Source organism: Manis javanica, chromosome 13 (genome assembly GCF_040802235.1).
Source record: "Manis javanica isolate MJ-LG chromosome 13, MJ_LKY, whole genome shotgun sequence".
In the NCBI taxonomy this organism is placed as follows: domain Eukaryota; kingdom Metazoa; phylum Chordata; class Mammalia; order Pholidota; family Manidae; genus Manis; species Manis javanica.
In genome coordinates this window covers 94615048-94684132 of record NC_133168.1, presented here as the reverse complement: position 1 = coordinate 94684132, position 69085 = coordinate 94615048, and the positions used below count along the sequence as shown (strand labels likewise).

Sequence of the window (69085 nt, the reverse complement as noted above, 5' to 3'; positions counted from 1 at the left end):
AGCGGGTTCCTGCTCTGGGCAGCTGAGGAGGGAGCTTGGTCCTTCAAGGGATCCCTGAGACAACACACTCCAGAACTGCCTCAACTCAGGAGCCGTGAGGCCGGGAGATTCACCCAACTAGCCCTGCCTCTCGCTGGCCACAAGTCATCCTGGGGGTGACAATTCCCAGCAAGTTCCTGTTACCCAGGGTGCAGGCCGAGCCTGCCCCTACAGCCAGAGGAAGCCCTGGGGGCATAGGGATATGGGGGATGGAGGTAAGAAGTAGTCCCCTTGGGAGCTGTCCACCAAGCTGCAGGTGACACCCCGCAGGTGGGCTGTAGGGAGGCGGTGGTGTGCTCACTGATGGAAGTGAGGCAGCCAATGGTTTAGCCAGGGCCCCTGGCAGCAACCCTGTTTTCCCCTCTGATTGATCCGGGATGACTGTGGAGGGGGCAGATTGCACTGGGGTCTCTGAGCTCCTGCTCCTGGGCCTCTCAGAGGAGCCTGAACAACAGCACCTGCTGTCCATACTCTTGCTGAGTATGTACTCGGTCACAGGACTTGGGGAACCTTCTCAACCTGGCCGTCGCCACTGATGCCCGGCTCCGTAAGCCCATGTGCTTCTTCTTGGCCAACCTGGCCTCTGTGGGCATTTGCTTCACCTCTACCACCATCCCCAAGATGTTGGCCCACCACGTGTCAGGACAGGGACCCCTTGTGATGGATGCCTGACCCAGATGCTCTTCTTTATCTGGTTCGCAGGCCTCGACAGCTTCCTGCTAACCACCGTGGCCTACGACCAGTCCGTGGCCATCTGTCAACGTCTGCATTCTGCCATGTCTACTCCGGAGTTCTGTGGCCTCGTGGTGCTGGCATCCTGGACCACAGCCTTCAGAAATGCCCCGACCCACACACCATGTTACAGACCTGCCTGTCATTCTGCGCCCACAACCAGGTCCCCCATTTCTTCTGTGACCTCAGCCCCCTCTTGCAGCTGGCCTGCTCCGACACCTTTCTCAACAACATGATGGTGTACGCTGTGGGCGCCCTGCCCATCATCACCGCTCTGTGGCCGCCTTGGTCTCCTACGCGCACATCTTTGTTGCTGTGCTGAGGATCCCATCCACGAGAGGCCAGAGGAAGGCCTTCTCCACCTGTGGCTCTCATCTCTGTGGTGTCTCATTGGGGTTTATGTCAGCCCCCCGCCAATGCTGAACCCTTTCATCTACAGCCTAAGCAACAAGGACATGAAGGGTGCCCTGGGGGCCCTCATCAGCAGGAAGCCAGTTTTTATTCTGCAACCACCGCATGGGATGCCTGAGGGACCCAATACAGTGCCCATCTGAACTGAACTTCCCTGCACAGTTCCATAAGATTTTGGAGACTGTAACAACATAGTTCCTTTGAAACATCTAGTCTACTTACTTCTAGTTTGTTCCACTGCTAGGAACGTGTCACGCCCATTGTTCTTTTCTAGCCAGAGTTCTTGTGTCTATTTAATTTGAGGTATTGGCTTCCTTGAACTGCCTACATCTTTGTTACTCTCTGTTACGGGTCTTCTGAAACAATTGACTTGGGCAGGAGGCAAGACCCCTATCTATACAGTTTTGGGGACAGGAAGCTGTTAGCTCCAATCTTGTGACATCTCTGACTGAAAAATGGCCAGTTCTTGTCTAAGATCATCTCTTTCTTGCAATTCCTTGCTATTGCAGCCAGAGGCCGCTGACCCGCAGGGACAGGCTAATGCTTCCAGTTACTTCTAGAAACACAGGCTCAGTGGACATGCGATATCCCTTTTGGGTTATCACAGGTGATGATATTACTGAATGTTATTCTTTGGCATGGCGAGGGTGACCAGCTTTCCAGCCTGCAATGTTTGTGCCCTTACCGCCAGCCCACTAAGCTAATGCGACCAACTTTTCGTTTTTATGATAGTAGCACCCCACTTCTAATACTAATTTCCATATTAGGAAGAATAGCTTACTTGCTGTATTAGCTTTCTGGGGATTCTGCAACAAATTACCACGAACTAGGTGGCTTAAATAATAGAAATTTAGTATTTTTCAGTCTGGAGACCAGAAGTCCAAAATCAGGTGTTGGCAGGTGGGTCCCTTCTGGAGGTTCTGCGGGAGAACCTGTGCCATGCCTCTCCCCTAGCTTCTGTTTGTTTGCTCGCCATCGTTAGTGTCCCTTGTATGCTGCTGACCTATCTTTACATGGCATCCTCCCTGTGTACACACTATATACATTTCTGTTCCTAAATGTATATCTCCAAAATCTCCCCTTTTATAAAGACACCAGTTATCTGGGATTATGGCCCCACCCTACTCCAGCATGACCTTATTTTAACTATTACATCTGCAACAATCCTATTCTCAAATAAGCTCATGTGCCAAAATACTGGGGGTTAGGACGTCAAGATATGAATTTTGGGAGAGCACACAATTCGACCCATAACGTTTGCTTAGAAAATAAGACTCTAGAGGAATATGGTTCAAATAAGACAAAAGTTTGTATCTCCTTCATATAACAGAGTTCTAGGTCGGTGGCTGACTCTGATGCTTTAAAACATTCAGAGATTCAGGTACAGTATGGTTTATTTCTTGCCCAGGACATTATTATTGTCTATAAGAGTGAAGCTGTGAACTCGAGATTACAAATAAATGATCAGAGAACACAGGGGAAGCAAGCCCAAAATCTTAAAGTACCATGTGCTTTTCACATTACACATTTGGTTACATGTAGTTGCAAGAGAGGCAGTGAAATGTGGTAGTGGTCTGCCACGTTGATAGGCTGTGATTCTGTTATCACACAAGAGAGGATAAGTTTTTGTGGCGAGCCAGCAGTCCACATTCCTTCCTCTGGCCACCAAAGACATGAATGTATGTTTCTTTCTGCCCATAGAATCCACTTGTTTCCTGCCCCAACCCAAAGTCCCATCGAGTCCCATTAAGCTCAGATTCCTGAATCTCTGGCTGATACACAATCTTCTTCATCAGGGTGGAACGCTTCTCCCTTGGTCCAGTAGTTTGTAAATTAAAAGCCCATTGATCTGGCCCTCCCCTCACCCAATGTCCAATACAAGGCCAGCCACAACTCCACAATAACGATCCATCTCACGGGCAGGATTTATTTAAGCATTCCCTGCTCATGAAGTGGAATAAATTCCTTGGTGTTCTGTGGGAGACTCGCTCGTCTGTGTGGTCTCTGGTTTTGCCATCTGAGATGTTCTTCCGGCCTGTGTATCCTCTGTGGCTACATTTGAAGTGAACATGGAGAAAGACACCCTTCTGGGAACTCTGCAGCCATCACTGATGGAGTCGCTGGCATCGAGAGGGAGCCTGGGTATTCAGGGCTCAAGCAGGCACAGGCTCAGCTCTTTGTTTCCAGATAATTCTCTAGAACACTATTTGCTTTGAGTCAGTAACCACACCGGAAGTTCTTTCCTAGACTTTTCACTTTCTTGTATTCAGGTCTCTCTCATCTCACAGTGGGTACCTGAGGTCATTTGACACAAAGGTCTTGGGTGGGAAGGTGTTTTGGTCTTGGCCTGTCCATAGTGATGCTCTGCCTAGGGACACCTGGGGTGCTCATGTGGGCCTGTACCACCTGTGGGAGCCCCGCAGACATTTCCCCAACCACAGCCAATGCTGGGGCTGGACCGGCCCTTTGGTTCTTACTATGACTTCAGGACGCACCTCAGCAGCCACCATCAGGAGACTTTGCGAATGAAGGTTTATTACTCAGGAGTCCTGGAGAGTACGTGGCACACCCGGGGACCACAGGACAAGGTTGCAGGGTGGGGGAGAGAAGGAGGGAGAGAGGGTGTGTTAGGAAGCCAAGGAGACAGCTTCTGTTGAGGCTTCGGGAATGTGGAGGAATCACAGGTTGGCTGGGTGCTTGGGACGGAAACAACGGAACAGTGTATTCCCGCACTCTCAGTGGGACTCAGTGGGACTGAACAGCTTGTTGATCATAGTCATGGAATCCCATTAGTTTATAATAGGGTATCCAAGTAACCTTTACTGAAATAGATTAAAATATAACTAGCATCCTGAATACACCTATAGTGACCCCATAGCTCCCACTGCAGCAGTTTCTGGGTGCTGACTCCCCCCTAACCTTGCAGTGAGTGTATAAAAGGCACGGCCCTGCTGCACTGGGGGTTCACCCTGTGGATAGGAATCCGCCAAGCCAGTGCTGGCACTGATAAACGCCGCTTTTCCCCAAACATCTCGGTGTCCCGACTCCTTGTCCATAGTTCCCGCGGTTCCCGCAGCAGGGGAAGGAGAGAGACAGCACAGAACTCGGGTTCTGCCTTTAGTAGGGTCTGTGGGTGAGGTTTGGGTTTCGGTGGTTCACTCTTTATTGATGAATCTAAAGCATAAGAGTAGGAATTATGTTTCGGGAAGGGAAAAGTGGGGTCATTCATGTGGTCAGTTATCGTGGTTCCCCAGGGCTTTCTAAAAGTGGAACTTCACGGGTGGGGGTGGCCTAATTCCTTATCTGGTTGTATTGCTTGTAGCTGTGTCACATAGCTGGCGATATGTGTACTCAAGATGGATGAATTATTACTCATAGATACAGAAAACAGATTGATGGTTACCAGAGGTAGAGGGCATGTTGTGGGGAAAATGGGTGAAGCTGGTCAAAAGGTTCAAACTTCCAGTTATGAAACAAAAGTCCTGGGATATCATGTATACAGCACAGTGACTATAGTTAACAATACTGTATTGTTGAATGTTGCTAAGAGAATAGATCTTAAAAGGTCTCCTCAGAGGAGAAAAACTGTGACACTGTCTGGTGATGGATGTTAACTAGACTTATTATGTCATATGGCAATACAGACCGATATCGAATCGTTATGTTTTACACCTGACTCTAAGAAAAAAAAAATGAGAAGAACAATCTGAGCTATCATTTAGGCCAGGAGTCAGCAAACAGCCTGTGGGCCAAATCTGGCCCACCACTTGATTTTGTAAATAAAGTTTTATTGGGATTCAGAAAAAAAAATGGCCCTGTTTTGAAACGGGTGCCTCAGCAATCAAAAGCTAATCAGCCACTTATGCTACAGAAAGCAATGGCCTTACTGACCACTGTTTTACAGCTCAGGATCATATGGCTTCTCCAGCTCTGAGGACTCTCTGCTGTAGACATTTCTCTCTCTACTGGCCAGTTCTTGTTCCCCGCCTCCATATTTTTCTTCTAATACTTTGCAAAAATAGTGCAAGAAGCAGCCAGTCCATAAGTGATACTCTTGCTCCTTTGAATCACTTCATGCAAGCTCAAAAGCCACTTGGACTATCTTTCAAGTTCTCAATGATTATAGTTTGACCTTGGCCTTCACCTAAGGAGGATACCCAGCTTTCCAGCTTGAACTACCTGTGTCCTCACCACCCAGCCGCGAAGCTAATGCCACCTTGTCATTAGCGTAGCACCTCGCCTCTAGAAGCAATTACTGTATTTGTTAGGACAGAGGTCTGAAGTGCCAATAAAAAAGAGAGAATCCCAAAATGCAATATTTCAAACAAGATAGACATTTACTTATCTCTCTGGTTCCAGGTCAGCAGGCAGCTCTGCTCCAGTGCAGACATTTTAGGTCTGGTTTCCATCAATCCCTCAGACATTCGGGCTGTTTGCACACTGGGTCACAGGCACATCCAAATTCCAGCTTGCAAACAGAGAGGGGAAAATGAGCACGAGGGAGATGGGTCTTCTGTCTTAGAGGCTTCAGCCCAGAGGGGACACACATATAACTTGCATTCACATCCCATCGGTGAGAATTTACCTACCAACAGGGCTGAACTGTAAAGGAAGTTAGAAAACATAGCATAGCTTCAAGGTCACAATTCTGTCTGCTGCAGAAGAGCATTCTCCAAAGCAAGCTTTGTCTTCCCATGTAGACTTGGACAAATCATTTCACCCCTGAGCTTCCATTTTCTCATATGTAAAATAATGGTAGTAAGAGCAAAGGGACGTTAGAAGGGTTAAGTGAGATAATGTGGCGCATGCATGACTAGCAAGCAAGATGCCTTCAGATGTTAAGTGAATATACATATCTTACATAAATGTGTGTCAAAAGAAAACACAGCTAGTACCTCAAGCCTGTGTTAGGATGAGGCCCAAGAAGCTATCTGAGATTTTTTTAATAAAAATAATCCCACAACACATAATGCCATCTGATCATAACACAAGGGTAATCAAAACAGTATGAACAAATGTTTTAGGACTATACTCCCAACAAAGTACACCTTTTAAAAAGCAAATGGGTTGCCTTCCATCAGTTTCTCATGTCATTGATCATTTCTGCCTGGAGACGCTTTGGAGCAGGGTAGTAACATTTCTTTGGGCGTGATCCAAGCCAGGTGCTGTCTTAAAACTTTGTTGAAAACAAACCTCTTCAACACCATCTAATCTGAGGTTCCTGTGCTCAGCAAAGCCAATGAAACAACCCTCCATCTGCATATACGCTTGCTCAAAAAGCCATCTCTGAATCTGAGGCCTCTTCTGCAAATATCTGAGGATGATGGGCTCCTCCATCACCTTCTGCACTTCTTGACTGTGGCCACGGTCCGCCATGGTGGAAACTTACGAAGACCACAGTTACCCACCTAAGACTTTTTCTTTTGGTATCATTAATCTACAATTACATGAGGAGCATTATGGTTACGAGACTCCCGCCATCACCAAGTTCCCCTCACACATACCCCATTGCAGTCACTGTCTATCAGCATAGTAAGATGCTGTAGAATCACTACTTGTCTTCTCTGTGTTGCACAGCCCTCCCTGTGCCCCCCCACACACATGATGCATGCTAATCGTAATGCCCCCTTTCTTTTCCCCTCTCCTTATCCTTCCCTTCCCACCCATCTTCCCCAGTCCCTTTCCCTTTGGTAACTGTCAGTCCATTCTTGGGTTCTGTGAGTCTGCTGCTGTTTTGCTCCTTCAGTTATTTCTTTGTTCTTATGCTGCACAGATGAGTGAAATCATTTGATACTTGTCTTTCTCCACCTGGCTTATTTCACTGAGCATAATACCCTCTAGCTCCATCCATGTTGTTGCAAATGGTAGGATTTGTTTTCTTCTTATGGCTGAACAATATTCCATTGTGTATATGTTCCACATCTTCTTTATCCATTCATCTACTTATGGACACTTAGGTTGCTCCCATTTCTTGGCTATTATAAGTAGTGCTGCGATAAACGTAGGGGTGCATATGTCTTTTCCAAACTGGGCTGCTGCATTCTTAGGGTAAATTCCTAGGAGTGGAATTCCTGGATCAAAAGGTATTTCTATTTTCAGTTTTTTGAGGAATCTCCATACTGCTTTCCACAATGGTTGAACTAATTTACCTATCCACCAACAGTGTAGGAGGGTTCCCCTTTCTCCACACCCTCATCAACATTTGTTGTTGTTTGTCTTTTGGATGGTGGCCATCCTAACTGGTGTGAGGTGATATCTCATTGTGGTTTTAATTTGCATTTCTCTGATGACTAGCAATGTGGAGCATCTTTTCATGTGTCTGTTAGCCATCTGAATTTCTTCTTTGGAGAACTGTCTGTTCAGTTCCTGTGACCATTTTTTGATTGGATTATTTGCTTTTTGGTGAGGTGCATGAGTTCTTTATATATTTTGGATGTCAACCCTTTATCAGATCTGTCATTTATGAGTATATTCTCCCATACTGTAGGATGCCTTTTTGTTCTATTGGTGGTGTCCTTTGCTGTACAGAAGCTTTCCAGTTTGATGTAGTCCCACTTGTTCATTTTTGCTTTTGTTTCCCTTGCCCAGGGAGATATGTTCATGAAGAAGTCACTCATGTTTATGTCCAATTTTTTGCCAGTGTTTTTTTCTAAGAGTTGTATGGTTTAATGGCTTACATTCAGGTCTTTTATCCATTTCAAATTTACTTTTGTGTATGGGTTTAGACAATGATCCAATTTCATTCTCTTACATGTAGCTGTACAGTTTTGCCAACACCAGCTGTTGAAGAGGCTGTCATTTCCCCGTTGTGTGTCCATAGCTCCTTTATGGTATATTAGTTGACCACGTATGTTTGGGTTAATATCTGGACCTATTGGGTTCCACTGCTCTGTGGGTCTGTTTTTCTGCCAGTACCAAATTGTCTTGATTACGGTGGCTTTGTAGTAGATCTTGAAGTTGGGAAGCCAGATCCTTCCTGCTTTATTCTTCCTTCTCAGGATTGCTTTGGCTATTCGGGGTCTCTTGTGGTTCCATATGAATTTTAAACTATTTGTTCCAGTTCACCGAAGAATGCTGTTGGTATTTTGATAGGGATTGCATTGAATCTATAGATTGCTTCAGGCAGGATGGCCATTTTGACAATATTAATTCTTTCTAGACAAGAGCATATGATGAGTTTCCATTTGTCAGTGCCCTCTTTAATTTCTCTTAAGAGTGTCTTGTAGTTTTCAGGGTATAGTAGGTCTTTCACTTCCTTAGTTAGGTTTATTCCTAGGTATTTTATTCTTGTTGACACAATTGTGATGGAATTATTTTCCTGATTTCTCTTTCTGCTAGTTCATCATTAGTGTCTAGGAAAACAACAGATTTCTGTGTATTAATTTTGTATACTGCAACTATGCTGAATTCAGATATTAGTTGTAGTGGATTTGGTGTGGGGTCTTCAGGGTTTTTTATGTAAAATCTCATGTCATCTGCAAATAGTGACAGTTTGATTTGTTTTTTACCTATCTGGATGCCTTGTATTTCTTTGTTTTGTCTGATTGCCGTGGCTAGGACCTCCAGTACTATGTTGAATCACAGTGGGGAGAGTGGGCATCCCTGTCTTGTTCCCGATCTCAGAGGAAAAGCTTTCAGCTTCTTGCTGTTAAGTATGATGTTGGCTGTGGGCTTGTCATATATGGCCTTTATTATGTTGAGGTACTTGCCCTCTATACCCATTTTGTTGAGAGTTTTTATCCATGAATGGATGTTGAATTTTGTCAAATGTTTTTTCAGCATCTGTGGACATGATCATGTGGTTTTTGTCCTCCTTTTTGTTCATGTACTGGATGATGTTGATGGATTATCGAATGTTTTACCATCCTTGCATCACTGAGATGAATCCCACGTGGTCATGGTGTATGATCCTCTTGATGTATTTTTGAATTTGGTGTGCTAATAGTTTGTTGAGTATTTTTTTTTTTTTTGCTCCCAACCATATTCATTTTTGTCTTTTCAATGTACCAATTGTTTTTCCCACTATACCTGCTGCACACACATTAATATATGTACATATATGCATAAAGATAGATTTTTCCTTTAGAGAACACGCAAAATACAAAAAAGTTGCCATTGCAAGTCTGATCTGTTATCATCTGTTGCATATAAAAAGTGTGTTTGTTCACCTGCTTTTTTTTTCACAAGGCTCCCCTGATCTCAAGGAAGTGGCCAGTTGGAGTTTGTCTCCTCTTCTCTGTGGTCCACTGATTTCAGCCTGTACGTACTGATTCTAGACTCTCCATGTGGTGCACAAACAGCTCAGGTTAAATTAACTTGAGGACAGTGTTTTAAAATGCAGAATTACTCACACATTTTTATGCCTGTTATTAAGCATTGTTTCCAGAAGATCAATCTTTTAATTACAGTGAGCTTCCCTACTGGTGCTCTCAGTAACAGGAAGTGTATTGTGTGAGCTGACTGGAAAAATAAATAGAAGGGAAAACATTGTTTATAGCACATTGCCTTTGTAAAAGTAACATCTCCAGGGTATTGAATAGAGTCTGGTCTTCACCAGCCTATCTAAGGTTGGTCCTATAATCTCCATGGAAAACTTACCTTCATGAGTTCATGCTTTATAGGAAGCACTTATAATAGATACATGCTAATACTTATTGTGTATGTCCTGTGCAGTGGGAATTTTGTTAGTCATGTTAAATTATATACTATGAGGTGGGCTCTGTTATCCTTCCCTATTTTAGAAGTGAAGAAACTAAGGCTATTCAACAGTTAATCTGTGGCCTTATAACAGTAAGTGGAGCACTATGTTCAATTTAGCTGTATCTTACCACAAAGGTAATGGTATTAACTCTGATGCCCTTCTTCCTTCCTTTCCTTCCTCCCTCCCTCCCTCTACAATTACATGAAGAACATTATATTTACTAGGCTCCCCCTTCACCAAGTCCCCCCCGACAAACCCCATTACAGTCACTGTCCATCAGCGTTGTAAGATGTTGTAGAATCACTACTTGTCTTCTCTGTGCTGCACAGCCCTCCCCAAGCCCCCCCCCACTATACATGCTAATGATTATGCCCCCTTCTTTTTCCCCCTTTTCCCTCCCTTCCCACCCATCCTCCCCAGTCCATTTTCCTTTGGTAACTGTTAGTCCATTTTTGGGTTCTGTGATTCTGCTGCTTTCTTGTTCCTTCAGTTTTTCTTTGTTCTTATACTCCATATATGAGTGAAATCATTTGGTACTTGTAGAGTCACTCCAGGTCGTCTCCGTGTTGTGTCGCCCTTCCCGCGCCCCCCCACCCCCTTCATTATGTGTGCTGATCCCGATGCCGCTCATTCCCCTTCTCTCTCCCCACCCACACTGCCCCATCCCTTTCTCTTTGGTAACTGTCAGTCCATTCTTGGGTTCTGTGAATCCGTTGTGTTTTGTTCCTTCCGTATCCATTCATCTACTGATGGACACTTAGGTAGCTTCCATTTCTTGGCTATTTTAAATAACTCACGTGTTATTAAGTTACTTAATTTTCAAGTGACTGGAGATTTCCTAGATATCTTTCTAAAGGAACAAAACAGCAGCACACTCAAAGAACCCAAGCATGGACTGACAGTTACCAAACGGAGAGAGAGACTGGGGAGGTGGGTGGGAAGGGAGGGATAAGGGGGAAAAGGGGCATTACGATTAGCACACATAAGGTAGCGGGGGGACACGAGAAAGGCAGTAAATACAGAGAAGACAAGTAATGACTCTAGCATCTTACTACGCTGATGGACAGTGACTGTAATGGGGTGTGTGGGGAGACTTGATAATGGGAGGAATCTAGTAACCACATTGTTGCTCATGTGACTGTGTTTTAACGACACCACAATAAATAAATAATTAATTAATTAAAATAACACGTGGGACATGTCATGAAAAATTAGAAAGTACATGGAACAAAATGATAGTCCCGGCCCCGACTGACGGCACTGCAGGCCAATGAGGGAGCGGTTCCGCGGGGCAGGTACCCATTGGGCGCGCGCGCAGAAACCTGTATCTTCGGCGGCTGGGGAACAGCTGCAGGCGACCCAGCCGCCGTTTTGAAGAGTCATTAGGTTCGCGAGCGCCGCCAGGAGGAGCGGCTCCCACGGCTCAGTCCGTGCTCCGGTCCGCTGTCCATGTCCGGGCGCCTCCGTGCCGCGTCCCGTCCGCGCAGCGAGCCCGGCGGAGCCCTGATGGTGGACCGGCGCTGTGCTCGGCTGCGCCTTCCTCCTGGCGCGCAGGCACCGGCGGCACCGGCGATCGGCCCGGACTTGGAGCCGCCGCCCCGGCCGGACCTGCGCTCGTCCAGCGCTGCCTCCTCCAGCCTTGCACCGTCGGACCTGCTGCGGAGCGTCCAGAGCGGGCCCCGCTTCAGGGGTGAAGGCGACACCGACGGCTCTGTGGGCCGCAAGGTACGTGGCGGCGGGGCCCAGACGGGGCGCGTGGACCCCTGCCTCCGCCTGCGGCGCGGCGGACCGGTGAGGGGGCGGCCGTGCGAGGCGCTCGGCGGGTCGAGCAGGGCCGGGGACGGCCGACGCGGGTGGGGGTCTCGCGGGGCCCAGCCTGGAGCCGCGACGCCGACCTGCCACTGCCTCCCGGTCCAGGTCGGCAGGCGGAGGTGCCGGGCCGGGCCGCGCAGACGGGGAGGCCGGCGGGCGTCTTGCCCTGTGCGCCGTTTTCCGTCGGCGGCCTCGGGGGCGAGGGCCGGGCGAGCCGAGGGTGGGTGGGACCCGCGGAGGGGCGGCGGGGGAGAGGCCGCCGGACGCAGCTCCTCCAGGAGTAACAGCTGTTTCCTGAGGCTCCTGTCGTCCCTGTCATTTGGGATTACCGGTGCCGTTTCCTTGCTGGTCATTGGTCTGTTCAGGTTTTCTGGTTCTTCCTGGGTCACCCTGGGAAGGTTGCATTTTCCTAGAAAGTTCAGCATTTCTTCTAGGTTGTCCTTTTTGTTACCAAATAATTTTTCATAGTATTCTCTAATCTTCATATTTCCGTGGTGTCCGTAGTGATTTTTCCTTTCTCATTTCTGATTCTGTTCATGTCCGTAGACTCTTTTTTTCTTGATAAATATGGCTAGGAGTTTATCTATTTTGTTTATTTTCTCGAAGAACCAGCTCCTGCTTTCATTGATTCTGTTGTTTTTTTCTTCTCAATTTTATTTTTTTTTCTCTAATCATTATTATGTCCCTCCTTCTCCTGACTTTGGGCCTAATTTGTTCTTCTTTTTCTAATTTAGTTAAATGTGAGTTTAGACTGTTCATATGGGATTGTTGTTCTTCCCTGAGGTAGGCCTGTGGTGTAATACGCTTCCTTCTTACCACCGCCTTCATTGAGTCCCACAGATTTTGCGTTTTTGAATTATTGCTGTTATTTGATTCCATATATTGCTTGATCTCTGTTTTTATTTGGTCATTGATCTACTGGTTATTTAGGAGCATGTTGTTAAGCCTCCATGTGATTGTAGGCCATTTCGTCGTATTTGTGTAATTAATTTCTAGTTTCATACCCTTGTGGTCTGAGAAGCTGGTTGGTACAATTTCAATCTTTTCGAATTTTCTGAGGCTCTTTTTGTGGCCTAGTATATGATCTATTCTTGAAAATCTTCCATGTGCACTTGAGAAGAATGTGTATCCTGCTGCTTTTGAGTGGAGAGTTCTGTAGATGTGTAAGGTCCATCTGTTGTAATGTGTACTTCACTGCCTCTGTGTCCTTTCTGTCTGGTTGATCTGTTCTTTGGAGTGAGTGGAGTATTGAACTCTCCTAAAATGAATGCATTGCATTCTATTTCCCCTTTCAATTCTGTTAGTATTTGTTTCACATATGTATGTGCTCCTGTGTTGGCTGCATAGATGTTTATAATGCTTATATCCTCTTGTTGGATTGACCCCTTTATCATTATGTAATGTCCGTCTTTGTCGCTTGTGACTTTCTTTCTTTTAATGTCTATTTTGTTAAATACAAGTACTGCAACACGTGCTTTTTTCTCCCTGTTAGTTGCATGAAGTACCTTTTCCATCCCTTCACTCTTTGTCGGTGTTTGTCTTTGGGTTTGAAGCGAGTCTCTTGTAGAGAGTATATGCGTGGGTCTTGTTTTTTTACCCATTCAGTGACTCTGTGTGTTTTGATTGGTACATTCAGACCATTTACATTTAGGGTGATTATCGATAGGTATGTACTTATTGCCATTGCAGGCTTTAGCTTCGTGGTTACCAAAAGGTAAAGGGGTACCTTCCTTACTACCTAAGCATCTAATTTAACTCACTTAAGTATGCTATTACAAACACAATCTGAAGGTTGTTTTTCTTTTTCCCTCCTCATTCTTTATGTATTAGGTATGGTATTCTGTAGTCTTTGTCTGTCCCTTTTTATTACCTCTGGTGACAGCTATTTAACCTTAGGAACACCTCCATCTATAGCAGTCCCTCCAAAATACACTGTAGAGATGGGTGGTGCGAGCTAAATTCTCTCAGCTTTTGCTTATCTGGAAATCGTTTAATCTCTCCTTAAAATTTAAATGATAATAGTTTCTATTTTAATTTTTTATTCAGTTGTTATAAGTTTTTTGTATGATTAATCTACAATTACATGAGCAACATTATGTTTACTAGACTCCCTCGATCGTCAAGTCATGCCCACATACCGCTTATAATCAGTGTCCATCAGTGTAGTAACATGCTATAGAATCACTACTTGTCTTGTCTGTGTTGTACAGCCCACCTAGTGCCCCCCCCCCCACATTATGTCTGCCAATAGCAATGCCCATTTTTTTCTGCTTATCCCTCCCTTCCCACAACCATCCTCCCCAGTCCCTTTCCCTTTGGTAACTGTTAGGTCCATTCTTTGTCTCTCTGATTCTGCTGCTGTTTTGTTCCCTCAGTTTTTCTTTTGTTCTTATACTCCACATATGAGTGAAATAATTTGGTGCTTGTCTCTCTCTGACTGGCTTATTTCACTGAGCGTAATACCCTCTAGCTCCATCCATGTTGTTTTAAATGGCAGGATTTGTTTTCTTCTTATGGCTGGATAATATTCCATTGTGTATATGTACCGCATGTTCTTTAGCCATTCATGTACTGATGGACACTTAGGTTACTTCCATTTCTTGGCTATTGTAAATAATGCTGTGATAAACCTAATGGTGCATCTGTCTTTTTCAAACTGGGCTGCTGCATTCTTTGGGTAAATCCGAGAAGTGGATTGTTGAGTATTTATGCATGTATGTTTGTCAGCGATATTGGTCTGTAACTTTCTTTTTTTGTGGTGTCTTTGCCTGGTTTTGGTATTAAGGCGATGCTGGCCTCGTAGAATGAGTTTGGAAGTATTGCTGGTTCTTCTACTTTTTGGAAAAGTTTAAGGACGATGACTATTAGATCTTCGGTACATGTTTGTTTAAAGTCAGCAGTGCAGCCATCTGGTTCAGGTGTTTTGTTCTTAGGTAGTTTTTTGATTACCAGTTCAGTTTTGTTCCTAGTCATTGGTCTGTTCAGATTTTCTGTTCTTTCTGGGTGAGCCTTGGACGGTTGCATTTTTCTAGAAAGTTGTCCATTTCTTGTAGGTTATCCAGTGTGTTGGCATATAATTTTTCATGGTATTCTCTCCTAATTCTTTGTGTTTCTGTAGTGATTTTTCCTTTCTCATTTCTGATTCTGTTTGTGTGTGCAGGCTCTCTTTTTTTCTTGATTAGTCTGGCCAGGGGTTTATCCATTTTGTATATTTTCTCGAAGAATCAGCTCCTGCTTTCATCGATTCTTTGTATTGTTTCATTCTTCTCGGTTTTATTTATTTCTGCTCCACTCTTTATTGTGTTCCTCCACCTGCTGACTATGGGCCCCATTTGTTTCTTCTTTGTCTTGTTGTGATAGTTTTCAGTTTAGACTCTTCATATGCGATTGATCTTCTCTCCTGAGGGAGGCCTGTATTGCAATATACTTCCCTCTTAGCACCGCCTTGTCTGTGTCCCACAGATTTTGCGTTGTTCAATTTTTATTGTTGTCATTTGTCTCCGTATATTGCTTGATCTCTGTTTCTATTTGGTCATTGATCCGTTGGTTGTTTAAGAGCATGTGGTGAATCCGCCATGCGGTGGTAGGCTTTTTCATTTTATTTGCGTAATTCATTTCTAGTTTCATACCCTTGTGGTGTGAGAAGGTGCATCGTTTTTGGGGGCTCGTCCGGGATAACTTCGGAGGTGAGTATAGGCATCCGAGCCTGCCTTTTCCTTCTGTTCTGTCCTTATAGGAGGAAGCCGTCTATGGCGCACAACATCGGGCGCTCGTCAGCCACTTAAATGGGACTAGCCCGGCTGCCGATCTCAAAGTCTCGAGCGCCAGGTTCCCCTGCGTCTCCCTCAGTGGATCCCCCGTCTCCCTTGGGAGCCGGGAAAGTCACCTGAGTGGAGGCCAGGATTTCCCTTCAGAGGCATCTCCCTGGATTCGAGGGACTGAGGAAGGCCGTGGGCACCTGCGAGAGTCTAGGCTGAGGCTGCTCTTCAGCGGCTTCTCAAAGGCCCGCGTGTCTGGAATCAGCCCCCGACAGCCCGACTGGGTATCCACGAGGAGTGTCTCTCTTTCTGTCTGCGTGACTTCCAGCCTGCTTCTCCGGGCCGCCCCAGCCTCTGGGTGAGGCAAGGGTGCTGTTTACTTCCTTTACTTGCTCGATGTGTGCCTCTAACTTTGTCAGTGCCACGGACCCTGATGCTCAGCACCGCAAGGTAGAAGGTCCATGCTTCACTCCTATTCCTGACAAAATGCTGTACTTTCTGTCTCATAAAAATGTGTCTGGTTCTTTGAAGAATGCTGTTGGTATTTTCATGGGGATTGCATTGAATCTGTAGATTGGTTTAGGCAGGATGGCCATTTTGATAATATTAATTCCTCTTAGCCAGGAGCATGCGATGAGTTTCCATTTGTTAGTGTCCTCTTTAACTTCTGTTAAGAGTGTCTTGCAGTTTTCAGGGTATGGTAGGTCTTTCAGTTCCTTGGTTAGGTTTATTCCTAGGTATTTTATTCTTGTTGATGCAGTTGTGAATGGGATTGTTTTCCTGATTTCTGTTTCTGCTAGTTCATCATTAGTGTATAGGAAAGCAACAGGTTTCTGTGTATTAATTTTGTATCCTGCAACTATGGTGAATTCAGATATTACTTGTCATGGTTTTGGAGTGGAGTCTTAAGGTTTTTTTATGTACTATATCATGTCATCTGCAAATAGTGACAGTTTGACTTGTTCTTTACCAGTCTGGATGCCTTGTATTTCTTTGTTTTGTCTGATTGCCGTGGCTAGGACCTCCAGTACTGTGTTGAATCACAGTGGGGAGAGTGGGCATCCCTGTCTTGTTCCGGATCTGAGAGGAAAAGCTTTCAGCTTCTCGCTGCTAAGTATGATGTTGGCTGTGGGCTTGTCATATATGCCCTTTATTATGTTGAGGTACTTGCTCTGTATACGCATTTTGTTGAATGTTTTTATCATGAATGGATATTGAATTTTGTTGAATGTGTCTTTTGGCATCTGTGGAGATGATCGTGTGGTTTTTGTCCTCCTGTTTGCTGATGTGGTGGATGATGTTGATAGATTTTCTTATACTGTACCATCCTTGCTTCCCTGGAATAACTCCTACTTCATCATGATGAATGATCTTTTTGATTTATTTTTGAATTTGTGTGCTAATATTTTGTTTCAGTATTTTTGCATCTACGTTTGTCAGCGATATTGGTCTGTAATTTTCTTTTTTGTGGTGTCTTTGATGGTTTTGGTATTAAGGTGACGCTGGCCTCGTAGAATGTGTTTGGAAGTATTCCTTCCTCTTCTACTGTTTGGAAAAGTTTAAGGAGGATGAGTATTAGATCTTCACTAAATGTTTGATTAAAGTCAGCGGTGAATCCATCTGCTTCAGGTGTTTTGTCCTGTGCAGTAGTCAGGCTGAAAGCTGAGTCCAACATGTAAATGGTTCTATTGTATTGACCCCCCTTCCTTAAGGCAGCCATCCCGGGGCTTTGTCATTTCCCTACCTGTAGCCCCAGGGAAGCAAAACAGGCTTGTGACTCTGACCAAGGCTCTGGCAGCGAGAGGTCACACAGTTCCGACACCTATCAGACGGTCAGGGGCCTCTCAAGGAATGATCCCTAGTGTACTATGTTAAAGCTTGTGCAGAGACAACTAGGATCTACATGAAACTCCCAAAAGGCATAAAGTTGAGGCACACTGGCAAGCTCCCTCTAAATCCAGAGCTCTGAGGCGACTCTTGCTTAGTGGGAAGGCAAGAGGGAAATCAAGGCAAGGTGCAGGCCGTGGTGGTAAGGAGTGGTGAAATGCAGTATGCCTGGCAGAGGAGGTGATTGACCACTGTCACCCAGGAATAGAAGTGCCCATCTTCTGACACCCTCTCACTGACCACTGATGGAGACCTACCTGCACCCTTTACTGCACCCCCCCTTCTCAGCACGAAGCAGCCAGAGCGGTCATCGCCCCCCCTCCCTCGCAGCAGCTAGGGTCTCTATCTGTAGAGGTGGGGAATGAGACAGGGACCATGGGTGTAGTGAGAGTAGGATGAGGGCCTCTGGAAAAAGCCCCGTACCAGAGCTCCGTATTAAACAATTAAGCAACATCAGAGTCACATTAATTCTCTGAAATATCATACTAGGAATATAAGCATTCTTCAGTGAACATTAGTTAAAACTAAAAATCAAGGAGTAACTTGGCCTGGAATGTTTGAATATCCCCCAGATCAGAAAATACCTCCACATAGCCCCTGTCTTCATTGTGTCAATTAGATGAGGCTGTTGTAAAGTTTATTTTAGGAGCTAAAAGGTCCGGCTTATCTTTAACTTTGCCCGGATGCTGCTTTTCCTCCTTCATCCCGTAATCATGTAATGTATAACCTGGGCAACGAACATGGCAAGTAATCCCAGTCACAGAGAACATAGTCAAAGGCAGGAAGGATCCCATCTTAAAGATAAGATTGCATTTTAACCCCCAGGAAGTTAAGAAGTAAGATTCTTAGCTTACCCTTTAGCCAACAGACAATAACTCAGCCCACCTTGAGTTCTGGGCAGGCGGCCTTGTTTGTTATGCTCCCAGACCAAGATGCCAGTGTATCAGGGAGAAATCAGAGCAGTAAGTTTCTTTTGTGAAGTTAATTTCAAATATTCAGGGACCACTTAAGTCCACACCCCGAAGCGTGTATCCGGTTCCCAAAAAACCCTCAATTGCCTATAAAACCCCTAGGCAACGCACAACTCTGGGCTCCCTTGTCCCCTCCCGGCGTGAGCCAGCAGGTCTGTCATCTCACAGTATCTCTCAGTGAAAGCCTCTCCCTGGCTCTCCTACCTTGGGTGTTTGCTAAGTTCATTGTTCAACTCTGCCAACAAGAACCCCGCCATCAGTTCCACGGGAGGGTAGGGATGGTGACTGCTCTCTTGTTGCACAGTCCTTTTTGATTTAAAGAATGTTAGCCTGACTTCTGGTTAGTTACTCAAGTTACCTTGAAACCTTTTTCATAGTTGAGTAAAAATTTCAGTGTCTGTGTTTGTGGGCGGTAGCATGAGAAGAGGGAATGAATTAAGATGGGTGAGGGGGTTATGCAGCCAAGGGTAGTATCTTACTTGCTAAAGGCTGAAACGCGTGTGGGACTGATGTGACCCTGTCTTAGGAGATGTTTTGTTTGGAAATTACAACATAGATGCCTTAATTGGAACTCATAACATTATTTTTACGTGTGATTTTGTGGCAAAGCCTTTGTCAGCTGGAGCAGGGCAGGTGGATGCTGTTTTTTGGATGATACTTTTTATTTTGCAGCTGACATTTAAAGAACTAAACAACTGAACACTGGAAAGGAGACATCTAAAATGTTTATATTGACAAAGATTAAAGTTCAGTTACTGAAAGGCTATCTCGTTGGCAGTAGACACAAATATCGGTAGCTATCATGCACTGTACGGGGCATCTTTCAGTGGACATATAAAGTAGGGATGAGGGGAAAAACACAGAATGGTAAGTTAGAATCCCTAATAGGCCAGAAGCCGTCTTCCTGTCTTTGTGCTCTAACGTCTTCATCCAAGTTCTTCAAGTGCAATTCAGCATTGCTTTCTGACAGAACAAATGTCAGTATTTGCTTGGAATTTCTTTGGGGAGCCTGAATTATTTGCATTTTTCTGGGAACGGTCTGCCCTTGAAAACTACCGAGTGCCCTGCCATGATGGGAATTTACTCGGCCAGTTTTTTTGCCTATGTGTGTCGTAATTTGGGGGTTTTGTGGAATCCTCTTAGAAAGGCAGTATGAACCTCGGGTGATTGGAGAGAGGCCAGGAGTTTGTAGTTGCCCTGAGGAGCACGGAGTGAACACAGAAGAGGTTTCAGCTCTCTGCAGTTGAAGAGTACCTGGGCCTTTATGGTAACGGATTTGCAGAGACTTGCCCAACCCCCCCGGGACCTCCCTTAGGACAGATAACCACGTTTTTCTTGGTTCCTACAAAAATTCCAAAGTTGCTGTGGTTGTTCCTGGGCTGGGAAACAGAAGACCAGACGACCTTTAAAAAGTGTTTGTTTTGGTGACTTAAGGGGCAAAACTCCCTCTCTTGGGTTATCTGTGTGCCTGAAATGGTTTCTTGAATCCTTTAGAATTCAGGAAACAATCAATGATGCGGGGCCTGAATTTATATTTATTATATGTATTTTTGTTGACACGCAGGCTTTCAGGTTATGGCATAGCACTGATTTTAAATACGGTATTTCATGGCTTTACGTTGTAGAAGACGTCACCAAAGGTTTTTATTGCTGTTTTTGTTCTTGTGTGAGGTATTTGGGGCAATGAAAAAACTTAATGCTGAGAACATGTTTTAGGGTTAAAAAGTCCAGTAATTAGGCATGTTTTGGTGTGACTTACAGCCTCCCTTGGCTCTGAGTGGACCCTCCCCAGCTGGGACCACACTGCTTTGTCGTGGTCTTGTGGATGACATTCCAGTGTTCCTGGGATGTTCCTTTAAGGTGCTTTGTATTTCTGGGCATGTCATTTTGATACCTTTGATAATTAGTTATACTGAGAATATAGTTTAAAAAAATAAATCAAAAGAAAGCAGAATTTGGATTATTAAAACAAAAGCTTTAGAGCATGGTTATCACAAGCCGTGAGAATTCCTGTGCCCGCACTGCAGTGTTTGTTGGGGGGTGTCTCCTGTTAGAGCTCTGGTCCCCCCACCACCTGTCACCTCCATTTTAGAGACTGCCCCCTCTCATGATCTTTCTGTTCTGAATTTTTCACAGTGGCGTCTAACTCAGAAGTAAATAGTCTTCATCGGGTCATCTTAGTTGAGATTCAAGCTACTTAATTAGTATGAATATTAAAATTTGTGCCGTGCATTCCTTAGCGTGACTGGTTTATTTTGAGCTAACGGTGGAGGATAAGGGAGATAGAAAGTAAAATGGAGAAAATGTTGCATTGATACGGATGACACCGCCTTAACGCTGAATGCTTTTTTCCGCTTAAACCACGGGAGGGGTGCCTGTTGGAAGTCAGTCAGCTTCAGAATTCATTGCCATTAGCTTGCGTGCCTTCTAAGTTGTAGTTCTAAGGAAAAAATCTGAGACGTATGGTTATTGTGCCATGTGATTCCCCTGAATAGTGGACAAGTTCTTGGGTTCTGTCAGTTGCTGACTGTATTCATCCAAAAATCCTACTTATGTCTTTTGTGATGAAATTATGGAGATACTTTACACAAAGACAAGCCCTTGATGGCTTTGGTCCTTAGGCTAGCCATAGCTGAGGTGGATTCTTGTGCAATCGGCCACTCAGAGCCCCAAGTTAGGCCTGGTTCACACTGCCCGCCCCCATTTATGTTTCAAGTAAGTATTCCGAGAGGTCTGGGAGGAGGAGTAATGAAATCTGAGAGAGAAAATGAAGTGTGACAGCATTTCAGAATCTAAGGAAGTGCACCTGCAGGTTCCTTCTCTGAGTTCTTTGTGCCCCTTAACTGTGTGAATGCACCCTGGGATTGGAAATGGGGACACCACCACCCCCTGCCCACCCCCTGGGTCACAGGCCCTGACTAAGCTTGTTTCTGGGTGGCTTGCTGGGACTTTCAGGGACTCACTTTAAAAAATGACATTGAATTTTATGAAGCAAACTTTCCCATCTGCGACCTGCCTTTTGCCCAGAGGCTGCCCTCTCCCGGTGAGGTGTCCCTGTTCCCGCGGGCTGCTATTCTGTTACTCTGTCCTGAAGCGAGTTTGCAGCCAGCTGAGCTGCCCCAGTTACATCGCCTTGCGGGCCACTGACAGGAGCGTAGTGACGTGTTAGAGCATGTTTATTGTGCAGACGAACTGGAATGGCACTAGGACCGTGTGCCTGTGTCGGCTTAAACACTGGGATTTTATGCCCCTTCCACCTTCCATCATCTGGTAGCTGTTGGATTTTACAGTTACTCATTCGGGCTACAAATAGAGTAATAGTATTTTTTGTTTGGCCAGATGTGGTGTGTGACCTTTGACATGCTGCTTGGCTGTGCCTGGGGATTTGAATCCTTCAGTTTAGGTGGAATTCCCTGCTTTGCTTCCTCTGATAGGGGAATACACACTTTGGCTCTTTCCACTAGAGGTGGAGGAAGACAGGAAGAGTACAACTGGAACACACAGAGGGTATTCATTATTTTACTGGGTGTGATTCAGTTGGCGGGCTTTTCGCGGAAGTGTGAGCCTCCTGCAGCCGTTAGTTCCGCATACTGGGAAAGCGCTGTGATCATACTCAGTTTTCTTTGCTCTGTATCTAATTTTTAACCAGTCTACCAGGGTGGGGAGAACGAGTCCCTGCCTTTTCGTGGTGCCTTTGGTGCCGGGGTTCTTGTTCGTCAAGCCAAAGAATGAACTTTGCAGACACTCGAGGCAGGAGAGCAAGGTTAGAGGCTTTAATTTAGAATCAAAGTGAGAGGACAGAGCTCCTAGCTCACGCCAGCAGGGGACCTGAGAGTCGTGGTTGGCTCATTGTCTAGGGGATGTACGCGCAGTTGAGGATTTTCAGGAATGGGGGTAAAGGGCTACGGGTGCAGACTTGTTAAGTGGTCCCAGAATGCTCATTTTTGATGAGTAACAGAAGAAATTTGCTGCTCTGATTCTTTCTAAGGATAGCAGTGTCCCTCTGGGAGCATGTCAATTAAGACCACCTGGCCTGCGCGCAAAGTGGGCTGAGTGGTTGCCTGTTTGCCAAAGAGTGTTAAGAATCTTACTTCTTAAACGTTTTGAGATGTTTATAGCCTGGCTTTTACTAAATGAATCATTTGCTCAGGTTGCGGATTACTTGGTTAGGATCAGAGAAGGAAACACAGCATATAGGTACAGTTACAAATAAGCTGGGCCTTTTGGCAAGCTAAGGTAAATTTTACAGTGTCATGATCTAACTGATACAGAGAAGTCCCAGGTTATGCTGAGAGACTCTTCATCTGCAGAACACTCAGACATTCCAGGCCGAGTCGCTCCTGGCCTTTTGAACTTGAACTGATTTCACGGAAGAATGTCTATATTCCTACTCTGGTATCTTCACCCTAGAGAGTTAGTGTGACTGACTGCGTAATGCTTATCACAGAGTTTTGCTAGGGACTTCTTCTCACATTGTTACATTGTTCTGACTGTAATGATCTTGCTCTGCTTTTTCTCTGGAGGCCCTCACCCTACTCTGCCTAAACCCATGGTCCCTTGTCTCACCAACACCAAATTCAGAACGGAGCTCTTACCTCTAAGTAACTCTTGTTATTTTCCAGAGGCCCCCTGGAACATGCCAGAGGAATTTATTCTCCTCATTAGGGAAAATTTGGCTAATTTGGCTTACATTTATCTCATCTGTAATTACCTGGAAAGCACTGTCAAAGGAATAATGCTAAACAATTTATTCAGTATTTTACATGACAGATATTTCCAAATATCCTTATATCGACTGTCTTATTGTGGATCCACTTCTCCTCAGCTCTTTAACCATTGTAAATTGCAAGTCTTTTGTTATTCATAGTTTATTATTTACTCCTAAACTGGTAAAGAACTAGATGCCAGCAGCAGTGCTTATCTGGGGGCGAGGTCGTGTCTGTTACAGGTCCTCGCTGGCTCCCCACACAGCTGGTCAGACGTCATCATACAGCGGTCAGCTCCCAAAATGAGGGTGAAAACCCCCCTTCAGAAGTCTGCCTCCCTCGGCACCCAACATCACCTACAACTTCAGTTAATGAAAGAAAGGGGAGAGCTCCCAGCTATGCCCAGTGTTTTGCCCTAAGGATTTTCCAATCTTTTCACCTTTCTTCCGGTTTGCTGGTTCTGTGATCTTTCTCCTTCCTTCTCAAACCAAATTTTTTCTGAAACTTCTCTACAGTGCTGTTTCAGAACAAATATCTTACGTTATAAAAAATGGCCTGAGTTCCACGAAATATATTACCTGAGCTGGGACTGTGCCGCCTGGCAAGGGATCCCTAAAGCAGGTACTGGGCACGGAGGCCGCGGAGGCATAAGCAGCCAAGGAGACAGAAAACCGATGCCGCCTCTCTCTAACCCACATGCCTCACTACGCCCTGATTGGCCCCGGAGGATGGCTGGCTAGCCAGAGACGGGTAAGATTCCTCAAGGGAGGAACAACCTAAGACAGGCACAGTCGCAGAGGGGCCATCAGGAGAAAACTTGGGGGCCAACAGAGGTGAGGCGCAGATCCTCACCCCCCCACCCCCGCCTCTGCAGAGGCCTGAATCTTCACCATCTCCGAGCAAAGTCTCCTCCTCCCATGGATGCGTCGCTGCCCAGGCTCAGCTTGAGACAGGGACCCTGGGCTTAGACACCATAGGGTGAGGGTGGGGGCCTCTGGAAAAAGCAAGGCAGGGTAATTACAGTCAGAGCAGTGTGACTACCTGCAAGGAAAGCCCCTATCACAACTCTTGTGTTAAGCATTATGCACAGTGAGATCAGTTAATATGCCCCTGGGTGAAGGAAAGTAGTCTGTGTTTTTGTTATGCTAATCGTCTGTCATCATGTGTAAGATTCACCTTAGCATGCTAAAAGGCCCACCAGGCCTGTGGGCTGTCTTTTCTCCTTCAGATCTGATGAGGTGATTTGCAATCTGGGCAGTTTGTTAACAATGGCAAGTAAGCCCAGCCATAAACAACATAGTAGAAGGCAGAAAGAATTCCACCTTAAACATAAGATTGCATTTTAATACCCAGGAAGTTAAGAAGTAAGATTCTTTACTTAACTCTTTAGCAAACAGACAGTCCCTCAGCCCACCTTGGGGGCTGTGCAGGCAGCCTTGTTTGATAGCCTCCCAGACGAAGAAGCCAGTATTTTTGGGAGAAATCAGAGCAGGAAGTTCCTTGTATTAAGTTAATTCTAAATATTCAGGGGCCACTTAACAAGACCACACCCCTAAGCCTTTTTTCAGGTTGCTAGAAATTCTCAATTGCCTATAAAACCCCTAGACAACCCACCACTATGGGCTCTCTTGTCCCCTACTTGCGTGATCCAGGAGCTCTGTCCTCTCACCGTATCTCTAAATGAAAGCCTCTCCGTGGCTCCCCTACCTTGGGTGTTTACTAAGTTCATTCTTCGACTCTGCAAGCAAGAAGCCCGGCATCAAGTGTTTTATTTGAATACACTCCAGGGGAGGAGCAGGCCAGAGTCGTGGTAGACAGAGGCCTCCATCCCTCCCCACGGCCGTCCCTGTTGGTGCGCTTGGCCTTTCCTGTGATCAGGAGTGGTCTGGGCAGGTCACAGTAGACTTCTTTTTCTGAGCAACATGAGTCATGTGGGAAATGGAAGTGAAAGACAAATGTAGGTTGAAAACATAATGAGATTCTGGACATGAGAATGGCTAAATTACAAACCTGAATGTAAACCTGTTGAGAAAGATGTGGAGCAACTGGAGTATTCTTAAGGAGCTGGTAAAAAATAGCTTTAGCCTGCTAAAAGGCCCGGCTTATTTTCTTTAACTTTACCCAGATGCTGCTTTTCTTCCTCTAGCCATAATCAAACGATTTACATCCTTGGCAAGTGAGCGCACTCACAAACAACAATGTAAAATCAGGAAAGATTCCATCTTCAAGATAAAATTGCATATTAAAACCCAAGAAGTCAAAAAATGGGTTTCTTAACATGGCGGACAGTGACTCAGCTACCTTGGGAGCAGGACAGGCAGTCTTGATTGATATGCTCGCAAACCAAGAAGCTGCTGTTCTGGGAAAGAATCAGAGCAGTAAATTTCTTGTGTTAACTCTGCAAAATAATCTGGAAGTCTGATAAGAAATTAACTGTCTCTTCAAAAATAAGCATTTGGGGGCCATTTAGCCGGGCTGCATCCCTACCCTTTGTCTCTCAACCACCTGTAAATCCCCTAGACGACACAGAAACCCAGGGCTGTCTTGAGCCCTCCGGGCAGGTGCAAGCCAGGAGCTCTGCCTGCCTGCTTCATCTCTAAATAAAAGCCTCACACTTGCTCTCCTACCTTAAGTGTTTCCAAAGTTCATTCTTCGACTCTATGAACAAGACCCCCGGCACCAGCTTCTCTGAGGAGCCCGAAGACACGGAGTCCCCAGAGCTCCGTGCCTGCACCCAGAGCAGCACACCTGGTGCAGAGGGCCCTGCCACCTCCCCAGCACACATCGGGTGGGACAGGTGCATTGCAGACCACAGTCAAGGTGGCCAGGCAGCCGTGTGAGCCTGGTGTCCCAGCAGCAGCAGTCCAGGGCCTGGCATGCTCTGGGCACCTGCACACACCGGGGCAGGACGGACTGCTGACCTCAGTGCCACCCAGCAGGCCTAGGGCTGCTGCTTTGTTTCTGGGCCCAGAAGTTCATGTCTCTAAGGTTGAGGCTGGTGGGCCGTGCAGGAAGACAGGTCTGACCTGGGCCACCATCCTGCCAGTGGCCCATCTGCCTTCCTTCTGCCTAAACCTCCCTCCCTATGTGGCCGGGGAGCCTGAGGTAATCCCTGAGGTCACCGTGCAGCCAGATGGCTCTGTGGGTGCTGTGGGCAGGGCCAGGGAAAGGAGGGTGGCCTGGGTGTCGCAATTTTACCTCCTGTCTCCTGGTCACCTTAGGCTGTCAGGAGGGCCCACGTCCGCTTCCCCAGTCCCCAATCTGTGTCAGTTGTCTAAGCATAAGGCTTAAGACTGTCTCCAGCCTGGAGCCCCCCAAGGGGGTGTTTGTGCTGATCCTGGAACTCCCCTCCTGGGAGGGTGGACACATCCTGAGAGCCCTGGGGGTGCACATGTGTAGAATCAGAGCCCAGTGCCTCCGCTCAGCCTCCCCAACCTTTTGTCATAGACGTCAGGCCACTCAGCCAGGAGCAGGACACCAGGGGACTCACACCAGCCTGCCTTCGGGCTGGACGGCTGTGGGGCCACCATTGGGGAGGACTGGGGACCCGGAAGCTTTGGGGGGTGCTCTGAGGTGTGAAGCATGGAGAAAGTGGGCTCAGACAAAGCCCCCCAATGGGAGGCATGCAACTCTTGGAGGTGCTTTGAGAGACCAACTTCAATTTGTTTTGGAAAGGAATTTTCTGGAATGTGTGGGGCAGCTGTGTCTCATCAAATGGGACAGTGCTAGACTGGTGTCCTGCAGCCCTGGGATCTACTTGGGTTACGTGTGCATTGGTCTTCCAGATGTGAGGACACACCCTGGTGCTTACAGATTTTGGTGTCTGATCATCACCTACGGGTGTCAGGAAGAAAGGCCCAGGTTCTTTTTGAGTAGCCCTCCCCAGTGCTGCCAAGGTGGGCCAGCCTGGGGCTGAGAGCGCCCCGCTCTTCCTCAGCACCTTATGGGGGAGGACCGAGGATGGAGCGCAACCTGGCGGAGGTCAGGGACCCCCTGCGTCAGAGTTTGAGGGCCGGGGTGGGTCAGGGGGCACATGAGGTCTGCAAGAGAGCTGAGCTTTGAGAAGAAAGAGCAGTGTGGGGGCAGTCCTCTCACTGACAGCATCCCAACCGCACAGGATGACCCCAACCCCGGGGACAACGTCCAGATCACACTGCCCTCAGGGAGGGTATTTCTTTTCTTTTCTTTTTCTTAAGATATTATTGATATACACTCTTATGAAGGTTTTACATGAAAAAACAAGGTGCTTACTACATTCACCCATTATCTTGTCCCCCCAATACCCCATTGCAGTCACTACTCATCAGTGTAGCAAGATGCCACACACTCACTAGTTGCCTTTTCTGTGCTACACTGTCTTCCCCCTGATCCCCCAACCCCATGTGTGCCAATCATAATTCCCCCGAATCCCCTTCTTCCTCCCTCCCCCGCCCCTCCCCTTTGGAAACTGCTAGTCCCTTCTTGGAGTCTGTGAGTCTGTTGCTGTTTTGGTCCTTCAGTTTTGCTTCACTGTTATACTCGACAAATGAGAGAAATCATTGGGTACTTGACTTTTTCCGCCTGGCTTAATATCCTCCAGCTCCATCCATGTTGTCGCAAATTGTAGAATTTGTTTCTCTCCTATGGTTGAATAGTATTCCACTGTGTATATGTACCACCTCTTCTTTAGCCATTCATCTACTGATGGACACTTAGGTTGCTTCCATTTCTTGGCTATTGTAAATAGTGCTGCGATAGACATAGGGGTGCAACTGTCCTTTTCAAACTGGGCTGCTGCATTCTTAGGATAAATTCCTAGAAGTGGATTGTTGAGTATTTTTGCATGTATGTTTGTCAGCGATATTGGTCTGTAATTTTCATTTTTTGTGGTGTCTTTGCCTGGTTTTCGTATTAAGGTGATGCTAGCCTCGTAGAATGAGTTTGGAAGTATTCCTTCTTCTTCTTTTTGGAAAAGTTTAAGGAGGATGACTATTAAATCTTCACTACATGTTTGATTAAAGTCAGCAGTACAGCCATCTGGTTCAGGTGTTGTGTTCGTAGGTAGTTTTTTGATGACCAGTTTAATTTTGTTGCCAGTAATTGGTATGTTCAGATTTTCTGTTCTTTCTGGGTTAGCCTTGGAGGGTTGCATTTTTCTAGAAAGTTGTCCATTTCCTGTAGGTTATCCAGTGTGTTAGCATATAATTTTTCATAGTATTCTCTCATATTCTTTGTATTTCTGTGCTTTCTGAAGTGATTTTTCCTTCCTCATATCTGATTCTGTTTATGTGTGCAGCTCTCTTTTTTTCTTGGTTAGTCTGGCTAGGGGTTTATCCATTTTGTTTATTTTCTCAAAGAATCGTCTCCTGCTTTCATTGATTCTTTGTATTGTTTCATTCTTCTCGGTTTTATTTATTTCTGCTCCAATCTTTTTTATGTTCCTCCTCCTGCTGACTTTGGGCCTCATTTATTCTTCTTTTTCTAGTTGCGGTAGTTGTGAGTTTAGACTGTTCATATGGGATTGTCCTTCTCTCCTGAGGGAGGCCTGTATTGCAGTGTACTTGCCTCTTAGCACCGCCTTGTCTGTGTCCCACGGATTTTGCGTTGTTCAGCTATTGCTGTCATTTGTCTCCATATATTGCTTGATCTCTCTTTTTATTTGGTCATTGATCCGTTGTTTATTTAGGAGCATGTTGTTAAGCCTCCATGCGGTGGAAGGCTTTTTCATTTTATTTGCGTAATTTATTTCTGGTTTCATACCCTCGTGGTGTGAAAAGCTGCATCATTTTTGGGGGCTCATCCGGGATAACTTCGGAGGTGAGTATAGGCATCCGAGCCTGCCTTTTCCTTCTGTTCTGTCCTTATAGGAGGAAGCCGTCTATGGCGCACAACATCGGGCGCTCGTCAGCCACTTAAATGGGACTAGCCCGGCTGCCGATCTCAAAGTCTCGAGCGCCAGGTTCCTCTGCGTCTCCCTCAGTGGATTCCCCGTCTCCCTTGGGAGCCGGGAAAGTCACCTGAGTGGAGGCCAGGATTCCCCTTCAGAGGCATCTCCCTGGATGCGAGGGACTGAGGAAGGCCGTGGACATCTCCGAGAGTCTCGGCTGAGGCTGCGCTTCAGCGGCTTCTCAAAGTCCTGCATGTCTGGAATCAGACCCCGACAGCCCGACTGGGTATCCACGAGGAGTGTCTCTCTTTCTGTCTGCCTGACTTCCAGCCTGCTTCTCCGGGCCGCCCCAGCCTCTGGGTGAGGCAAGGGTCCTCTTTACTTCCTTTACTCGCTCGATGTGTGCCTCCAACGTCATCAGTGCCACGGACCCCGATGCTCAGCACCGCAAGGTAGAAGATTACACTTCACGCTTTCTCCTGATGAAATGCTGTACCTTTTATCTCATAAAAATGTGTCCTGTTCGTTGAAGAATGCTGTTGGTATTTTGATGGGGATTGCATTGAATCTGTACATTGTTTTAGGCAGGATGGGCATTTTGATAATATTAATTCCTCCTAGCCAGGAGCATGGGATGAGTTTGCATTTGTTAGTGTCCTCTTTCATTTCTGTTAAGAGTGTCTTGTAGTTCTCAGCGTATGGTAGGTCTTTCAGTTACTTGGTTAGGTTTATTCCTAGGTATTTTTATTCTTGTTGATGCAATTTTGAATGGAATTGTTTTCCTGATTTCTCTGCTACTTCATCGTTTGTGTCTAGGAAAGCAACAGGTTTCTGTGTATTAATTGTGTATCCTGCAACTCTGCTGAATTCAGATATCAGTTCTAGTAGTTTTGGAGTGGAGTCTTTAGGGTTTTTTTATATACAATATCATGTCATCTGCAAATAGTGACGGTTTGACTTGTTCTTTATCAATCTGGGTACCTCATATTTCTTTGTTTTGTCTGACTGCCGTGGCTAGGACGTCCACTACTGTGTTGAATCACAGTGGGGAGAGTGGGCATCCCTGTCTTGTTCCCAATCTCAGAGGAAAAGCTTTCAGCTGCTTGCTGTTAAGTATGGTGTTGGCTGTGGGCTTGTCATATATGGCCTTTATTATTATGTTGAGGTACTTGCCCTGTATACCCATTTTGTTGAGAGTTTTTATTATGAATGGATGTTGAATTTTGTCAAATGTTTTTTCAGCATCTGTGGACGTGATCATGTGGTTTTTGTCCTCCTTTTTGTTCATGTGCTGGATGATGTTGATCGATTATCGAATGTTTTACCATCCTTGCATCACTGAGATGAATCCCACTTGGTCATGGTGTATGATCCTCTTGATGTATTTTTGAATTTGGTGTGCTAATAGTTTGTTGAGTTTTTTGGGGTTTTTTTTGCTGAGAACCACTTTTATTTTTGTCTTTTGAAGGTGACAGAAAACCGACGCCGCCTCTCTCTCACCCACATGCCTCACTTCGCCCTGATTGGCCGCGGAGGATGGCTGGCTAGCCAGAGACGGGTAAGATTCCTCAAGGGAGGAACAACCTAAGACACGCACAGTCGCAGAGGGGCCATTAGGAGAGAACTTGGTGGCCAACAGAGGTGAGGCACATATCCTCACCATCCTCCGCCTCTGCAGAGGCCTGAATCTTCACCATCTCTGAGCAAAGTCTCCTCCTCCCATGGCTGCGTCGCTGCCCAGGCTCAGCTTGAGACAGGGACCCTGGACTTAGACACAATAGGGTGGGGGCGTCTGGAAAAAGCAAGGCAGGGTAATTACAGTCAGAGCAGTGTGACTACCTGCAAGGAAAGCCCCTATCAGAACTCTGTGTTAAGCATTATGCACAGTGAGATCAGTTAATATTCCTCCGGTGAAGGAAAGTAGTCCGTGTTTTTATTGTGCTAATTGTTTGTAATGATGTTTAGGATTTTCTTGAGCCTCCTAAAAGGCCCAGCTGATTTTTTTTACCTTTACCTGTATGCGGTTTTTCCTCCTTCATCCCCTAATCAAGTAATTTGCGGACTGGACAGTTCACTTAGCCAGCTAGCCCAGCCATAAACAGCATGGTAAAGACAGGAAAGATTCTATCTTAAAGCTAAGATTGCATTTTTAAACCCCGGAAGTGAAGAAGATTTTTAGTGTCCTGCCAGTGGGTTTCAACCCTGGGCAAGTTCAGTATGGATTCAATGTGACCAATGAAATGATAGTAAAACGTTCTTGGGGTGAAAGGGTTATACCCACCTTTATTTCCACAGTGGCAGGTCGATCACTAACATCCCACCCAATCAGAGCGAGTCTGCATACAGTAAGCCTGTGTCTGCTTCTGGGCCTCCCTGCCTACACAGCCATCCTACACAGCCATCCTCTGGGCCTCTGACCTCAGCGCTGCCACCACTCCAGCCTCTGCTCTGCTCTCCTACAGCCTCGCAGCCGTGTCACCATGTCACCCAGAGCACTGGATGGAAGCTCTTTCTATAGAGTCAGTAGCAACCTATTGCCCACAAGAGTGGTGAGCTAGCCGACTAGGCCCAGGTGCGAATCCTGGCCACAGGAACTTTCATTTTATCCACACTTAAAACAAATCTTTAGCGAACATACAGTAACTCAGCCCACCTTGGAGGCAGGGAGGGCAGTCTTAACTGATATGCTCCCCAGCCAGAAAGCTGCTCTCCTGGAGGGAATCCGAGCAGTGCATTTCTTGTGTTTAGCTAATTTTGCATAATGACCCGGAGGACTGATAAGAAACTTCATGTCTCATCTTGAGACCACTTCACAGGTCCACACCCCTAGCCCTTTGTCACATTCCTGAGAAATCCTTCCAAGGGGGTCCCCCACCCTTTCAGTGCGCCTCCCTCTCTGAGGTAGCCCACACTCCCCTCTCTGTGAGTGTGCACTTTCTCTCCGTAAATAAAACCTTTACTCTACTTCACTGCTGTGTCTCTGCCCCTTAGTTCTTTGCTGCTGCAGGGACAAGAACTGAGGAGAATGCACAACACCCTCCTAACAGGAGTCCCAGCCCAGGGGAGGGGTGGGGGAAGGAGAAGGCTGGGAGGGCGGGGGGAGAGGGGTGCGAGCATGGGAGCAGAGAGCTTGGGGAGTGTGGAAGGGAAGCCTGGAGGAGGAACTAGGAGGGAATGGCAGCTGGGGAGGGAAGCCGCGGAGCCTCGGTGCTGGTGAGGCAGGGACCGTGGGTGCAGACAGAGCAGGGTGAGGGCCTCCGGAATAAAACCCCTACTGAAACTCCATATTAGACAAGTAAGCAAAGTCAGTCACATTCATTGTCTAAAGTAATATAATCTCTTGTGTGAGATTAATTAAAACTAAAAAGCCCAGAGTAACTTGGCCTGAAGTGTTTGAATATCCCCCACATAAGAAAAGACCGCAGCATAGCCCATGTCTTCACTGTGTCAATTAAATGAGGCTATTGTAAAATGTACCGTAGCCTGATAAAAGGCCCGGCTTATTTTCTTTATCTTTACACAGATGCTGCTTTTCTTCCTCTAGCCCTAATCAAATGATATGCAATGTAGGCAAGTAATAATGGCAAGTAAGCAAAATAATCTGGAAGACTGATAAGAAATTTAGTGTCTCTTCAAAGATAAGCATTTGGGGACCTTTTAGCAGGTCTGCATCCCTGGCCCTTTGTCTCTCACCTGCCTAAAAATTCCCTAGACTGTGCATCACCCCAGGGCTATCTTGTTCCCTCTGGGCAGGGGCAAGCCAGGAGCTCTGTCCTCTGCTTTACCTCTAAATAAAAGCCTCGCACATGCTCTCCTACTTTGAGCGTTTGCAAAGTTCATTCTCTGAGCCTGTGAACAAAAACTCCATCATCAGCTTCTCTGAAGGGACCAAAGACGGGGAGCCCCCGAGCCTGTGCCTGGGTGCAGAGTAGCGCACCAGGGGCCAGAGGGCCCTGCCACCTCCCCAGCACAGGCCGGGTGGGGAAGGTGCGCTGCAGCCCACAGCCATGTGAGCCTGGTGTCCCATTACCAGCAGCCCAGGCCGTGTTGCACTTGGGGCCCCTGCACACACTGGTGAAGGACAGACTGCTGGCCCAGTGACCACCCACCAGGCCCAGGGCTGCTGCTTTGTTTTGGGGCCCAGAAGCTCTTCTGTGTCAGGTTGAGGCTGGTGGGCCGTGCAGGATGACAGGTCTGACCTGTGCCACAGCCCTGCCAGGGGCCCATGTGCCCTCCTCCTGCCCAAACCTACCTTCCTATGTGTCCGGGGAGCCTGAGGTCATCCCTTGGGACCACCGTGTAGGCAGATGGCTCTGAGGGTGCTGTGGGCAGGGCCAGGGGAAGGAGGGTGGGGTGGCCTGGGTGCCCCGATTTTACCTCCTGTCACCTGGTCACCTGAGGCTGTCAGGAGGGCCCATGTCCTCTTCCCCAGTCCCAATCTGGGGCTCAACCTGCAGCATAAGGCCTGGAGACTCTCTCCATCCTGGAGCCTCCCAAGGGGGTGTTTGTGCTGATTCTGGAGCTCCCCTCCAGGCCAGGCCTCCCCTCCTGGGAGGGTGAACACATCCTGAGAGTCTTGGGGGAGCGTGTGGGGAGAATCAGAGCCAAGTGCCTCTGCTCAGCCTCCCCAGCCTTTTGTCGCAGATGTCAGGACACTCAGCCAGGACTAAGGAGCGCGACGCCAGGGGCCTCACACCACCCTGGCCTGGGGATGGGCGGCTGAGGGGCACCATGGGGAAGGAGTGGGAACCCGGGAGCTTTGGGGGGTGCTCTGAAGTGTGAAGCGTGGAGAAAGTGGGCTCAGACAAAGCCCCCCAGTGGAAGGCGTGCACCTCTTGGAGGTGCTTTGAGAGACCAAGTTCCAAGTTCTTCGAAAGGAATTTTCTGGAATGTGTGGAGCAACTGTGTATCATTAAATGGAACAGTGCTAGACTGGCACCCTGCAGCCCTGGGATCTACTTGGGTACATCTGCAGTGGTGGTCAAGACATGAAGAGACACCCTGGGGTTTCTAATGAAGAAGTTTTGGTGTCTGATCATAATCTATAGGTGAAAGGAAATAAGGTTCACTTTCTGTTTGAACAGCCCTCCCCAGTGTTGCCGATGTGTGCCAGCCTGGGGCTTGGAGTGCCCCGCTCTTCCTCAGCACCTTACGGTGGGAGGACAACCTGGCGGAGGTCAGGGCCCCCCTGCATCAGAGAGTTTGAGGCTGGGGTGGGGTGGGCTGGGGCACACGATGTCCGCAGAAGGGGCAGAGCTTTGAGAAGAAAAAGCAGTGTGGTGGCAATCTGTTCAGCATTTATTACATTTTGCACAGGGATGACCCCAACCCCCAGGAACCATAAACCTCAGAGACAACACCCAGAGCACACTGCGCCTGGGGGGGCTATTTCTCAGGGATGAGGGGAGGAAGTTGTACAGGGGGCTCCCCTCTAAGCAAGTCCCAGGATCCTGTGACAGTCGGCTGCCCCTGCATCCTCGGATGCCTCTGCTGGGCACCAGGAGGCCGTGGTCCCTCGCAGCACTGCGCCGTGTCTATGTCCATCCCGGGAAAGGCCGGGCCTGGTGAGGACAGCCCCCACCTATTCCTGGAACCCTGTGGCTACGACTCGGTGGCTGACGGTGCCCAGGCAGGAGTTGGTGTCACGGTGGGAGGCCACCTGCCAAAGGGGAACATCCTCCACACGGTGGGGTGGCTTGCCTCTGTCCAATGGGCCACAAGCGAAGGGGATGGACACAACATGAAGGTGGCCAGGTGCACTGCAGCTACATACGGGTCCTTGAGGATACAGTGGCAGCCTGGGGAGCTGCCCGAGTCGGCTGACGGAGGAGGTGCCAGAGCAGCTGCCCCGGCAGAGGCTCAGGATGAGCAGCGGGAGGAGGAGGAGCAGCAGGCAGACTGGGGCCCTGGGGCGCCGGGTGCCGCCTGCCCGAAGGGGAAGAAGCTCTCCTCCACATGCAGCCAGGACACCAGCAGGGCCGAGGGCCTGATGACAGCAGCTACAGGGCCACACGAGTGATCAGAAGAGGCAGGTTATCCCAGGTTCCCCCCATTATCCTGCTTCCACCCCATCCCCACTGCCCTCTGGGCTCTGGGCTCTGTGCGGAGGGTCCTGTCAGTCATTAGCACCTGGGGGGTCCCTGTCTCGTGAAGGCTCCTGAGTGTCACCTACTCACAGAGGAGGAGGCTGGGTCCCAGAGGGGGAGGGGAACCACCCTTGCAGTCTGACAGGACTGGTCAGCAGTGGAGCTGGGACCCCAGCCCCACCGGTCTTTAGGACGCCCCAACAACCAGCATGGCCGGAAGCTTCCCTGAGGCTGAGGAGCAGCCCACCCCCTGCCGATCACCCCAGCCCAGAAACTCACCTGGCCCTGGCCCATAAGTTTAAATCTTGTGGGACCTGAAGAACTGTAACAGTCCCTTTCTGCCGGCCCTCTGGCCTGGGGGCTCCAGCTGGCAGGACAGGCCGTAGCTGCAGGACAGAGGGACATGGCAGCGGGCCCTTCCCCCAGAGCCTGCCGGCAGCTACAACCCACACCCCACTCCTGGCAGCCTCACCTCTGGTCCTCACCCAGGAGCTCCACTGTCCGGAAAAAGGACAGGAAGTGCTCCTTGGGCTCCAGGTCATACTGCCTGGCCAGGAACTTGTATGTGAGGATCTCCTCTAGGAAGTCAGTGGCCTGGGGTAGAGGAAGGACAGGATGCAGATGAGGAGGGGGTGAGGAGTGGGGCACTGGGGTGGTCCCGGATCTTTGCTCACGGAAACCCGCCTTCCTTCCAATGCCATCCAGCCCTGCCTGTTCCCACTGTTGGGTCTCCAGCTCCTCCTCCAGGAAGGTGGCCTTGATGCCACCCCATCCCCCACCTGACAAACCCATTAGTGTCCTGAGCTCTGCGTGTCTTAACTCTCTCAAAACACGTTAGACCCAAGGCATGGCCCGGACAAGGTCCTGCCCAGGGGGTCTTGACTACATCTTCACCTTTCATGGCTGGGCACTCAACTCTCTCTATTTTATACCATCACCCTGGAAGGCAGCAAGGCAGCCAAAGTACATCGGAAACAGCCCCCTGAGCCCAGAATGAGGCCGGAACGTCCCCACCCTTTCTCAAGGTGGAGGACCGCCAGGGCCCTCCAAGGGGCAGGCCTGTCCAGAAACAGCACCCGGGCCTTGCCCGGGCTCAAGGCTACCGAGAAACAGGGACTGCACTGGGGAGTTGAGGCCTCAGGTGGGAAGGCACTGCCAGCCCCCCATGTGCTTCCTGCCCTGAAGGAGCAGCATCCCTCCCCCTGGGCAGGGCCTGAGGGGGAGACCAGTCCTGCCCAGAAGCTGCCCCCTGGAGCCCTTAGTCCCACCTGCACTGGGGCCAGGACCGGGGCTTAGGTGGGTCCTTCTGGTATTCCTGTCGAAGAAGCCCAGGTCCTGGGGTGGAGGGGGGACTCAGGAGGGGGGTGGCTGGTGCTGAGAGGTCTGGGCTCACTGGGGGCTCTCTCCTCTCAAGCTCACCATCCTGCCCCCCTGAGCCCTGCCGGGTCACTCACGTCCTCATGATGTTCCTGTTGTTTCTCTAAGGCGTCGCGCAGGATCAGTCCGAGCAGTGGGACCATGCCCTGTGCCACCGGGGTGGGGAGGTGATGAGTCCCCGCCTGCCCCAGGGGTGCCCACAGAGCCTCCCCTGAACCCTACACCCGCAGCCCCCAGCTCCCTTGGACCACCCTGTGCGGCCTCCCCCCCTCCCTTCGCCCTGCTCTCCCCTCCTGGTCCCTCCCAGGGCTGGCTTTCGGCCATTCCCAGGACCTGTGGGCCGTGCACCTGTCCTCCAACTTCCCCCTGTACCCAGCTGCTCTCACCATCCTCCTGGTCACACCAGAGCTGGCAGCTTAGGGCTGGTGGGACCAGGAGCAGGTGCAGGGTCACCCCCACCGCCCTGACCCTGGCCGCGCCACTCTCACCTGCTTCTTCATATCCTGGGATGCCCTGGGGGACTGTGGCCATTTCCTCACCATGGCCCTCGCCTCCTGCAAGGTGCACGACACTCAGGTGCTCATGCTCCCCTCCCACGTGCCTCCCACAGCCAGACCGTGGTGGGTGGACGCCTTGCCCGAGCCCCTGGCACCTATGCTGTCCCCACCTCCAGCAGGCTCTCAGCCCAGAGCGACCCCAGCTCCAGCACACACTCATACTCTTGCGTGTCCTTGGGCCATGGCCACCGCCCTGAGAGGGTCAGGGGAGGTCCCTCTGCCTCCCAGGGTGCCCTGAGCACCCACTGTCACCCGGCTATCAGCATGGCTCCCCTCACATGACTCTGGGGGGCAAGAAGCTGAAGCCTTTCTTGTGCTCTCTGAACCCTGCTCACCAGGGCGGCCCACACCCCAGGGTGACGGCAACCCTCCATGTCCACATGAGGAGCCCGAGTCCACAGAGGGGCAGTGACAGGCTCAGAGGACCCAGGGGAGAAGCCAACCTTGCTCAGCCACAGGCCCCAACCCTGCTGCCCACGCCACGCCATCCCCAGCCCTGACTGGGGGTCTGTCCCCTGGGTCCTCACTGGATGCCAGGCCCACAGTCAAGTGGAGCCAGGGAGGGTGACAGACGAGGCCCTCATGGGCCTGGGGGACCCTACTTTCCCCATCAGCTTGCCCGGCTCACCCCGCACTCCTCGAGTCTTCCCCAAATCTGTGCCACAGCGTGGCAGAGGACTTGCCCCAAGGACCCCTCCCTTCCATACCTCCAGCCCCCATTTACCTCGAGTAGCTGCTTCCTTTTAAACCCCTTGTTCCTCTTTTTAAGTTTTTTGTAGATCCAGGAACTCTTCCTAAGGGGAGGGGAGAGGAGGAGGGACACATGCAGCCAGCAGGCGAGAGTCTCGGGGCCGACCCCTTTTCACGGGGATCCTAGAAGGCCCACTAGCCCGCAGGAGGCTTCCCACCACGGCCCTGAGCCCTGGGAATCCGTGGCCTGGGGAGGGGGCTGCGTGTTTCCACCCCGGGCCTCAATTCCCTGTTCTCCCGGGGGCGAATCTGCTTGGGGCCAGGTCGCCGTCCTTGGGGCAGAGACCTCCTGCTGCAGAGCACAAGCTCCAGATCTCCAATGGGCTTCACCCCACACCTGACATTGCAGGAAACTGATTCCTACACGGGTACCCCTGGCCTAAACCACAGGGGTCCCCAAGAGCCCGCCATCCCTGCCCCTAGGCTCTGCCACCTCCCAGGAAGTCCCAGCCCACTAAGGGACACTGCAAGATATAGGGGTGTCCCTGTCCACTCAGGTGCCCTGGTCCCAGGGACAGGACTACCCACCAGGACACATGTCCCCAGGTGCTCTTCAGTCGACGTACAGCAGGGCGCTGCAGGGCGAAGATGATGGCACGGAAGGACTCGAAATTGTTGAGAGCCAGACACTCCTGGGAGGGAAGACAGAGCTGAGAGCGTGGCCTGCTTCTCTGCTCTATTCCCCATGAACTCCTGTCCTAAAGGAGACAGACACCCAGGGAGCCCAGCACACCTGGTACCTGCTTAGCAGCCCTCCTGGGTGGAGGACTGTGGCTCAACCCAAGGAAGGGGCCAGGGATGGCTGTGCCCCCCCACCCCCGGGGCCTGCGAGTCCAGGTCCGCACACCCCTGGCAGGAGGGCCCAGGGACCGTGCAGGGTAGACCGCAGGCACCCATCCTGAGAGCTGGCAAAGGAGGGGACCCTCGGGGCCGTCCCATGACATACCTTGGTCACCTGGATCCAGAACTCCACCACTCGGGCCCTGTCCTGGGCTGTTGTGCTTGGACCCCCGAGGCAGGAGGAGATGACCAAATAAAACGTGGTACCAAAGTGCTTGATGATGTTAAGGATGTTGGGGGCCAGGAGCTCAATGTCTTCCATCAGTGGGTGTCTCTCTACGTAGGCCTTGCATTCACCATATTCAACCCTATTGTACAGCTCCTGGGGATGACAAGAGGTGTCATCCAGCTGTGCCCCTGGTGCCCCTGTTCCTAGGCAGGGTCACTGGTCAGAGCTGGTGCCAAGGCAGCTGGGGATGTCCTGTGAGCCTTGTGGCCGTCTGGACTTCAGACCCCGTCCACTGAGGCGCCCAGGACCGGATGCACAGGACCCCACAGTGATGGGGCACAGAGGGGCTTTGCTCACAGGCCCCCTTACTCATGTCCTCCCTGAGGCACAAGGCAGGTCACGCCTGCCCAGCCTGGGGCATCTGCCTCCCATGCTGCCACCCAGTGGATCCCGCTCCCCCCGCAGGTACAGTTTCCCCTGAAACAACTCCACCAGGACCTTTTTTGGTGTCTGTGTCTCCCACGCAGTCAGATCTATGGCAGGGGCCTCTGAAGTGTGGAGGCCATAGGAGCCTACCAGGCCAATGGCCCGAGGACCTAAGGCCCTGGCAGCACCTCCCTGAGCACCCCTCCCCTGCCCTGCCCCTCCCAGCCCGGCCAGGCCCTGCCCACCTTCCCTCCGCTCCTCCTCATTGGTCTGCAAGGATCCCTAAGGGCCGGCCCTACTGTCCCTGTGTGGTCAGTGAGGGCTTGGGGGTGAGGAGAGTCTCTCAGGGCACATGGTGAGTCCGTGGGGAAGCTGGGACGTGTGTGCAGATCACAGGAGTCCACGTCGGGACGGCAGGTCTGGGGCAGCCCGTGACACAGGGAAGGCCCACCCCCGACCCCGAGAGCCCGCTCCGCTCACCGCACACATCAGGGTCAGCTGCTCGGCCACCAGGCGGGGAGGAAACGCCAGGATGGTCTGCTCCTCCTCCCTCGGCAAATCCCGGGTGCTCACGTCACAGGGGCTGGTGGGCTCCGGGACCACCTCTGGCTCTTCCAGGCCCTGTGCCATTCCTGCAGGTGCCACGGGCCCCGCACCCGAGGACTCATGGGGCTCCAGCTCGGGGCCTGAGACCAGTCCTGAGATGTCCCAGGGTCTCGCAGCACAGGAGCTGGTGGGCTCTGGACCTGGACCTGGCTCTGCCATGCCTGGTGCCATTCCAGCAAGTGCCCTGGGCCCCAGGCCCGACGGCTCATTGGGCTCCAGCTCAGGGCCTGGCCCCTGTGCTGAGGCCTCTTCTGGGACATTCTCCGACTCTGCAGGGGCTGAAGCAGGTGACACCTCCCGTGGCTCCAGCACAGGGGTCTCAGGGAGCTCCTGGATGGGCTCTAACCACGAAGCCGGCCCTCTCCGTGTCTCTGGAGCCAGGTTCATCTGCCGTAGGTCTGGAGCAGGGCACAGAGAAATGGTCACCCTGGGCCTGATTCCCTGCGCCTTACAATCACAGAAATCTCTCACTACCTTGAAGGGAACCCCTGTCCGGGAAGCCCACCCTACATGGTCCTCTGGCCGCAGCCCCTCACCTTCCAGCTCTCCCACTGTGGGCCCCAGGTGCTCCTCCTGGACCAAGTGGTGGAGGACTTGGTCCTCCAGGGTGGATGAAAGCTGGCTTGCATTGATGGCGCAGGGCACATGCTCGGGCTCCCAGGCAAGGCGCCTAGCCCATCCAATCCTGGGGCTGGGGTAAGGCCTGGGGGTGGCAGAGTGAAAAGCCTGGTCTTACCCGCCACACTGCCCTCCCGGTGCGCCCTTGTGTGGGCCTGGCCGCTGTGCACTCCCCTGCCTGTCCAGGCACCTGCCCCTCCCCCTTCCTTACCCTGCATGTCTGTCCTGAGACCCCATCCTCTCCCATCCTCCCGAATAGGAAGTCCCCAGTCGTCAGCCCGCCCATGGGAATCCAAAGATGAGTGACCTGCTGGGCCCTGCTGTGCGCCCCCTGCTCCAAGGCCTACATGCCTCCTCCACCCGTGTTGTGCACACAGACAGTGCCCCCTCCTGGCCCAGTGAACGCTCACTTTCTCAGATCCTCCTCTGGCCCCTTGTCATGCCCCCCATTGCATGAGGAGGCGGTGAGGGTATCACCCGGGATGCTTCCCGGCTGTGACCTGCGGATGACGCCTGAAGTGACTGCCCGACTCCACTCGGGACGGGGTCCCAGTACTGTGTCTGCTTCCTTCACTCAGTTATGCTAAGTGACCCCAAAGGGTCTGCACAATGTGGGTGCTGCATACCTATTGTGGCTGAAGGAAGTCCTACCTGAACCTTCCCAGGTACCCCTCTGCTGTCCCCAGAGGTCCCTCATGTGGCCATGATGAGGAGAAGGACCGGGCACAGCCACAGAGAATCGTGAGCCTCCATTCCAAAAGGCTGCTTCCCATGTGCTTTTCCAAAGGAGCCAGGCTCCAAGCCACTGATGGGTGAGGCCTAAGGCTTTTCATTCGGTAAAGAGAAGTAAGCTCCGACGTGGCCCAGCTTGGCTGGCAGTCCTTTCTGCACTGCCAGGCACTAGGGGAGCCCCTCTAAGGTCCTCCCGTATTCCCCATGGGCACCCTAACAGGCTGATCGCCAGCCACCCTGCCTGTCAGGGGAGCACGCTGAGGCTCAGGCACATGAGGGGACACTCAAGACACCGCGGATTGTGGGCAGAATTCCGACTGTGCCGAGGAGGGACTGGATGCTCACCGGGGGAGCCACTGGCCCATGGCTGGCTGGTCAGCATCCTTTGCAGAGAGTAGGGGCCAAGAAGCATTCCGGCTGAGGGTTGCCCCTGAAGATGACCTTGCCCTGAACAGTCCCTGCTTCTCTTTCACACGTGTGGGCTGGTCAGCGTCGTCGGGAGGGAGGGTGGCCTCTGAAGCGCTCCGGCTGGTGTTTGGAGCTGGTTCCACTTGTCCCGTGCGCTTTCTCCCCTTCCTCCTCACGCCTGTCCAGGGAGCCCTGTGCCTGGGGACCTCAGTCCCATGGACAGATGGCTCAGGTTCACGCTGAGGGGGGCAGCAGGGAGATAGTCAGTGGGAAACCCAGGAACCACCAGGACAAGGGAGGTTTGCAGCTCACCCGAGAGCCCCCAGCCCCGTGGGATGCAAGCAAGGAGCGACATGGGGTGCCCCCGGGAGCGAGGTTCTAGGCCCTCTGGAGTGGGTCTGTTGACCAATCTCGTGGGGCAGCCCTGGGAGGGCCCTGGCAGGTTACGAGGCTTGGAATGGGGTCCTGGGGTGTAGGCAGCCTGCCCCTGGTCCAGGGAGATGGAGTAGGTAAATCCACCCAGCAGCTCCTCCTTGCTCCCCAGGGTGGAGCTCTGCAAAGCCAGAGCCTGGTAGCAGGTGAGGAGGCACCCGGGGCTGCGTGGACCTCCCCGCAGGGGGCAATGTGGAACCCGAGATCAGGCACACATGGCCATCTGCTTAGACATCCAGTCCCTGGGGGAAGGAGAGGACACCACCCGGGCTCAGGATTAACATGTGGGTGGAAGTACCTGGTCCCAACACTCACCTCCACTACTGAGTGTTAAGATCAGAGCTGTGACACTGACTGCCCACCTGCTCCCCAGCCTTCAGTCCCCCCATGCCCCATGCCCACTGCACATGCACAAGGAGCCAGGGGAAAAAGTTCAGCCCGGGATGTATCACACAGTGTCCTGGTCCTGGAGGGGCCCTCTCTAGGGCTGCCCTCTGTTACCTCGGGGCTCCTCGGGAGACACGGACAGAGGCGTTGGAAGTGTTCTCTCAGCCAATGCCCACAGCGAGCAGTAAGACTCTCCCTCTCAGGTTCCTTGACTCCCACGCCTTCAGAAGGCTCCGCACAAGACCGCATGTTGCTCTGTCGAGCGCCTCCGGTCAAGTGAGCCCAACTGGGGTCTGCGACCAGGAGCTGGGTTCCGTCCGTGTCACAATTCAGGTTCTACTGGGTGTGTCTTCAGTGACATCACTTCTTCAAGGGTCCATTTCCTGGGCCGCTCCCTGAATTCAGACTCGCCAACATGCCCGTCTGGGCTGCTGACTGTCCACCATTCTGGCCCTTGCCATGCATGAGTACACATATCTCCACCAGATCCCTCCCCTTGCTCTTTGGCAATGACACCAGGGTCCCAGCTCTGAGGAGACAAGAGCTGAGCTCAGGCCGCTTTTTGTCACCAGTTCCCTGTCCTGCTGAAGCCATAGCACCTCCCAGGAGCTGCCCAATGTCCAAAGCTGCACAGGGAGGGTCATGCCAGACATTCCTCCATAGGGACATCCCCAGGGATACATGGATGACCCCTCCAGCTCCTGGGGGCTGGTGTCACGTGTGTGCGACGCACAGACTCAGAGATGGTGGAATGCCAACAAGGCTTGGCACGGAGCGTGGAACAGTACGCAAGTCAGGCTGGGGTCCGGGCCTTGTGATCTTGGCAGGTTAGTCCCCCGCTAGGCCGTTTTCAGGTGTGCACCTGGAAGGGGCAGCAATGAGAGGGGATCCATGTGTTGCCATTTACTGGCATCCACCTTCCAAAGGTCCAGGCTGCTCTCAAACTAGGTGCTTTTCAGACCAATCAGTTAATGGGTCAGAGTAGCACACTGGAAATGAGGTCTATGCTCTGAAATCCGAGGTGGTCTACCAGGTTGCTGTGCCCTTTGTGTGTTGGGGCTGGAGGAGGGTCCAGGTACAGCACCTCATTCATCACCTTAGGAGAGCTAGGCATACCCACATGATAGAGTTCTAGAAACTTCTTGAAGACGAAAGTCCCCTGAATTTTTGTTGGATTTATTTCCCACCTACTGACACATGACTGCTCTATCACTGTGCTTAGACAAGTTGTATTTCCTGATCACTGTGTCCAATCGGCGTAGTGCCATCAATGGGATGGGCCAGTGAGACGGCTGCTGGAAGGAAAAGGAGAAGAAGTTTCCTTCTGACTCAGTGACAGCCTAAGTCTGGAGGTCTGATATGCCTCTGAGATAGTTTTTTCTCCTTGCCGGCTTAAAGCTGACTGCCCTGCTGGTCTTTACTCACAGGAAGAGAACAAAGAGCATTTTCCTGACAAATACTTACACACTGGGTGCTTGGGGACCAAGTGATGAACCCCCATGTGCAGCAGTAACTGCAATCTGAGACACTCCAATCACGGTAACGATCATGCACTGTCATCTCCAAGATTCGTCCGTTTTCTGAGTAGGCCACGTGAGTGACTTCAATAAGGGCCTGTGGAAATCACCACCCGACATCTTCCAAGGCCTTGGTGGTCACTCCAGTCTGTAACCTCTCCCGGAAGGCAGTACTGCTTTCAGTATATACTTTGGAGGGAGTTCTAGAGGCTTGTACTTGCCCTGCCACACAGCGTGAACTCCTGGCCGGCACAGTCCCCTGTGGCTAGCAAGGAGGAAGCCGGGAGCTCTGCGTCCCTGACAGCTCGGCCCTGTGGCCTCTGACACTGAAGGAGCGGCCTTGCGGGCACTTGGTCGGGGGGTCGGGGGTGCTGCTCCTGATACCAAGACCCGCTCCTCGTCCCTGAGGTGAAATCACAAAACACAGTGACAAGGTTTTGAGGAAAGGAAAGAATAGTTTACTGACTTGCTAGTAAATGAGGGAGTGGCAGGCTCCTGCCTTAGAGAACCGCCGTCCTCCTGACACACAAGTGGTCAGGGCTTTTCAAGGGGAAATGGTAGGAGAGAGGCTGGGGTGCAGACACATGAAGTAGCAGCCTGCAAGGGTCCAAAGCAGACATTCCTGCGCCAATTCACTAGCGCTTTGTTTTTCTCTTTTGCTCCTTCTTAGTCCCCTGTGACCGGATGCTTTTTGAGTCCCTTTTTTAGTGAACTTTACTGGCCTTAATTCTCTCTCATCCCGCTCATATCTATTTTTCTGCCTAACACTCCCAAGACTGACCAGCCTCTCTGTAAACATCCCATACACGTGCTAACAGGCCCTTCAGGTCTACAGTGTGTGACACCCAGGCAGGAATCCTGGCTATAATTTCCATTTTCTCCACACGATCCTGCTCCTTTCAACAAAAAGATGGAGGGCCTGGGTCAGCCCTTCATAAACATAGCTACTTGACCAGTGGCGGCAAGAAGAATTTCTTCTATCCCTGAGGTTCCCTTAGCTGGAGTAAGAAACAGATTGACATGAGACAGATTAACAGGAGAAAAAGTAACAAAATTTAATTAAGTACATCCAGGGAAGCCATAAACATCTGTTCCACAGACAGGGTGTGGGTAAAATTGCAATATTTGCAGACTCTCTTGTCCTGGCTTTAGTGCATGTCCGTATCAACAGGGGTTTCCAAGGGCTGGAGCGAAGTAGTCCGTCTCCATCAGTGGGTGATTACGTGGGCGAGCGAGGGCTTATCTGGACCAGAGAGCTTGGTGGGAGTATTGGCTCTCTTCCACTGCAGCAGGAGAGAGAGATGCAGGGCGACTGCTTGTAGGCAATAAACGGCTTTTGAATACTATTTCTCCCTTTGCCTGATTTCGCTTTCAAAGGTGTTTTGCCCTGGGATCTCCCCTCCCTGGAGTTACGCAGGAGAATGAGGTCTGTGTGTCATCTTGAACCAAGGAGAAGGGGTGAGGGTCTGCGACCTCAAAGGGAAAGGGATATAATTCACAGGAATATAAAACAGAAAACATCTGATAAAATACTTTATGGGACCCAGAAACAATGAGGGGGCAGAACGGGGAATTATAACACACTAAAATGATACCGGGGTTCTTGTTCCCAGAGTCAAAGAATGAACTTCACAAACACTGGTCAAGGTAGGAAAGAAAGCCAGGGAGGCTTTTATTAAGAGAGAAGGTGGGAGAAAAGAGCTCCTGGGGCATGCAGGAGGTGGGGGGACAAGAGAGTCCATGGCAGCCGGCCCTTCCCACCCGCTCTCCGCGGGTGCCCTCCCTCCCCCAGCCCTTTCGCTGCCCCATCGTGACCACCTGCGGCTGCCGGGCCTCATCCCTGAGCCCCACACGCGTCCGGGGGCTGGGGGTGGCGGTGGGCACACCTGTCTTCAGCTTGGCATCCTCGCCCATAGCGCCAACCCGCGTGCAGGCCGGCGGTTCCCCCACCCCGCAGGCAGGCCTTGGGTTCCCTCCGCAGCGCGGGAGCCCCTAAACCCTGCGCTCCGATCGCCTCCACTCGCCCCCGCCCGCCGGCCAGCGCCGGCCTTAGACACCCCGTCCCCGGGCCCGGGCTGCGCCCCCGGAGGCAGGGCTTTTCCCCTCCTGGCCACGGTAGGGAGGTAGGCCAGGCCCGGCCCCACATGAGGGGACCACCGCCCCTGGGCCCATGGGCGCGCCCGTCTTTCGAGGGTGGTGTCCGTGGCCTCGAGACCCGCCCCCCACCCGGGCACGGAGCGGGCCGAACGCCCCAGGCCACCGGCGGCCCTGGGCACCCTGCTGCCGCGCGTCCCGCGCTGCTCTCCCGCAACAGCAGGTGCGCTCTGCATGTGCCGGGGCGCCCGCGCGGAAGACACGCAGAGGCAGAGGAACCGGGCCGCGCGCTCACACCCTTCTCCATGCATAATGATGAAAGTATAAAGTCACCAAGAAGATATATTAAAGCACCTACTAAAAGCACCCCAAAATGCTAACAGAAAGAAAAGAAAAACTAATATAACTAAACGGAAAGCACAGACAAGTCCATCAATCTACTTGGATATGTCAACACTTTTTTTCTCAGTAACTGATAGGACAAGTAGATAAAACACTCAGCAAAGATGCAGAAAAACTGAATGGTATCCACCAACTAGGTCTAGTTAACACTAATACAACATTCCACTCCACAACAACAGAATTTTCAGGAGCATATAACATCTTGACACATAGATCACAAAACTGAACTAAATTTAAAAGAATTGAAGTCATACAAAATGTTTTTTCTCTGACCTCTGACTGTAGTGCATTAAATCACAAATCGGTAATAAAACGATATCTAGAAAATCCCCAATCCCTTGAAAATTAAATAACTTAATAACAGGTGAGTTTTTTACAATAGCCAAGTAATGGAAGCAACCTAAGTGTCCCTCACTAGATGAATGGATAAGGAACTTGTGGTGCATATACACAATGGAATATTATTCAGCCATAGGAAGAAAACGAATCCTACCGTTTGCAACACCATGGACGGAGCTAGAGGGTATTACGCTCAGTGAAATAAGCCAGGCGGAGAAAGACAAGCACCAAATGATTTGACTCGTGTGGAGCATAAGAACAAGGCCAAAACTGAAGGAACAAAACAGCCGCAGACGCACAGAACCCAAGAATGGACTGACAGTTACCAAAGGGAAAGGGACTCGGGAAGGTGGGTGGGGAGGGAGGGAGGGACAAGGGGAATGAGGGGCATCAGGGTCAGCACACATAAGGCCGGGGGCGCGTGGGGAGGGCGGTAACACGGTGACGACAAGTAGTGACTCTACAGCGTCTCACTACGCGGATCGTCAGTGACTGTAATGGGGTGTGTGGGGGGGACTGGATAATGGGGGGAACCTAGTAACCACATTGTTGCTCATTTGATTGTGTATTAAGGACACCTAAATAAATTAATTAAAAACTAACGCGTGGGACGTGTCATGAAAAATTAGAAAGTATATCGAAGAAAATGAAAGCCCCCGCCTGACGGCCCTCGCGGCCAATGAGCGCGCAGGTCGCCAGCAGGCCCGCCTCCGACTGACGGCACTCGTGGCCAGTAAGCAAGGCGGCACCGCGGAGCAGGCAGCCATTGGGCGAGCGCGCGGATCCAGTGAGCCCGGCGGCTGCCGAGTAGCTGCAGGCGCCGCCGTCGCCACATTCAAGAGTCGGTGGCCTCGCGAGCGCCGTAGGCAGAGGCAGCTCCCGCGGCTCCGTCCATGCTCCGAGCCGCCGTCCCGTCCGCGCAGCGGGCCCCGCGGAGACCACGTCAGGATGGACCCGCGCTGTGCTCGGCTGCGCCTTCCTCCCGGCGGACCTGCGGCCGAGCGTCCCGGGCGGGCCCCGCTTCAGGGGTGAAGGCGACAGCGACGGCTCTGCGGGCCGGAAGGTAGGTGGCCGCGGGGCGCGGCGGGGCCCGGACGGGGCGCGGGGACCTGTGCCTCGGCCTGCGGGCGCGGGGGAGCCGGTGAGGGTGCGGCCGTGCGAGGGCTCGGCGGGCGGCGCGGGTGGTGGGTCCTCGCTGGGCCCGGCCGGGGGCCGCGCCGCCGCCCTGCCGCCGCCTCTCGGGACGGGGGTCCGGGGGCCGCGCAGGCGGGAGGCCGGAGGGCGTCTTGCCGCGTGTGGAGGTTCTCGGCGGCGGCCTCGAGGGCGAGGGCCGGGCGAGCTGAGGGGCCCGGCGGGACCCGCGGCGGGGCGGCGGGGGTCGGGCCGCCGGATGCCGCGCCTTCGGAATTAGAAGTGTTTCCCGAGGTGCCTGTCGTCCTTGCCGTTGGGGATTCCCGATTCAGTTTCCTTGCCGGTAATTGGTCTGTTCAGGTTTTGTTTCTTCCTGGGTCAGCCGTGGAAGGTTGCATTTTTCTAGAAAGCTGTCCATTTCTTCTAGAATATCCAGTTCGTTACCATCTAACTTTTCATAGTATTCTCTCATAATTCTCTCTTAATTCTGTGGTGTCAGTTCTGATTTTTCCTTTCTCATTTCTGATTCTGTTCATGTGCGTTGACTCTCTTTTTTTCTTGGAAAGTCTGCCTAGGGGTTTAGTATTTTGTTTATTTTCTCGAAGAACCAGCTCCTGCTTTCATTGATTCTAAATAGTTTTATTCTTCTCTATTTTATTTATTTCTACTCTACTCTTTATTATGTCCCTCCCTCTACTGACTTTGGGACTCAGTTTTTCTTCTTTGTCTAGTTTGGTTAATTGTGAGTTTTGAGTGTTCATATGGGATTGTCCTTCTTTCCTGAGGTAGGCCTGTGGTGCAGTATACTTCCCTCTCAGCGGTGTCTTTGCTGCATCCCACAGATTTTGCGTTGTTGAATTATTGTTTTCATGTCTCTCCATATATTGCTGGATCTCTATTTTTATTTGGTCATTGAGTCTCTGGTTATTTAGGAGCATGTTGTTAAGCCTCTACGTGATTGTAGGCTTTTCCGTCGTCTGTGTGTAATTTAATTCTAGTTTCATACCCTTGTGGTCTGAGAAGCTGGTTCGTACAATTTCAATCCTTTTGAATTTACTGAGGCTCTTTTTGTGGCCTAGTATATGATCTGTTCTTGAAAATGTGCCATGTGCCCTTGAGAAGAATGTGTATCCTGCTGCTTTTGAGTGGAGAGTTCTGTAGATGTCTGTCGGGTCCATCTGTTCCAATGTGTTGTTCAGTGCCTCTGTCTCCTTACTTATTTTCTGTCTGGTTGATCTGTTCTTTGGAGTGAGTGGAGTGTTGAAGTCTCCTAAAATGAATGCATTGATTCTATTTCCCCTTTTAATTCTCTTCGTATTTGTTTCACATATGTAGGTTCTCCTGTGTTGGGTGCGTAGATACTTATAATACTTATATCCTCTTGTTGGATTGACCCCTTTATCATTATGTGATGTCTGTCTTTTTCTCTTGTGACTGTCTTTGTTTTAAAGAATACAATAAAGTTTTGTCCAATACAAGTACTGCAAAACCTGCTTTTTTCTCCCTATTAGTTGCATGAAATAATCTTTTTACATCCCTTGACTTTTAGTCTTTGTATGTGCTTTGGTACGAAGTGAGTCGTCTCTTGTAGGCAGCATATAGATGGGCCTTTTTTTTTTTTATCCATTCAGTGCCTCTGTGTCTTTTGATTGGTGCATTCAGACCATTTACATTTAGGGTGATTATCAATAGGTATGTCTTTATTGCCACTGCGGGCTTTAGGTTCATGGTGACCAAAGGTTCAAGGGTACCTTCCTTACTATCTAAGAATCTATCTTAACTCAGTTAAGTATGCTATTACAAACAATCTAAAGGAGGCTGTTTTTTAAATTTTCCCTCCTCATTCTTTATATATTAGGTGTCATATTCTGTACTCTTTGTCCCCTTTTGTTACTTCTGGTGACAGCTATTTAATGTTAGGAACACTTCCATCTGTAGCAGTCCGTCGAAAATACACTGTAGAGATGGTTGGTGGGAGCTAAATTCTCCAGCTTTTCCTTATGTAGAAATTGTTTAATCCCTCCTTCAAATTTAAATGATAATCTTTTTTCCCATTTTTTATTAAGTTGTTATTAGTATTTTTTGGTATCAAGCTTCAGTTACATGAGCAACATTATGTTTACTAGACTCCCCCCATCATCAAGTCCCCCCCACATACCCAATTACAGTCAGTGTCCATCAGCGTAGTAAGATGCTATAGAATCCCTACTTGTCTTCTCTGTGTTGTACAGTACAGCCCTCCCTGTGGCCCCCCTATATTGTCTGCTAATAGTAATGCCCCTTTTCTTCCACTGATCCCTCCCTTCCCACCCATCCTCCCCAGTCCCTTTCCCTTTGGTAACTGTTAGTCCATTCTTGGCTTCTGTGAGTCTGCTGCTGTTTTGTCCCATCAGGGTTTTTTTCTTTGTGGTTATACTCCACAAATGAGTGACATCATTTGGTACTTGTCTTTCTCTGCCTGGCTTATTTCACTGAGCATAATACCCTCTAGCTCCATCCATGTTGTTGCAAATGGTAGGTTTTTCTTCTTCTTCTGGCTGTATAATATTCCACTGTGTATATGTACCACATCTTCTTTATCCATTCATCTACTGAGGGACACTTTGGTTGCTTCCATTTCTTGGATAATGTAAATTGTGCTGCGATAAACAGGGGTGCATATGTCTTTTTCGAACTGGGCTGCTGCATTGTTAGGGTAAATTCCTAGGAGTGGAATTCCAGGGTCAATGGTATTTGTATTTGGAGATTTTTGAGGAACCTCCATACTGCTTTCCACAGTGGTTGAACTAATTTACATTCCCACCAGCTGTGTAAGACAGTTCCCCTTTGTCCACATCCTCGCCAACATTTGTTGTTTTTCGTTTGGATAGTGGTCATCCTTACTGGTATGAGGTGATGTATCATTGTGGTTTTAATTTGCATTTCTCTGATGATTATCGATGCGGAGCACCTTTTCATGTGCCTGTTGGCCATCTGAATTTCTTCTTTGGAGAAGTGTCTTTTCTAATCCTGTGCCCATTTTTTAAATGGATTATTTGCTTTTTGTCTGTTGAGGTTCGTGAGCTCTTTGTATATTTTGGATGTCAACCATTTGTTGGATATGTCATGTATGAACATATTGTCCCATACTGTTGGATGTCTTTTTGTTCTGTTGATGGTGTCCTTTGCTGTACAGATGCTTTTCAGCTTGATATAGTCCCATTTGTTCATTTTTGCTTTTGTTTCCCTTGCCTGTGGAGATATGTTCATGAAGAAGTTGCTCCTGTTTCTGTCCCGGAGATTTTTTCCTGTGTTTTTTTCTAAGAGTTTTATGGTTTCATGACTTACATTCCGGTCTTTGACCCATTTTGAGTTTCCTTTTGTGTATGGGTTTAGACAATGATCCAGTTTCATTCTCTTACATGTAGCTGTCCAGTTCTGCTAACACCAGCTGTTGAAGGGGCTGTCATTTCCCCATTATAAATCCATGGCTCCTTTATCGTCAATTAATTGACCGTATATGTTTGGGTTAATATCTGGAATCTCTATTGTGTTCCACTGGTCTGTGGGTCTGTTCTTGTGCCAGTACCAAATTGTCTTGATTACTGTGTCTTTGTAGTAGATCTTGACTTTTTATGAAGATCTACTAAAATCTGAAGTTTGGAAGTGACATTCCCCTGACTTTATTCTTCCTTCTCAGGATTGCTTTGGCTATTCGGGGTCTTTTGTGTTTCCCTGTGAAGTTTAGAAGGATTGATTCTGGTTTGTTGAAGAATGCTGTTGGTAGTTTGATAGGGTTTGCATTTGAATCTGTAGATTGCCTTAGGTAGGATTACCATTTTGACAATATTAATTCTTCCTAGGTTACTCACAAGTATCCCAAACCTAAAGTCTTCCAAACGTAGTCCATTATCTTCCTCTGCCCACAACTTTCTTACCAGTATCAGTTCCTGTCCCCCAGCCATCCCAGGAAGAGACCGAGGAGACGGCTGTGCCTTCCATCCTGCACATAGCGAGTCAGGCCCAGTTCCAGTGACTTTGTTCTTTCTCACGTCTGTGTCTCCTCTCAGTTCTCACCACCACACTGGGTTTCCAAGCCCTCACCGTCTCTCACCTAAGCTGTGCAGTGGCCTCCTACTTGACCCCCAATCCTTCAGTGCCTTCCACTTAAATTCTTTCCCCTCACTACTGTAGATGACCTACCTATAAGAAAGTGATCATATTTCACTGCTCAAAATACTTCTCTGACCCTGTATTGCATATGAAATAGAGTCTGCACTTCTTAATAAGTTACATGGGGCTCTTTGGCTCCTTCTGCTTGTCCCTTCTCTAGGGTAAAAATAGCAAACTAAGAATATAGGCATTCTTCAGTGAGATCATTTAAAGTCCAAGAAACCAGGAGTAACTGGCCTGGAATGGTTGAGTATTCCTCAGTTAAAGGAAGGTCTCTCAGCATACCCTTGTCTTTATTGTGTTTAGTAAATCACGTCATGGTAAGACTCACTTAAACCCTGCTTAAAGGGCCAGCTTATTTTTTTACCTTTACCTATATGCTGTTTTTCCTCCTCCATCCCCATATCAAGTAATTTGTGGACTGTACAGTTCACTTAGCAAGCTAGCCAAGCCATAACAGCACAGTAAGACAGGAAAGATTCTATCTTAAAGCTAAGATTGCATTTCAAAACCCAGGAAGTGAAGAAGTAAGATTTTTAGTGTCCTGCCAATGGGTTTCAACCCTTGGTAAGTTCGCTATGGATTCAACGTGACCAAAGAAATTACAGTAAAATGTTCTTGGGGTGAAAAGGGTCACACCCAACTTTATTTCCACTGTGGCAGGTCAGTCCCTAACATCCCACCCAATCAGAGCGATTCTGCATGCAGCAGGCGCGTCTCTGCCTCTGGGCCTCCCTGCCTACACAGCCATCCCACACAGCCATCCTCTGGGCCTCTGACCTCAGTGCTGCCACCACTCCAGCCTCTGCTCTGCTCTCCTACAGCCTCGCAGCTGTGTCACTGTGTCACCCAGAGCACTGGGTGGGAGCTCTTTTATATAGAGTCAGTAGCAACCTATTGCCCACATGAGTGGTGAGCTAGCCGACTAGGCCCAGGTGCGAATCCTGGCCACAGGAACATTCATTTTATCCACACTTAACACAGTCTTTAGCGGACATACAGTAACTCAGCCCACCTTGGAGGCAGGGAGGGCAGTCTTAACTGATATGGTCCCCAACCAGGAAGCTGCTCTCCTGGAGGGAATCTGACCAGTGCATTTTTTGTGTTAAGCTAATTTTGCAGAATTACACAGAGGACTGATAAGAAACTTCATGTCTCATCTTGAGGCCACTTAACAAGTCCACACCCCTAGCCCTTTGTCACATTCCTGAAAAAAATCTTTAAAAGGGGGACCCCCACCCTTTCAGTGCGCCTCCCTCTCTGAGGTAGGTCACACTCCCCTCTCTCTGAGTGTGCACTTTCTCTCTGTAAATAAAACCTTTACTCTACTTCACTGCTGTGTCTCTGCCCCTCAGTTCTTTGCTGCTGCAGGGACAAGAACTGAGGAGAATGCACAACACCCTCCTAACAGGAGTCCCAGCCCAGGGGAGGGGTGGGGGAAGGAGAAGGCTGGGAGGGCGGGGGGAGAGGGGTGCGAGCATGGGAGCAGAGAGCTTGGGGAGTGTGGAAGGGAAGCCTGGAGGAGGAACTAGGAGGGAATGGCAGCTGGGGAGGGAAGCCGCGGAGCCTCGGTGCTGGTGAGGCAGGGACCGTGGGCGCAGACAGAGCAGGGTGAGGGCCTCCGGAATAAAACCCCTACTGAAACTCCATATTAGACAAGTAAGCAAAGTCAGTCACATTCATTGTCTAAAGTAATATAATCTCTTGTGTGAGATTAATTAAAACTAAAAAGCCCAAGTAACTTGGCCTGAAGTGTTTGAATATCGCGCACATAAGAAAAGACCACAGCATAGCCCATGTCTTCACTGTGTCAATTAAATAAGGCTATTGTAAAATGTACCGTCGCCTGCTAAAAGGCCCGGCTTATTTTCTTTATCTACCCAGATGCTGCTTTTCTTCCTCTAGCCCTAATCAAATGATGTGCAATGTAGGCAAGTAATACTGGCAAGTAAGCAAAATAATCTGGAAGACTGGTAAGAAACTTAGTGTCTCTTCGAAGGTAAGCATTTGGGGACCGTTTTGCAGGTCTGCATCCCTGGCCCTTTGTCTCTCACCTGCCTATAAATCCCCTAGACAGTGCATCACCCCGGGGCTATCTTGTCCCCTAATGGCAGGGGCAAGCCAGGAGCTCTGTCCTCTGCTTTATCTCTAAATAAAAGCCTAGCACATGCTCTTCTACCTTGAGTGTTTGTAAAGTTCATTCTCTGAGCCTGTGAACAAGAACACCAGCATCAGCTTCTCTGAAGATGCCGAGGACGGGGAGCCCTCAGAGCCCGTGCCTGGGTGCAGAGTAGCACACCAGGGGCCAGAGGGCCCTGCCACCTCCCCAACACACGCCGGGTGGGGTAGGTGCACTGCAGCCCACAGTCAGGGTGTCCGGGCCGCCATGTGATCCTGGTGTCTCCGCAGCAGCCGTGTAGGCTGTAGCATGCTTGGGGCCCTCGCACAGACCCTGGGCAGGACAAACCGCTGGCCCAGTGACCACCCAGCAGGCCCAGGGCTGCTGCTTTGTTTCTGGGTCCAGAGCTCTTCTGTCTCAGGTTGAGGCTGGTGGGCCGTGCAGGATGACAGGTCTGACCTGGGCCACTGCCCTGCCATGGACCCGCCTGCCGTCCTCCTGCCCAAACCTACCTCCCTATGTGGGCAGGGAACCTGGGGTCATCCCTGGGACCACCGTGCAGACAGTTGGCTCTGAGGGTGCTGTGGGCAGGGCCAGGGAAAGGGGGTGGCCTGGGTATCCCCATTTTACCTCCTGTCACCTGGTCCCCTGAGGCTGTCAGGAGGGCGACGTCCGCTTCCCCAGTCCCCAGTCTGGGGCTCCACCTGCAGCATAAGGCCTGGAGACTGTCTCCAGCCTGGGGCCCCCCAACGGGGTGTTTGTGCTGTTCCTGGAGCTCCCCTCCAGGCCAGGCCTCCCCTTCTGGGAGGGTGAACCCATCCTGGGAGCCCTGGGGGAGCATATGTGGACAACCACAGCCAAGTGCCTCCACTCAGCCTCCCCAGCCTTTTGTTACAGATTTCAGGCCACTCAGCCAGGACCGACCCAGGAGCGGGATGCCAGGGGCCTCACACCAGCCTGGCCTGGGGATAGGCGGCTGAGGGGCACCATGGGGGAGGATTGGGGAGCTGGGAGCTTTTGGGGGTGCTCTGAGGTGTGAAGCGTGGAGAAATCGGGTTCAGAGAAAGCCCCCCAATGGAAGGCGTGCACCTCTTGGAGGTGCTTTGAGAGACCAAGTTCAGCGTTTTTTGCAACGGAATTTCTGGAATGTGTGGGGCAGCTGTGTCTCATCAAATGGGACAGTGCTAGACTGGTGGCCTGCAGCCCTGGGATCTGCTTTGGTTACATGTGCATTGGTGTCCCAGACGTGAGGAGACACCCCGGAGCGTCTAATCAATAGATTTTCATGTGTGATCATTATCTATTAGTGACAGGCAGAAAGGCCCAGGTTCTTTTTGAGCAGCCCTCCCTAGTGCTGCCCTGGTGTGCCTGCCTGGGACTTAGAGTGCCCCACTCTTCCTGAGCACCTTATGGGCGAGGATGGAGGATGGAGGGCAACCTGGCATACACAGGTCGGGACCACCCTGGGTCATAGAGTTTGAGGGCCGGGGTGGGTTGGGGGGCACACGATGTCTGTCTGTTGGGCAGAGCTTTGAGAAGAAAGAGCAGTGTGGGGGCAGTCCTCTCACTGACTGTATCCCACCTGCACAGGTGTCCCCCCCAGGGACAACATCCATATCACACTGCCCTCAGGGAGGCTATTTCTTTTTTATTATTATTATTAAGATAAAACATATTTTATGAAAAAACAGTTGGGGGGAGCAAGGGCCAGGGCCTCCCCTCCTCCAGTGGCCAGCTGCCCCTCTGGCCAACAGGCCTCCCCTGAAGGGAAGGGCCGGGGCTGTGTCCATACACTTGGCACCCAGAGGATCTGCCCACTGCAGCGGAGGATGGGACAGGCTCCTGACGTCCCTGCCCCTGGAGCAGCAGCTGTGGGCATCGATGCTGCTGGCAGCCTCGGCCACATGGCTTCTCTGTGGGGTTCGGTGGCGGGCAGTCCCCAGAGCCCCGTGCCTGGGCCCAGAGCAGCCCTCCCCCCGTGCTGCCACGTTTTGTATCCTGCAACTTGGCTGAATTCAGGTATTAGTTCTTGTAGTGTTGGAGTGGATTCTTTAGGGTTTTTTATGTACAATATCATGTCATCTGCAGACAGGGACAGTTTGACTCCCTTACCAATCTGGATGCCTTTTATTTCTTTGCGCTTTCTGATTGCTGTGCCAAGGACCTTCAGTACTATGTGGATGAAAAGTGGGAAGGGTGGGCATCCTTGTCTTGTTACAGATCTTAAGGAAAGGCTCTCAGCTTCTCCCTGTCAGTATGATGTTGGCTGTGGGCTTGTGATCTATTCCCTTTATCATGTTGAGGTGCTTGCCCTCTATGCCCATTTTGTTGAGAGTTTTATCATGAATAGATGTTGAATTTTGTCGAATGCTTTTTTGGTATCTGTGGAGATGATCATGTGGTTTTTGTCCTTTTTGTTGATATGGATGATGATGATGGATTTTCTAATATTGCACCAATCCTTGCTTCCCCGCAATAAATCCTACTTGATCATGATGGATGATCTTTTTGATGTATTTTTGAATTCGGTTTGCTCATATTTTGTTGAGTATTTTTGCATCTATGTTCATCAGGGATGTTGGTCTGTAATTTTCTATTTTTGTGGTGTCCTTGCCTGGTCTTTGGTATGAGGATGATGCTGGCCTCATAGAATGAGTTTGCAAGTATTCCTTTCTTTTCTACATTTTGGAAAACTTTAAGGAGGATAGTTATTAGGTCTTCACTAAATGTTTGATAAAATTCAGTGGTGAAGCCATCTCTTCTAGGGGTTTTGTTCTTAGGTACTTTTATTGTTACAAATTCAGTTTTGTTGCCAGTAATTGGTCTGTTCAGATCTTCTGTTTCTTTCTGGGTCAGTCTTGGAAGGTTGTATTTTTGTAGAAAGTTGTCCATTTCTCCTAGGTTATCCAGCCTGTTAGCATATAATTTTTCATAGTATTCTCTAATATTTCTTTTTATCTCTGTGGTGTCCGTAGTAATTTTTCCTTTCTCATTTTTGATTCTGTTTATGCATGTCGACTCTTGTTTTCTTGATAAGTCTGGCTAGGGGTTTATCTATTTTGTTTATGTTCTCAAAGAACCAGCTCCTGCTTTCATTGATTCTTTCTATTGTTTTATTCTTCTTGATTTTATTTATTTCTGCTCTACTCTAATCTTTATTATGTCCCTCGTTCTACTGACTTTGGGCCTCATTTGTTCTTCTTTTTCTAGTTTGGTTAATTGTGAGTTTAGACTGTTCGTATTGGATTGTTCTTTTTTCCTGAGGTAGGCCTGTATTGCAATGTACTTCCTTCCCTCTTACCCTGCCTTGTCTGTGTCCCATAGGTTTTGTGTTATTGAATTATTGTTGTCACTTGTCTCCATATATTGGTTGATCTCTGTTTTTATTTGGTCATTGATCCGTTGATTATTTAGAAGCATGTTGTTAAGTCTCCATGTGTCTGTAGGCTTTTTCATTTGCTTTGTGTAATTTATTTCTAGTTTCATACCCTTGTTGTCTGAGAAGCTGGTTGGTACAATTTCAGTCTTTTTGAATTTACTGAGGCTCTTTTTGTGGCCTAGTATATGCTCTGTTCTTGAAAATGTTCCATGTGCACTTGAGAATAATGTCTATCCTGTTTCTTTTGGGTGGAGAGTTCTGTAGATGTTCAGTAGGTCCATCTCTTCTAATGTGTTGTTCAGTGCCTCTGTCTCCTTATGTTCTGTCTGGCTGATCTGTCCTTTGGAGTGAGTGGACTGTTGAAGTCTCCTATAATGAATGCATTGCATTCTAGTTCCCCTTTGAATCCTGTTAGTATTTGTTTCACATATGTAAGTGATACTGTGTTGGGTGCATAGATATTTATAATGCTTATATCCTCTTGTTGGATTGACCCCTTTATCATCACGTAATGTCCTTCTTTGTCTCTTGTGACTTTCTTTGTTTTGAAGTCTATTTTGTCTGATAAAAGTATTGCAACCCCTGCTTTTTTCTCCCTGTTAGTTGCTTGAAATATCTGTTTCCATCCCTTCACTTTTAGTCTTTGTATGTCTTTGGGTTTGAAGTGAGTCTCTTGTAGGCAGCATATAGTTGGGTCTTGTTTTTTTATCCATTCATTGACTCTGTATCTTTTGATTGGTGTATTCAGACCATTTACATTTAGGGTGGTTATCCATAGATATGTCCTTATTGCCATTGCAGGCTCTAGGTTTGTGGTTACCAAAGGTTCAAGGGTAACTTCCTTAGTAAGAGCCTAACTTAACTCACTTAGTATGCTATTACAAACACAATATAAAGGTTTTTTTCCCCCTCCCCCTTTTTCCTCCTCCATTCTTTATATGTTAGGTATCATATTCTGGACCCTCTGTCTATCCCTTTTTATTACCTCTGGTGACAGTTATTTAACCCTGGGAATACTTCTATCTATAGCAGTCCCTCCAAAATACACTGTTGGGATGGTTTGTGGGAGCTAAATTCTCTCAGCTTTTGCTTATTCGAAAATTGTTTAATCCCTCCTTCAAGTTTACATGATAATCTTGCCGGATCAAGTATTCTTGGATCGAGGCCCTTCTGCTTCATTCCATTAAATATACCATGCCACACCCTTCTGGCGTGTAAGGTTTCTGCTGAGAAGTCTGATGATAGCCTGATGGGTTTTCCTTTGTATGTGATCTGATTTCTCTCTCTGTCTGCTTTTAAGAGTCTGTCGTCATCCTTGATCTTTGCCATTTTAATTATTATATGTCTTGGTGTTATACTCCTTGGGTCCCTTGTGTTGGGAGATCTGTGCATTACCATGGCCTCAGAGACTATGTCCTTCCCGAGATTGGGGAAGTGTTCAGTAATTACTTCCTGAAAGACACTTTCCACCTGTTTTTCTCTCTTCTTCTTCTTCTGCTACCCCTATAATACGAATATTGTTCCTTTTGGATGGGTCACACATTTCTCTCAATATTCTCTCGTTCCTAGAGATCCTTTTTTCTCTCTGTTCCTCAGCTTCTTTGTATTCCTCTTCCCTAATTTCTCTTTGATTTATCATCTCCTCCACCATATCTAACCTGCTTTTAATACGCTCTGTTGTGCTCTTCAACGATTGGATCTCCATCCTAAATTCGTTGCTGAGTTGTTGAATATTTTTCTGTACCTAATGCACATGTTTATGATTTTTATTTTGAAATCTCTTTCGGGAAGATTTATTAATTCAGTCTCACTCGATCCTTTCTCTGGTGTTGAGTTTGCTTTGAATGAGGTTCTTTTGACGTTTCATATTTGTATGTGGCGGGGGGTCGCAGGGGAGTGGTGCTGGTGCCTGGGGGGAGGAAAGAGCTGTTTTCCTGTTTCCAGGCTGCTATGCCTGTGTCCACTGCCAGAACCAGTGGCCGGACACACAGGTGTAAGCCTCTATGCTTTGTGTTTGTAGCTGCTTTAGGCAGGACGTCCCTCTGGCTGGCCTGATGCCAGGGCAGGGGCAGCCGGTTTGTGAGCCAGGTATAGGCTAGCCAGGAGGAAGACACAGCAGGCTGCATATCAGCGTGGGGGTCCTTGGAGCTGTGTAGCCAGCCAGGTGGATGTAGCGCCTGAAGATCATTTAAGTTCCCAACCTGCTGGGCAGAGTGCACCCGCCCAATTTTGCCTACCTGTCCTTTCTCCTGAGCAGTAAGCTCTGTGCAATCCTTGCCCCTTTAGCAGCCCTCTTGCTTTTAGGAAGTCTTTCAGACTGCCTGCCCAGATCAGCCGGATATGAATCCCTGTTCTCCACAAGCAGCTGGAATCTCCATCTCTCCAGGTATTCCAGCCCCACTAATCACCAGAGCACCATGCAATGTAGGTTTGTGCTCCAAAGACATCTCCAGGGCTAGGTGTTTAGCAGTGCCAGGCCTCCACTCCGTCTCTGGTCTCCCGCCGATGCACTGGGGAGGGGGAAGGGCTCGAGTCCCGCCGGGTCACAGCTTTGGTACGTTACCCTGTTCCGTGAGGACTGCTCTTTTCTCTAGGTGTATGCAGTCTGGTGCAGCGTTCTGTTACTCTTTCAGGCTGAGTTGTATTCATTATATTTTTTAATTATATGTGGTTTTGGAAGGAGGTCTCTGTCTCACCTCTCACACCACCGTCTTTAATCCCTAGGGAGGCTATTCCTCAGGGATGAGGGGTGGCAGTTGTACAGGGGACGCCCCTGGGAGCATGCCCTGGGAACCTGCGGCGGCCAGCCACCCCTGCATCCTCAGATGCCTCCTCTGGGCACCCAAGAGGCAGTGGTTCCACGCAGCACTGCGCCGTGTCTGTGTCCATCCTGGGAATGTCCAGACCTGGTGAGGACGGCCCCACCTTTTCCTGGAACTGTGTGGCTACAACTCGGTGGCTGACGGCACCCAGGTAGCAGGTGGTGTTGACAACACGGGAGGCCACATGCACAAATGGTGACACCCTGTGCGTGGGGGGAAGCTCGCCTCTGTCCAGTGGGCCATGAGCACAGGGGACGACACTGCATGGAGGAGGCCAGATTGGCTGCAGCTACATACGGGTCCTTGAGGATGCAGTGGCAGCCTGGGGAGCTGCCCGGGTCTGCCGACGGAGGAGGTGCCAGAGCACCTGCCGCAGCAGAGGCTGAGGATGAGCAGGGGGAGGAAGAGGAGCAGGAAGCAGACTAGGGTCTGGGAGTGCCAGGTGCCGCCTGCCCGAAGGGGGAGCTCTCGTCCGCACGCAGCCAGGGCACCACCAGGGCTGCGGGCCCGATGACGGCAGCTGCAGGGCCACACAGGTGAACAGAAGAGGCAGGTTATCCCGGGTTCCCCCCGTTATCCTGCTTCCACCCCGTCCCCACTGCCCTCTGGGCTCCTGGCCCTGTATGGAGGGTCCTGTCAATCACCACCACCCGGGGGGTCCCTGTCACGGGAAGGCTCCTGAGCGTCACCTACTCACAGAGGAGGCTGGGTCCCAGAGGGGGAGGGGAACCACCCTTTAGTCTGACAGCACTGAGTGGCCGTGGAGCTGGGATCCCAGACCCACCCACCTGTCTTTAGGACGCCCCAACACCCAATGTGGCCCGAAGCTTCCCTGAGGCTGAGGAACAGCCCACCCTCTGCCATTCGCCCCAGCCCAGAAACTCACCTGGCCCTGGCCAGGACGTTTATATCTTGTGGCACCTGAAGAACTGTAAGAGCCCCTTTCTGCTGGTCCTCTGGCCTGGGGGCTCCAGCTGGCATGACAGGGTGTAGCTGCAGGACAGAGGGACACCTGTGAGTCCCTGGAGCCACACGTCAGGGTCCCTTCTCCCAGAGCCTGCGGGCAGCTGCAGCCCACGCATGACTCCTGCCGGCCTCACCTTTGCTCCTCATCCAGGGGCTCCATGGCCTGGAGAAAGGACTGGAAGCGCTCATCGGGCTCCAGGTCGTACTGCCTGGCCACGCGCCTTTGAATCCCGATCTCGTCTAGGATGGAAATGACCTGGGGCAGAGGAAGGACAGGATGCAGATGAGGAGGGGGGTAAGGAGTGGGGGCACTGAGATGGTACGGGATCTTTGCTCACACAGGAACCTGCCTTCCCTCCAATGCCATCCAGTCCTGCCTGTTCCCACTGTTGGGTCTCCAGCTCCTCCTCCAGGAAGGCGGCCTTGATGCCACACCCATCCCCCACCTGGCAAAGCCTTTAGTGTCCTCAGCTCTGTGTGGCTTAACTCTCTCAACACACGTTAGACGCAGGGTATGGGGTGGACAAGGTCCTGCCCAGGGGGTCCTGACTCCATCCCTCACCTTTCATGGCTGGGCACTCAACTCTTATTTTATACCATCACCCTGGAAGGCAGCAACGCAGCCAAAATGCATCAAAAACAGCCCCCTGAGCCCAGAACGAGGCCGGAAGGTCCCCACGCTTTCTCAAGGTGGAGGACCTCCAGGGCCTTCCAAGGGGCAGGCCTGCCCAGAAAGAGCACCCGGACCTGGCCCGGGATCGGGGCTACCGAGAGGTGGAGAGTGGACTGGAGATCTGAGGCCAAGCTTCCCATGCAACTCTCCGTGATGGCAGACAGGAAGACTGGGGCCTCAGGAGGGAAGGCACTGCCAGCCCCCTGATGTGCTTCCTGCCCTGAAGGAGCAGCATCCCTCCCCCTGGGCAGGGCCTGAGGAGGCGGCCAGTCCTGCCCAGATGCTGCCCCTCTAGCCCTCAGCCCAGCCTGCCCTGGGGCCAGGACCGGGGCTTAAGTGGGTCCTCTCCTAGATGTCCAGGTCCTGGGGTGGAGGGAGACTCTCAGAAGTCGAGGTGTCCGGGTGCTGAGAGGTATAGGCTCACTGGAGGCTCTCTCCTCCCCAGACCTCACCATCCTGCCCCCCTGTGCCCCGCTGGGCTCACTTACTTCATCATCATGTTCTGGGAGTTGGTCCATGGGCACGTCATCCAGAATATATCCAAGGAAGGGGACCATGCCCTGTGCCACGGGGGTGGGGAGGTGATGAGTCCCCGCCTACCTTAGGGGTGCCCACAGAGCCTCCCCTGAACCCCACACCCACAGCCCCCAGCTCCCTTGGACCACCCTGTGCTGCCTCCCTCCCCTCCTCCCTTCACCCTGTGCTCCTCTCCCGGTCCCTCCCAGGGCTGGCTTTCGGCCAATCCCAGGACCTGTGGTCCCTGCACCTGCCCTCCAACTTCTCCCCGTACCCAGCTGCTCTCGCCCTCCTCCTGGTCACCCCAGTGCTGGCAGCTCAGGGCTGGTGGCAACAGGCCACACCACTCTCACCTGATTCTCCTGGTAATGGGGTGTCCTCTGGTCCCCCTGCCATCGCATCAACAGGTACTTCGCCTCCTGCAAGGTGCACGACACTCAGGTGCTCCTGCTCCCCTCCCACGTGCCTCCCACAACCAGGCCTTGGTGGATGGATGCCTTGCCCGAGCCCCCTGGCACCTACGCTGTCCCCACCTCCAGCAGGCTCTCAGCCTAGAGCAACCCCAGCTCCAGCACACACATACTCATGGGAGTCCTTGGGCCGTGGCCAGCCGCCCTGAGAGGGTCAGGGGAGGTCCCTCTGCCTCCCAGGGTGCCCTGAGCACTCACTGTCACCCGGCTATCAGCACGGCTCCCCTCACACGACAAGGTGGGATGGGCACCAAGCTGAAGCCCATCTTGTGCTCCCTGGACCCTGCTCACCTGGCAGGCCCGCACCCCAGGATAGCGGTCTCAGAGGACCCAGGGAGCGGCCGACTTTGCTCAGACACGGCCGACCCAGCGCCAGCCTCAGCCCTTACCAGGGGCCTGTCCTCTGGGTCCTCACTGGATGCCAGGACCCCAGTCAAGTAGGGCCAGGGAGGGATACAGACGAGGCCCTTGGGGGCCTGGGGACCCTACTTCCCCCATCAACTCCCGCCTCTCACCCCGCACACCTCGAGACTGCCCAAGGCTGGGCCGCAGCATGGCAGAGGACTTGCCACAAGGACCCCTCCCTTCCAGACCTCTAGCCTCCATTTACCTCATGGAACCACCGCCGATCAGCCTTCTTGTCCATCTTTTTAAGTTTTTTAAACATGTAGGAGCTCTTCCTAAGGGGCGGGGAGAGGAGGAGGGAGACATGTGGCCAGCAGGTGGGGAGTCTGGGGGCAGACCCGTTTTCCTGGAGACCCCAGATATCAACTAGCCTGCATGAGGCTTTCCACCACAGCCCTGAGCCCTGGGGAATCCGTGGCCTGGGGAGGGGACTGCATGTTTCCACCCAGGGCCTCCATTCCTAGTTCTCCTGGGGGCGAATCTGCTTTGGGCCAGGTCGCTGTCCTAGGGGCAGAGACCTCCTGCTGCAGAGCACAAGCTCAAGATCTCCAGTGGGCTTCAACCCACACCTGACATTGCAGGAAACTGATTCCTGCAGGGGTACCCGTGGCCTAACCCACAGGGGGCCCCAAGAGCCCGCCATCCCTGTCCCTAGGCTCTGCTGCCTCCCAGGAAGTCCTAGCCGACTGAGGGGACACTGCCAGACCTGGGGGTATCCCTGTCCACTCAGGTACCCTGGTCCCGGGGACAGTACTACCCACCAGGAAACATGTCCCCAGGTGCTTTGAAGACGACCTACAGGAGGGCACTGCAGGGCCAAGAGAATGCCGTGGAAGGATGCAAAATTCAGGAAGGTCTTACAGTCCTGGGAGGGAAGACAGAGCTGAGAGCGTGGCCTGCTTCTGTGCTCTATCCCCCCATGAACTCCTGTCCTTAAGGAGACAGACACCCAGGGAGCCCAGCACACCTGGTTCCTTCTGAGTAGCCCTCCTGGGTGGAGGACTGTAGCTCAACCCAAGGAAAGGGCCAGGGATGGCTGTCCCCTCCCTGGGGCCTGCGAGTCCAAGTCCGCACGCCCCTGGCAGGAGGTCCCAGGGACCGTGCAGGGCAGATTGCAGGCATTCATCATGAGAGTTGGCAAAGGTGGGGAGCAGGTCCCAAGACGCCAGGATGGAACCCGGGGGCCATCCCATGACTCACCTTGGCCACCTGGATCCAGAACTCCACCACTCGGGCCCTGTCCCGGGCCATCATGCTCGGGGTCCCGAGGCAGGTGGTGGTGACCAACCTAACCGTGGCTTCAAACTGCTTCATGACCTTATGGATGGTGGGGGCCACGTGCTCAATGCTTGCCTTCTCTGGCTGGTACCTTCTTCCCATCTGTGGCTTGTATGCAACGTAGGCCTCGCATTCATAATGGCTGGCCTTGGTGAACAGCTCCTGGGGATGACAAGGGGTGTCATCCAGCAGTGCCCCTGGTGCCCCTGTGCCAGGCAGCCACCGGTCGGGACTGGAGCCCAGGCAGCTGGGGGTGTGCTTTGAGCCTTGTGGCCATCCGGGCTTTGGAGCCCGCCCACTGAGGCGCCCAAGACCAGATGCACAGGACCCCACAGTGATGGGGCACCGATGGGCTTTGCTCACAGGCCCCCCTCACTCACGTCCTCCCTGAGGCACAAGGCAGCTCACGCCTGCCCATCCTGGGGCATCTGCCTCCCATGCTGCCACCCCGTGGATCCCGCTCCCCACTCAGGTGCAGTTTCCCCCAAAACAACTCCACCCAGGGCCTTTGGTGGTGTCAGTGTCTCCCACGCCATCAGGTCCATGGCAGGGGCCTCTCAAGTGTGGAGGCTGTGGAGGCCTGCCAGGCCAATGGCCCGAGGACCTAAGGCCCTGGCAGCACCTCCCTGAGCACCCCTCCCCTGCCCTGCCCCTCCCAGCCCAGCCAGGCCCTGCCCAGCTTCCCTCCACTCCTCCTTATTGGTCTGCAAGGACCCCTAAGGGCCAGCCCTACTGTCCCCGTGTGGTCAGTGCAGTCTTGGGCGTGGTGAGGGTCTCTCAGGGCACAGGGTGAGTCCCTGGCGAAGGTGGGATGTGGGCCCACATCACAGGAATCCACGTCAGGGGACGGCAGGTCTGGGGTAGCCCGTGACACAGGGAAGGCCCACCCCTGACCCCGAGAGCCCGCTCCGCTCACCGCACAGATCAGGGTCAGCTGCTCGGCCACCAGGCAGTGGGGGAACTGCAGGATGGTGAGTGGCTCCTCCGTCACGATACAGGGGGTGCTCCCAGCACAGGGGCTGGAGCACGCTGGCCCTGCCTCTGGCTCTGCCGTGCCTGGTGGCATTCCGGTAGGTGCTATGCACCCTGGACCCAAGGGCTCAAGGGGCTCCAGCTCGGAGCCTGAGACCACTCCTGGGATGTCCCAGGGGCTCATAGCACAGGGTCTGGTGGGGTCTAGGCCCGCCTCTGGCTCTGCCAGGCCCAGTGCCATTCCGACAGGTGCTCTGGGCCCCACGCCTGAGGGTTTATGGGGCTCCAGCTTGGGGCCTGGCACCGGGGCTGAGGCCACTGCTTGGTCATCCTCCGGCTCTGCAGGGGCTGAAGCAGGTGACACCGGCCGTAGCTCCAGCACAGGGGTCTCAGGGAGCTCTGGGATGGGCTCTTGACACAAAGCGGGCCCTCCCTGTGTCTCTGGAGCCAGCTGCATCTGCCGTGGTTCTGGAGTAGGACACAGAGGAAACGTCACCCCGGGCCCGATTCTCCGCGCCTCACTGCCTTGAAGGGAACCCCAGTCTGGGAAGCCCACCCTAGACAGTCCCCTGGCTGCAGCCTCTCACCTTGCAGCTCTGCCACCGTGGGCCTCAGGTGCTCCTTCTGGCCCAAGTGGTGGAGGACTTGGTCCTCCAGGGTGGATGAAGGCTGGCTGTCGTGGTGGACCCTGGGTACACTCTTGGGCTCCCAGGCAATGCGCCTAGCCCGTCCCATCCTGGTGTTGCGGGAAGACCTAGGGGTGGCAGAGTGAGAAGCCTGGTCTTTCCAGCCGTTCTGCACTCCCCAGCCTGTCCAGACACCTGCCCCTCTCTCTTCCTGACCCTGTGTGTCTGTCCTGAGACCCTATCCTCTCCCATCCTCCCAAGTAGGAAGTCCCCAGTCGTCAGCCCGCCTGTGGGAATCCAGAGCTGGGTGACCTACTGGTCGCCCCTGCCCCAAGTCCCAAATGCCTCCTCCGCCCATTCTGTGCACACGGGCAGTGCCGCCTCTGGTCCCAGTGAAAACTCACATTTTCAGTTCCTCCTCTGGGCCCTCATCATGCCCCCCATCACATGAGGAGGCCGTGAGGGCATCGCCCATGACGCTCCCCGGCCATGACCTGCGGATGAAGCCTGAAGTGACTGCCTGACTCCTCCTGGGACGGGGTCCCAGTATTATGTCTGCTTCCTTCACTCAGTTATGCTAAGTGTCCCCAAAGGGCCTGCACAAAGTGGGTGCTGCACACCTATTGTTGCTGAAGGAAGTCCCCCCAGAACCTGTCCAGGTACCCTTCTGCTGCCCCCAGAGGTTCCTCATGTGGCCTCAGTGAGGACAAGGACCAGGCCCAGCCACAGGGAGTCGCGAGCCTCTGTTCCCAAGGCTGCTTTCCTTGTGCTTTTCCAAATTGAGGCCACTAACAGGTGAATCTAAAGGCTTTTCATCAGGTTCAGAGAAGTAATAGCCCCAAAGTGGCCCAGCTTGGCTGGCAGTCCTTTCTGCAGCACCCAGTGCCAGGGGAGCCCCTCTAAGTCTCCTCCCGTGTTCCCCATGGGCACCCTAACAGGCTGACCGCCAGCCACCCTACCTGTCAGAGGAACACACCACGGTTCAGACACATGTGGGGACACTCAAGACACACAGCGGGCTGTGGGCAGGGGCCCGACTGTGCCGAGGAGGGGGGTGGGTGCTCACTGGGGAAGCCGCTGGCCTGTGGCCGGTTGGTCAGCGTCCTCAGGAAGGAGTGTGGCCTGGGGAGTGCTCCAGCTGGTGTTTGGAGCTGGTTCCACTTGTGCCGTGCGCTTTCTCCACTTCCTCCTCACGCCTGTCCAGGGAGCCCTGCGCCTGGGGACCTTAGTCCCATGAACAGTTGACTCATGTTCGGGCTGAGGGGGGCAGCACAGATATAGTCAGTGGGAAACCCAGGAACCCCCAGGACGAAGGAGGTTCGCAGCTCACCCGAGAGCCCCCAGGCCCCTGGGATGTGAGCAAGGAGAGGCACAGGGTGCCCCCTGGGACGAGGTTCCAGGCCCTCTGGAGTGGGCCCGTCGGCCACTCTCGTGGGGCAGCCCTGGGAGGGCCCTGGCAGGTTGCCAGGTTTGGAACGGGGTCCTGGATGTAGGCAGCCTGCCCCGGGTCCAGGGAGATGGAGTAGGTGAATCCATCCACCAGCTCCTCCTCGCTCCCTGGGGTGGAGCTCTGCAAAGCCAGCATCTGGTAGCTGCGGAGGAGGCACCCGGGGCTGGGTGGACCTCCCCGCAGGGGGCAGTGTGGGCCCCAAACCCTGCCCCCGAGGTCAGGCACACAGGGCCATCTCTGTATAGGCGTCCAGTCCCTGAGGGAAGGAGAGGACACCCCCGGGCTCAGGACTAACATGTGGGTGGATGTACCTGGTCTGAACACTCACCTCCACGTCCTGAATGCTGAGAGCAGAGCTGTGACACTGACTGCCCCGCTAGGGGGCCACCACCTCGCAACGTGCTGCCACCCAGGAATGGCCCCCGTCATCCCCAGCCTTCAGTCCCCCCATGCCCCACGCCCACCACACATACACAGGAAGGGCCGTGGGAAGCTCAGCCCGGGATGGGTCACACTGTAGCCTGGCCCTGGAGGGGCCCGCTCTGGGCTGCCCTGTGTTACCTCGGGGCTCCTCGGGAGACACGGACAGAGGCGGTGGAGGAGGTCACTGAGCCAGCGCCCACAGCGAGCAGGAAGACTCTCCCTCTCGGCTTCCCTGACTCCCACGCCTTCAGAAGGCTCCGCAAAACAAGACCGCATGTTGCTCTGTCGAGCGCCTCCGGTCAAGTGAGCAGGACTGGGGTCTGCGGCCACGATCTGGGTTCTGTCCGGGTCACAATTCAGGTTCTACTGGGCGTGTCTTCAGTGACATCACTTCTTCAAGGGTCCATTTCCTGGGCCCCTCTGTGCATTCAGACATGCCCACATGCCCCTCTGGGCTGCTGACTGCCCACCCTCCTGGCCTTTGCCCTGCACGACTACACAGATCTCCACCATAGCCCTCCCCTCGCTCTTTGGCAATGTCACCAGGGTCCCAGCTCTGAGGAGAAAAGAGCGGAGCTCAGGCCTCTTTTTCTTACCAGTTCCGTGTCCCGCTGAGGCCACGGTACCTCCCAGGAGCTGCCCAACGCCCCAACCTGCACAGGTAAGGTCATGCCAGACGTTCCTCCCTAGGGACATCCCCAGGGATACATGGATGACCCGTCCAGCTACTGGGGGCTGGTGTCACGTGAGTCTGATGCACAGACTCAGAGATGGCAGAATGCCAACCAGGCTTGGCATAGAGTGTGGAACAGCACACAAGTCAGGCCTGGGTTCAGGCCTTGTGATCTTGGACAGGTCAGTCCCCTGGTAGGCCGTTTTCAGGTGTGCACCTCTAAGGAGCAGCAATGAAAAGGGATACAGGTGTTGCCATCTACTGGCATCCACCTTCAAGGTCCTGGCTGCTCTCAGACTAGGTGCTTTTCAGACCAATCAGTAAATGGCTCAGAGTAGCACACTGGACATGAGGTCTATGCTGCCTCTGAAATCTACCAGGCTGCTGTGCCCTTTGTGTGTTGGGGG

At 51.2% G+C, this 69085-nt stretch overlaps 3 protein-coding genes, 1 long non-coding RNA gene and 1 pseudogene across 4 annotated transcripts in view; 1 reads left to right on the top strand and 4 right to left on the bottom strand.

Moving 5' to 3' along the window:
* The window catches only part of LOC140845678 (olfactory receptor 1F1-like), a 6559-nt pseudogene extending 1061 nt beyond the window's left edge, over positions 1-5498 (top strand).
* The window catches only part of LOC140845681 (uncharacterized), an 11538-nt gene extending 5947 nt beyond the window's left edge, over positions 1-5591 (bottom strand). Inside the window, exon 1 of the long non-coding RNA XR_012124521.1 lies at positions 5524-5591. This is a non-coding gene — a long non-coding RNA (uncharacterized lncRNA). The remainder of the gene's footprint in view (positions 1-5523) is intronic.
* A 29660-nt stretch (positions 5592-35251) lies between these two features.
* Positions 35252-36831, bottom strand: LOC140845677 (ral-GDS-related protein-like). Its single transcript, XM_073220400.1, has 3 exons — positions 36424-36831; positions 35442-35563; positions 35252-35355 (listed from the first exon to the last, which is right to left on the bottom strand). The coding sequence occupies exons 1-3, from the start codon at positions 36487-36489 to the stop codon at positions 35268-35270; spliced, it is 276 nt and encodes a 91-aa protein (XP_073076501.1). The 5' UTR covers positions 36490-36831; the 3' UTR covers positions 35252-35267.
* Positions 36796-45702, bottom strand: LOC140845429 (uncharacterized). Its single transcript, XM_073219508.1, has 8 exons — positions 45550-45702; positions 45012-45071; positions 41390-41427; positions 39569-40397; positions 38600-38815; positions 38182-38285; positions 37628-37697; positions 36796-36900 (listed from the first exon to the last, which is right to left on the bottom strand). The coding sequence occupies exons 1-8, from the start codon at positions 45700-45702 to the stop codon at positions 36796-36798; spliced, it is 1575 nt and encodes a 524-aa protein (XP_073075609.1).
* A 15264-nt stretch (positions 45703-60966) lies between these two features.
* On the bottom strand, positions 60967-63526 carry LOC140845889 (ral guanine nucleotide dissociation stimulator-like 2). Its single transcript, XM_073221064.1, has 5 exons — positions 63462-63526; positions 62735-62800; positions 62354-62425; positions 61327-61448; positions 60967-61219 (listed from the first exon to the last, which is right to left on the bottom strand). The coding sequence occupies exons 1-5, from the start codon at positions 63516-63518 to the stop codon at positions 61132-61134; spliced, it is 405 nt and encodes a 134-aa protein (XP_073077165.1). The 5' UTR covers positions 63519-63526; the 3' UTR covers positions 60967-61131.
* Between the last annotated feature and the right edge of the window lie 5559 nt (positions 63527-69085).

What these genes read in the sequence shown, in the direction of transcription:
- LOC140845889 (XM_073221064.1), bottom strand. Translation starts at nt 63,518, where the DNA reads ATGTTTAAAAAACTTAAAAAGATGGACAAGAAGGCTGATCGGCGGTGG. An exon ending in CCCATTACCAGGAGAATCAG is followed by an intron (nt 62,426 to 62,734) that starts GTGAGAGTGGTG and finishes CCCGTGGCACAG; the next exon opens with GGCATGGTCCCCTTCCTTGG. An exon ending in TCCCAGAACATGATGATGAA is followed by an intron (nt 61,449 to 62,353) that starts GTAAGTGAGCCC and finishes CCTCTGCCCCAG; the next exon opens with GTCATTTCCATCCTAGACGA.
- LOC140845677 (XM_073220400.1), bottom strand. Translation starts at nt 36,489, where the DNA reads ATGGTCCCACTGCTCGGACTGATCCTGCGCGACGCCTTAGAGAAACAA. An exon ending in AACAGGAACATCATGAGGAC is followed by an intron (nt 35,564 to 36,423) that starts GTGAGTGACCCG and finishes CCTCTACCCCAG; the next exon opens with GCCACTGACTTCCTAGAGGA. An exon ending in CTCCTGGGTGAGGACCAGAG is followed by an intron (nt 35,356 to 35,441) that starts GTGAGGCTGCCA and finishes TCTGTCCTGCAG; the next exon opens with CTACGGCCTGTCCTGCCAGC.
- LOC140845429 (XM_073219508.1), bottom strand. Translation starts at nt 45,702, where the DNA reads ATGGGCGAGGATGCCAAGCTGAAGACAGGTGTGCCCACCGCCACCCCC. An exon ending in TCTGGATCCAGGTGACCAAG is followed by an intron (nt 38,286 to 38,599) that starts GTATGTCATGGG and finishes CTTCCCTCCCAG; the next exon opens with GAGTGTCTGGCTCTCAACAA. An exon ending in ACCTGGGGACATGTGTCCTG is followed by an intron (nt 37,698 to 38,181) that starts GTGGGTAGTCCT and finishes CCCTCCCCTTAG; the next exon opens with GAAGAGTTCCTGGATCTACA.